We start from the raw sequence: 72089 nt of genomic DNA, 5'->3' as shown, positions 1-72089 counted from the left end.
TTTGCAGTCACCAACTAGACAATTGTGTGTTTGCAGCCATCAACTAGACACTGATGTGTTTGCTGTCTTCAACTAGATAATGGTGTATCTGATGTCGCCAGCTAGACAAAGGCGTGTTTGCAATCATCAACCAGACAATGGTGTGTTTGATGTCATCAACTAGACAATTGTGAGTGCTCATCTGCGGTGGCCAAGAGCAGCAAATCTTTTGATGTCATCAGAAAATGGCATGTGCTAATGTGGTTTCAATGCCATTGCTAATATACCTTAATAGAATGTTCGCATGTGTTAAACCTATTTTATGACCACATGAACAACCTACAACACTTGTACCCCTCTACAGCATCATAGTATGGAACAACCTATAAAACTTGTACCCCTCTACAGCATCATAGTATGGAACAACCTATAACACTTGTACCCCTCTACAGCATCATACTATGGAACAACCTATAACACATGTACCCCTCTACAGCATCATAGTATGGAACAACCTATTGTAGTGTATCAGGGTCATAAGCATGCCACCTGAATCATACTGTCAACAATTGCAATAATGTGGCAATATGTTTGTTTCTTGGTGCTGTTGTCTTTGCACCTGAAATCGTCACTATGGTGAATCATCGATGACTTGCATACACATATATATTGCTTGTAATGTAAAAATAAAACAGTCTTGAATTAGCCAGCCACCAGAAGTCTTGATACACTAAATTGGCCACGAGGATGCCAGATAATAAAGCCATGGCTAATTTGCCAGAATTTGACAACTCTACGAGTGTTGAGTCATATTTGGAGCGGTTGGAGATATATTTTGCTGTGAACAAGGTTACGGGAGACTCTCGTCAGCACATGCTGCTCATGGGCTTGAAAGGCTATCAATACGATACAATACGAGATCTGGCAGCCCCACAGAAGCCTAAGGATTTGACATACAGTGGCCTAGTTGACCTTGTATGCAAGCACTTTGGTACGTCAAAGCACTGGCTGGTGGAACGACTTTCATTCAGAGAGATGAGACAGAATTCGGGTGAGAATCTCAATGAATATGTCAGCCGCTTGAAAAGGACAGCTTGCCAATGTGAGTTTGCCAGTAGTCTGGACGTCAACCTAGTGGAACAATTTCTACGTGGCATGCGGGACACAATGCTGAGGTCAAAGCTGATCGCACTTGAGGAATCAAAGCTAACTGATATTACTGTGTTATTACAAGAAGCAAATGCCAAGGTCGCTATAGAGCAGATTACACTTCCAGATGTGAAATCTGAAATGAATGCAGTCAACAGGAATTGTTTCAGCAAGGGACAAGCAATCTGTGGTGATTGTGGTTTAGAGCAACGGATTAACCACAAGTGCCCAGCAAAAGGGCGCACATGTTTTAAATGTGGGGGCAACGGTCATTTAGCAAAAGCCCCTGCCTGCCCAAAGAATAACATCAGAGCTGTTGAGAAGGCACAGAAATTATTTGACTACGAGGACGACGATTCCCTGTTTTAAGTCAGTCAGCTTAGCCAGTAAATCTACTAGTCAGTTAGCCAGTCAGCACTGTTTGCTCAATTTTGAAATGTGACGTTATTCAGCCATTCACTGTGTGTGATGTCTCTCTGCTATCTACTGTGTGTAGTGCTTCTAGTTTAGTCCAGCCAGAATTTGAGTTAGTACTGTGTGAACTTCTCAACCGATCTTGCATTTGTTTCATGTGAATATTTTTGTTTTTGGAAGAAAAGGAAGGAATATGTTTATATGTTTATTGAATTGTCAAAGATTGTCATATCCTCTTTTGTAGCTTATGTACCTTATTACGTAAGCTTTCAATTTTGTAAAATTGGTAAGGGATGTAGTGTATCAGGGTCATAAGCATGCCACCTGAATCATACTGTCAACAATTGCAATAATGTGGCAATATGTTTGTTTCTTGGTGCTGTTGTCTTTGCACCTGAAATCGTCACTATGGTGAATCATTGATGACTTGCATACACATATATATTGCTTGTAATGTAAAAATAAAACAGTCTTGAATTAGCCAGCCACCAGAAGTCTTGATACACTAAACCTATAACACTTGTACCCCTCTACAGCATCATACTATGGAACAACCTATAACACTTGCACCCCTCTACAGCATGGTAGTATGGATTTTTTGGCCAACTAGTCAGCATCCCGGCATGATAAATTTTGTTGGTATGTGATTAGTACCTACGATAAAGTACCATCGTAATGATAGCATTTTTTAAGCGTTGCATCTGACGGAAAGTTGGACAACAAGGTTTTATAAGTTAACAGGAAATGAAGAGTGCTTTCACAGCCGAGAGTATTGCGGTTTGTCTATAAAACAACGTGATTAACACCGAAAATGCTACAAACCGCTGAATTAAATACTGTAGTCATCTAGCTAAACTCCTCTAGCTGTTAATCAGGTGTTACGATTGATCTCCGAATTATTCACTATGAACACCAAAATCTATGAGAGTCCTGTAAATCAATCGACAGCCTTACAAATACATATCTTAGTTCAAAACACTCGATACAATGTAAAATTTAGCAACTAAACTTGTGTATCAAATAGCTAAATATAAATAATTTTTTAAGCAGTATTGCCAACTATTGTTACTAGCTGGTGTTTACTTATAGATTGCATTAAAAAGCAGTAAAATAACACCAACGCTTGAAACATATAATTTATTTAAAATGTAAGACTCTTATAAATACTTATATTACAAGAATCATGTAAGATAGTTTGAGGACTTGAACATTTGAAAAATCAACAAAAAACCTGGAGAAGACAATCTTGTTTATTATGGCTGTAGCAATAGTAAAATGTACTACAGCCTTTTTGATGATTCATTCTAATTTATAATTGACTGTAAATCAGAATAAACAAATAATATATTAATAATATTTATGATAGATACCGGAAAATACACGAAACCAGATAGTACCTGAGAAAAACATGCTATATGGCAAAATGGAAAGCATAGCACGTGGTCTTATTTCATATTAGCACTTTGCATAAACATGAATAGCCTAACTTGCAAGCCTTAATGGATGGGAATGGTCTTTTTCCCCATTATTCCAATAAGCTAAAACAATGTGAACTAGAGATCATCAAGCCTTTGTTGCACAGAGTGAAGATTTTGTGTGGCAGCAACAATAGCTTGCTGCTGCAACTGAAGCAAGAACCGCAGAAAACTTATGGCAGCATCCAACTTCTGTTCCTCTTCGGTCAGCCCAGCAAACTCCACCTGAAGGGTATAAGTACATCTTTAACATTTAAATACCAACTTACTCAACTTTGAATTTTCAAGTGTTTGTAAACTTTAAATATTAAACGCATATAACCGTACATGTATATACGACAGGAGAATATGGTGCCAATAATATATTCTACTATACAACAATTGTCTCCACCTCCACCATGATCTAGAGTCTAGACTGTCCACTGTAATAACAGTAGTCTCCACCTACACCATGATCTAGGTTGTCTACTGTAGTAATAATAGTCTCCGCCTACACCATGATCTAGGTTGTCCACTGTAAAAACAGTAGTCTCTACCTACACCATGATCTAAGTTGTCTACTGTAGTAATAATAGTCTCCGCCTACACCATGATCTAGGCTGCCAACTGTAGCAACAATAGTCTTCACCTACACTATCATCTAGACTGCTGACTAATGATTATACACACTAATGAAACACATAGTTATTGAGTAGATGATGTACAGAATAGACAAAAATATTTGCCGATGAAACCAGCCTTAATATGGATGCGAGATCAATGTTATATTAATGATCTTTATAAACATTATTGGCTTATTAATTGTTTAATATGAATCCTCAACAAGTTGTGGTATTAATAGGGTGAGTGTATTTACTTGAACTCCAATATGAAGTCAAGATTAACTATCAATGACAACTTTATTTGGAATCAAGGTTATCTAAAATGACTACTTATGTCGAGTCAAGGTTAACTATCAATGACAACTTGTTTGGAGTCAAGGTTATCTAAAATGACTACTTACATCGAGTCAAGGTTAACTATCAATGACAACTTTATTTGGAATCAAGGTTATCTAAAATGACTACTTATGTCGAGTCAAGGTTAACTATCAATGACAACTTGTTTGGAGTCAAGGTTATCTAAAACGACTACTTATATCGAGTCAACATTATCTAACAATAAATAGAATCAGCCAGTTGCAAATGGCAGATAAATCTAGGTTCATGAAAAGAGCTAAACAAAAAGAGGATTTATAGTTTTCAATAAATCTAATCAACTAAATATTACCTTGAAATTTTTCATGAATTTATAACCATCTATAATTGACACTACCAACATTCACACATCTATCAAAGCTGAGAATAAATTTGCCCGCTATTTAAGTTGCTTGTGTTATCCGTTGAAGACAAATCTCGAGTAAAAATAACTTGCACTGAGACAAATAAAATCTGAACCAAACCACAATTTTAGCCAATCAAAGATGCAACAGTTTTTCCTGATGACTGACATGTTCAGTTAAACGTGACACCTGTACCTATTGGCTATGTGCTAGCAATGCAAATGACCTCTTACTCATTTACATGTCACATGATCTCATCAACAGCTTGTGTCCCCATTATTTTTACAGCATGGCAGAGGGTTTTGTCTTTCAACTATGACCAACTAAAGCAAACCATAGGTCTGCAACCACAGGCAATTACTTCATAGCTTACTTCTAGCTGATGAGCAACTTGATGATCTACTGACTCCAGCTCTTCCAACAATGCTTCCACTTGAGCCATTTGTGTTTGTATGACGATTACCTGCTCATTTTGTAAAGTCACTTCCTGTTCGTAGACTGTATACCTAAACATCCAATAGAACACAGTATATTAGGCTGAAGTAGATGGTGTAACACACGTTGACATCTCTGAAAAATCACAGAACTGAGAAAAACATCATCAAAAAAACAATGCTGGATTGGGTTGTGTTCTCTAATTACTATGTTTTTGAACGGTGAAAGCAACTCACCTATTCTCTCCTCCTTACCATAATGATTATGGTAGGAATAAAAAAGTCATTTTAGATAAAAGATAAAGCAGTGAAGAATGTAACAAACAATTACCTCCATGATTCCATTGTAAACTTAAGTTCTATCAAACATGCCCTGTTCTCAGAGAAAAGCAGCTATGATATTCATACTGATCACCATTGAATCATCACTACGAAATGGCTAGCAGAGTCATAGAGTTATCTCATCATGTTACTAATACTAGTCATAGAGTTATCTCATCATATTACTAATACTAGTTACTAAACTACCTCTGCGGTACTGCTAACGAAGTCATGGCATTACCTCTGTAGTAGAGCTAACACTAGCTGAAATCTCGACGTTGAAAGGATTAAAAACAGGTTTACGCATAAACAATTTACTTTTGATCGACTAAGTTTCTTTACCCAATGAGTTTGAGTAACTTAAGCTAGTTTAAATCTTTTTTATACTAAGAGCCGTGTCCATCCCTCTGAACCCAGAGCCGTGTCCATCCCTCTGAACCCAGAGCCATGTCCATCCCTCTGAACCCAGAGCCATGTCCATCCCTCTGAACCCAGAGCCGTGTCCATCCCTCTGAACCCAGAGCCGTGTCCATCCCTCTGAACCCAGAGCCGTGTCCATCCCTCTGAACCCAGAGCCATGTCCATCCCTCTGAACCCAGAGCCGTGTCCATCCCTCTGAACCCAGAGCCATGTCCATCCCTCTGAACCCAGAGCTGTGTCCATCCCTCTGAACCCAGAGCCATGTCCATCCCTCTGAACCCAGAGCCGTGTCCATCCCTCTGAACCCAGAGCCATGTCCATCCCTCTGAACCCAGAGCCATGTCCATCCCTCTGAACCCAGAGCCATGTCCATCCCTCTGAACCCAGAGCCGTGTCCATCCCTCTGAACCCAGAGCCATGTCCATCCCTCTGAACCCAGAGCCGTGTCCATCCCTCTGAACCCAGAGCCGTGTCCATCCCTCTGAACCCAGAGCCGTGTCCATCCCTCTGAACCCAGAGCCATGTCCATCCCTCTGAACCCAGAGCCATGTCCATCCCTCTGAACCCAGAGCCGTGTCCATCCCTCTGAACCCAGAGCCATGTCCATCCCTCTGAACCCAGAGCCGAGTCCATCCCTCTGAACCCAGAGCCATGTCCATCCCTCTGAACCCAGAGCCGTGTCCATCCCTCTGAACCCAGAGCCATGTCCATCCCTCTGAACCCAGAGCCGTGTCCATCCCTCTGAACCCAGAGCCATGTCCATCCCTCTGAACCCAGAGCCATGTCCATCCCTCTGAACCCAGAGCCATGTCCATCCCTCTGAACCCAGAGCCATGTCCATCCCTCTGAACCCAGAGCCATGTCCATCCCTCTGAACCCAGAGCCATGTCCATCCCTCTGAACCCAGAGCCATGTCCATCCCTCTGAACCCAGAGCCATGTCCATCCCTCTGAACCCAGAGCCGTGTCCATCCCTCTGAACCCAGCGATAAGTAAAAATATCGCGTCATGATCTCTCACACAATTTTGATATTCAGTTGTGCCAGCTGAAGCATATCATTTTAATCTTTTAATCATTTGGCAACATTTTAAACCCCTTTCAATCATTTGGGATTAAAGATTGGCAGGTGTAATAAGTATGATGTGCACAATTATTCCATAGTATGGTCAGTTGAACATGCTGTGTAATGGATAGCACATCCATCTGCAGAGCTGGAGGTTGCGAGCTCAATTCCAAAGGAAAAATAGATTTTTCAGTCCTATAGCTTTGTCGCTATAACCATACACGGACAGACAGACAAACAAACACTGACATTTACAAAATGTAGATTTGTCATAGAGCTATTTCTGCTGGATGGCAAGCAATAGTCATAGAGTGATCTCTATACAATGCATACATCGGAGTATGTAAGATCTGTAGTATAGATATGACTAGCAAGAACTAAAATATTCTGCCGCCATAGCATTAGTCATAGACTTTCGTATATGAAAACAATAAAGGTAATTCCATCAGTAGAAATTTAAATGCAACATTTAATAATATTCAAAGCAATAAAATTGGTTGACACTGTAGAAAGAATGATAGAACAAATTATTGGAAGTTCAACAGACCTTTGTCTTAGTGAATCGAATATCTCCCTGGGTACTAGACAGCCAGCGTTGTGCAGTGATGTCAAATTTTCCAAAGCTTGAGCCAAAATTGAAGAGTAGAACTCGATGGGAAGGAGATCAGCCTGCTCCCTGAGTTCTTTCATTCCCTCATCTATCTCCTTCAGAAACTACATTGGGAATAACAACAGAGTCATGAGAAACTAAGGCTCTAAATATAAACAAATTTGAAATGACAAAATATGGGACAAATTCAATGCGCTAAGTTGTTAGCAAAAATATCATGTTTAAAAGCAACGCACAGTGTATCCTTTCATATTGAGTGTTTCATATAGCTTTGTCTGAGAATGGTTTGGCTTTATGCAACACAATGTTCCTATGATAAGACAAAGTTTATTCTGAAAATCAACTTTGTCCCATGTACTAGCTGCACTGATACACTGTTAAATGCTCCTTTTTTATTCTTTGTAGACAATGCCTCTATCCTTAGCAAAGCTCTACTGCCTTAAGATGTTGCACTTGCAATGCCATCTAAAAGAAAATTTGCAAAAAAATTATTTCATCTTTGGGTTCACACACTACAGGCATTTACAAGCCATAAAAATACTGACCTCCAATTTAGACAGTATCTCATAATAGAGTTCATCGCTATCCACATACAACTGTGCTGCTTGCCCGTGAGCTTTCCCTGTGGTATTACTGATATCATCAGCATACCTGGCTAGCAAAAGACTGACATTTCTCACTGTAGCTATTACATTGAGAAATGTTGTGATGTCATCGCCCACCTCTACAAATTAAACATAAATTGTTGTGTGCCGTTAATGTGTATTAATTTTAATGCTAACAGAACTCCTTTGCAATATCTGTTTAACCAAATTCATACATCTGTTATGTATAATCTAAAAATTATCAGCGCCTCTTAGGCAGTGAACACACCTGCTAGCCTTGCCAGCGAGCACACCTGCTCGCCTTGCCAGTGAGCACACCTGCTAGCCTTGCCAGTGAGCACACCTGCTAGCCTTGCCAGTGAGTACACCTACTAGCCTTGCTAGTGAGCAGACCTGCTAGACTTGCCATTGTGCACACCTAAGAGCCTTGTCAGTGAGCACACATGCAAACATCGTCAGTGAGCACACCTGTTATCCTTTTTAGTAAACATACCTGCAAGCCTTCCTAAAAAATGCACCTGCCTGCTAGCTTAGCCCGTAAACATACCTGCTAACCAGCCAGGTCGATGGACATACACACTAGCCTTATCAGTGAACACAACTGCTAGGTCTGCCAGTGAAAATACCTGCAAGCCCGGCCTGTAAGCGATCAGCCAGCTTCACCAGATCAGCCACCATCTTGTCAGCATCCTCCATAACGCTAACAGCTGCCAGACTCTCTCTGTAAAATAGCTCTATGACAGACAGGTGATCTTGTATTTTCATCTCGAGTGCATCTGTGTCATTGTACATCTGCTCTGTTGCCCTCGCGTAAACTGCAAAGATCACCAATAGTCAGAAAGATAGAGTTGATGAGCCCAAAGCTTTGTCAGCAATTCACCAGTGCTAAATAAGTCAACAGGCTGCATAGCATTGAGTTCAACTAGAAACATTTTGACAAACTGACGTATCATGGTATAGGAGACCTATTCTTCGCATTTGAAGTTGCGCATTTCAGAGTAAATAATTATAGATACTCTATGCTAGAAAAGTCTGAATCTAAATATGCTAATCTCGGTATTTACATACAGCTCATGGATAACCTCCAGCCAATCTAAACACATTACTAAGCCTGACTTATATAACATAGAATTGAAATGTGAATATTCTATAACTTGAATAGACATGTGAACATTTTATGACATGGATAGACATGTGAATATTCTATGACATAGATAGACATGTGAATATTTTATGACATAGATAGACATGTGAGTATTCTATGACATGGATAGACATGTGGATATTCCATGACATAAATAGATATGTGAATATTCTATGACATGGATAGACATGTGGATATTCTATGCCATGGGTAAACATAAGAATACTCTATGACATAGACAGGAAATGTGGACACTTACATATTGAATGCACACTGTTATCACATGCTAGTTTACCTGTGTATTGGTCAGAAAGCTCAATGAGGCTGCCTTTATTAGAATTTGTCAGATTAGCCAAGATATCTGATTGATATCTCAGGTTGAAAGTTTCATTGATCAGCTCGCTCAGATCTCTCATTGGTTTGTCATTCAAGTATGCTGTTAATGATTGGTTGATATTTTTAATCGCAGTTTCCATGCTCTCAATACGCTGTATGAATGTTTGAAGTCTGTCATCCATCTACAGGAATGCAATGCGTAATAAGAGTCATGATAGCATTGCTTTGAGCTAGGAGTTGATGTGAGCACGTCTGTAAGCCTACTCATACTTGGCTTGAGGAAGTATGAATTATCACTTCATATCAGAACTAAAACTGGAATAAGCCAGCTTTTAAACCAAACATAACGCACGGCCCAACTGTTGTTTTTACAAATGGCGAGTTCTCTAATAAGTCCTAAGCACAGTTTTAAATAGCAAATAAAAACTGATCCAAACAGTATTATAGAGGCAGAGGGTTTACTGTTTAAAGTTTTTCACTGACAATTAGGTGTATGGAAAACAACTGCGTGAGCAGGTATGTCAAAGGTCATTTACTGTTAATCTTCAAAAATAAAGGTGCCCTTGGCACAACCTACTCATCCAACCCTCCCTAGATCATAGCCAGTATTATCCTACTGACCTGAAGTGTGTCTGACTCCAAGACAGCAAATATGGCAGTCGTATTTATTTGAATACTGTCGATGATGTCTAAAGACTCCGTCAAATTGACTTTCATAATATTCATCATGAAGAGCTTCCTGTCTAAATAATTGATGAAATTAAAATGCTAATCTAGTAGAAATGGTAGAAATTGTTTAGCGAATGGGATTTTCTGTGAGATATGCAAAGAAAATCAAAATAGTTGAAGCTAATTTGGTCTTGCCTCCAGTTACATTCCCAGAAAACTGCGTAAACCTAACAGGTCCAGCTTTTAACATTTTTATGCGAACAACTTACCGATGTTCAATTGGATTTGTCTCAATTTATTCCAGTCTTCCTCCATCTTTTTTGTCTCAAGCTGGGAAGTGTTGAAAACAGCTTCAATAGACATCAACTTCTTTTCTTGCAAATGAAGACTTTGATTGGCCAAATCAAATTCTAAATCTACAAAAATGTAAGATAACTCCAAGTTTGACACTTAACATGATACGCAGTTTAAAAACTGTTGTTTTGAGGAAACGTGATCGGCAATCGACAAACGTTCACAAACATATCTTTCAATTTGCGATTTTGTACACAAATGCCTGTCCAGAGTTTCCGCTTCATGCTTCGAAAAAATATACCAAAGTGCGAGCTGCTGTTGACTTCCTGGCAAGATCTTAACTATAACAGTATAATCTGACAAGTTTTTGTCAGTGCCACAGACATGCACCCGTTTAGATGTTAAAATAACTCAAGACCACCTTTTAGTTGGTTGGAATCATTATGCAAGCGCTCTCCAAGCCAACCGGCAAGTGAGTCATACTGGGTGAGTGTATGGTTAGCTAAAACAAGAGAGCTGTTCCAGTCATTCAAAATCCTTGTAATATAAGAAGTAGATGCGTTGATAACGAGCCTCTCTAGATCTGAGAGTCTGTCAGCGAAGTCGGGTGTCTCCTCAGCCAGGGAAAGAAGCTAAAAATATAATGAGAGAACAGCTTCTGATAATATTACGGACGTCATGCAGCCAGCCGAACAACTGGAATTGAAAGATCATACATAGTTGGCGACTGAAGGCTAAACACATCCAAGTTCAACATGAGCAGAGGCTATGAACATTACTTGCAAAGGCGAGCTTATGATTGAAATAAACTTGGAGAGACTAATTTCATCCTGGCAACAGAAATGATCTGCACATATCAGGATTGTTAAGGGTTTGAAGTTGGGCATCAAGGCAATGCACCAAGCAATCAGTTGATAGGAAACGACATATTTTATGCGTAAATAAAACTATGATATTTATTATAAATACAACTTTTGAATGCTGCTATGAATTTCACAGAGAGCTCTGATTCACTTGAAAAATATCACGGATTGTAGAATATCAAGAACCACATGAGATACTCTTAATACAAGTTATAGAGCAACGAGACATGCAAATCAAACTAATAGAATAAGTCGTAAGATGAGTTGCTCGCAGCCACATAATGTACTAAATTATAAGACGCTAATCTTGTAATCTTAAAACTGTTGCACTGAAAAAATGACATGAGTGGCGATTAAAGCGTTTCATAAAAGGTCACTTTTTATGAGTGTTGAACTCGTGAAGTTCAAAGCACTAGACCGACGCACTGCCACTTGCACCACTCAATCACATTCCAAAGTCATGTACTAATCTTGAGTATAATAAAGTCATAAAGCATAATAATAATCTTGTTAACAAATTCTTTCATGAGGGAAGTGTTATAAGAGCCGACACTCACTCAGGCTTTTTGAATGTGTAAAAATAGGTCTACTTTAAGTTACGCTATGATGAACTGGCAACCTAAGAACTTTCATTTCTTGTATAAATGTGCCACAATCTACCTCAGAAACTCAAGAATCTGTCTTCGCATGCGTTATGTACAATTGTCCTCAGTGAACCCGCCCAAGAATTTTTGTCATGAAAGAATTTGCGTTGAAAATGAAAAACAATCCTGATCATCGCCAGACTTGACGTAAATAGAGTTATATAAACGTCAGATAGAACTATCTAGATTGATAGAAGTGTTTAGATATATAATAATTACTAGGAACTAACTAAAAGATAGGAGTCAACGAGTTGAGCAGTAAACCATTCCTTCTAGTCTCATAGCTATATGACCATTTGGAAATGCAAAATTATGGTAAGTACAAGCCTTCACCAGAGAAAGTATGATATAGAGCTAATGTTCACGATTCATAGCATTCTCCTAGCCTAAGTAGAGAATAACAATCAACCAGCTAAATGTGACATACCACATGTGTATCGTTACTATGTCTACCCCTACTCCTAACTATGATAGTACAAGTACTAATATTCACCAATCAACTAATATTTACCAAGTCAAATATTTACCAATCCATTTGAGCACATAACTATTAGAATATTTGCATGATTTTTTTAATATCTACATCAACCCTCAACTATGTAGTGCATGCATATGCCACACCTTAGAAGCAAAAGTAGATAACTCCGAAGTTAAAGCTTGAAGTAGATGACTGAAGGTAATGTTAAACTCGCTGGGTTGTGCAGCTATAACAGCGGAGTGAATAGAATAAAGCTTCTCAACTGAAATCTCCAGTCGGTAAATTTTACTCCCTGCTAGAGTGTAGCAATTAGAGCAGGCTGAAACAGAATAAAATTGTATTAAATCCAACACATTGCATTAAAATGAATATTAATATATTAATATAATATTAATATGACGAGGAACAAATGCATAAAAAACTCCAAAGATATATCCGTATTTAGGGCTAAAATGGAATCACACTTATTTATTTATAATGTTATAATTTATAGTGTTCCCTAAGCTCATTGTTGGCTTAACCTATCACACACCTGAAGAAGTGTGTGATAAATTTATTGCCATAAGCCCTAAACAAGGTATACACATGTGTTAAAAGCGATGTAAAAGCAGCATGCCACTTATGCAACAGTGAAACATACCACATGTGTAATAGTAAAACATACCACATGTGTAATAGTGAAACATACCACATGTGTACTAGTGGACTTACCACATGTGTAAGAGTAAACCTACCACGTGTGTAATAGTGAACCTACCACATGTGCAAAAGTTAAACATACCACATAAGCAATAGTAAAACATTCCACTTATACAATAGTGAAACATACCACTTATAAAATGGTAAAACATACCACTTATACAATAGTAAAACATACCACTTATAAAATAGTGAAACATACCACTTATAAAATAGTAAAACATACCACTTATACAATAGTAAAACATACCACTTATAAAATAGTAAAACATACCACTTATAAAATAGTAAAACATACCACTTATAAAATAGTGAAACATACCACTTATAAAATAGTGAAACATACCACTTATAAAATAGTAAAACATACCACTTATAAAATAGTAAAACATACCACTTATAAAATAGTGAAACATACCACTTATAAAATAGTAAAACATAACACTTAGAAAATAGTAAAACATACCACTTATACAATAGTAAAACATACCACTTATACAATAGTAAAACATACCACTTATACAATAGTAAAACAATTATTCCAGATGCAATGCAAGTATCAGTCTTCCATATCCGATGCCTTCATAGACAGTTGTCATCAATTAATTATTATTTATGGAGTATCCATATCCAATGCCTTCATAGACAGTTGTTATCAATTAATTATTATTTATAGAGTATCCATATCCAATGCCTTCATAGACAGTTGTTACCAATTAATTATTATTTATGGAGTATCCATATCCAATGCCTTCATAGACAGTTGTTATCAATTAATTATTATTTATGGAGTATCCATATCCAATGCCTTCAAAGACAGTTGTTACCAATTAATTATTATTTATAGAGTATCCATATCCAATGCCTTCATAGACAGTTGTTACCAATTAATTATTATTTATAGAGTATCCATATCCAATGCCTTCATAGACAGTTGTTACCAATTAATTATTATTTATAGAGTATCCATATCCAATGCCTTCATAGACAGTTGTTACCAATTAATTATTATTTATGGAGTATCCATAGCCAATGCCTTCATAGACAGTTGTTACCAATTAATTATTATTTATAGAGTATCCATATCCAATGCCTTCATAGACAGTTGTTATCAATTAATTATTACTTATGGAGTATCCATATCCAATGCCTTCATAGACAGTTGTTACCAATTAATTATTATTTATAGAGTATCTTTGATCAGTTTAGTTCATGCTAAAGCTGTCGCTCTACTGTCCCAGTTACAATCACTGCCTGTCATCTTATGCAACTGGTGCCATGTTTTGATACATTTTACAAATCAGCAGAGCTTTTAACAGGATTATAGCCGTTTATATTTCAGTATTACGCAAACAAAGATTTAGATTTTATAGTTTGTAGTTAATCCACAAATATCAGAAAAGCAATATTTATTAAGGTTAATATTAAGCTATGCAGATTAATACGAGGTCTTGTCTGACCAGCAGTGCAAACACCCAGCCAATTACACTTAAAAACATAAAATGAAATGCTGTCTAGAAAGTGATCCTCACTTACCTTCACAACCATCGCCGCTCATCATTCCAAACCCTAATTGACAGACTTCACACTTCCATCCTTCTACATTCTGTTTACAATGGCACCGGCCATTGTGCTCGTCACACGTTCCATTCAGAGCGCCAATTGTATTGCAGGAACATTCTAAAAATGAACAAAACAGAGGGTTTTGATGCCATTCTCCAGCTGATTACTGGGTTACATGTACGATTCAACATACCGTTTAAAGCGTAATAATGGTAAACGTTAAAAAATGAAAAAAAGTTCATTAATAATTTACCAAAAAATCTTCTAACTTGATTTATAAGCTTGACAGTTTGTCCTGTCAACTTACCAATACACTGCCCTAAAGCTGTCAAGCCCCAGTAACCATCCTCGCATTCGGAACAGTCTGTACCTGTCACATGGCTGTCACATGACTCACATCTGTCACCCGCTGTGCCAACTCGGCAATTCTGACACTTGCCTGAAGCATACAATATAATTAGTTAAAAACCCAAATTTCACATACAACGTTGAATTGCATCATTTGACTAACTTTGAGCATGTATATTTACTACAGATAGCCTACAATAACTAAACTTGATAAAGATATAAGTACATCTCATCAGTATTCTCATCTCTCACAGCACTATTTCACTCGAAATTCTAAATTCAACTTACCTCTATTTAAATCATCTTCCGCTGCTGGTCACAAAAGAACAATTTATCAAGAAGCTGTTTTATGGAACACTCTGCCTACCTCTATTACATACAAAACATGTTAGGTTTTAAGAGGAGGTTAAGGGCACGGTTATTGGGATAATTTATTAACTATAATGTTTAATTAATTTTTGCCTGTAATCTGCCACCTAGGTCCGCGCTAAATATTAGCTTTTGCTATCGTGCACATGACCTCATCATCACCTTCTCTGGATGCTCGTTGTCTAGTTGTCATTTCTTTTGTATATATTCATATATTATTGATGAAATAAAGCAAACAAACAAACATGTCCAACAACTGCCAAATAGGAAATTTTTGGGTGATTCTGTGAAAAGTTGCGAGTAGACAATTATGATAAAAAGCTAGCCAGCTAGCAAAGACTCAGCAGTTTAAAACATCCTTTAAGGTGGTGCATTGTGATGGTGCTATAAAACTTTTTCAAAGATGCAACATGAAATCAAGTATGAAGATGAATTTCAGCTAAACTGCACAACCAACTCATAAAGTGAGGCAAATGACAAATGCAAAAAATTTTAGAAAATGTAGGAGCGCGCAAAATAATTAATTTTGAAGTCTCTTATCAGAGTACAATAAATAATAAAATTATTGTACACAACTGTTAAGTTAAGCATTAACTGCTCATTGTTGCTTGATGCTCTTCTTAGGAATGTAAACAAAGTTATGAGTCAAAGATTTGTTACCATAAATTCAACATCTCATGTCATGAGTCACGAGTCATGAGCAGTTGGCTTTCGTAGAGAGAGGTTGTGCTTTTTTCCACTCTCTCACAGCTTTATGTTAAATAGCTAAACTTTATCACAGCAACTACTTTACTTAGCATTCTGCTTCAATTGGATTGCTGATTATATTATTCTTGGATATTCTGTACTGCAAGTGGAGGAAGCGAGGGTGGTGATATCTCTATGAGCCACCCTCGAATCGGGTAAGTGCCTAGTACACTTTCCGATATGGGACCTAAAAAGGGAGCAGCTAAATCGACAGAGAATAGTGATCAGGAAGCCGGTCCAAAGCTTATCGACATTGACGAAAAATTAAACCTAATTCTTACTAAGCTTGGTAATATCGAATTTCGTCTCAATTTAATTGAGAGCAAACAGTCCGATTTTGAAAAGTCTCTCAATCACGTTCATCAAGAAAATGAGGGCATTCAACTCAAGCAGAGAGATTTATCCAAATCCATAGTAGAAATAGAATCTAAAATCGGTAAACTGGAAGGCTTAGAGTCTCGAATTGAAGCAGCAGAGTATGCTGAAAGAGCAAAGTGTGTCGAGTTAAATGGGATTCCATATGATAAATCGGAAAATCTGAACCTTGCTTATCAGAAATTGCTAAGTTCCTTAAAATCTGATAAATTACCTACCACCATCGACAAGATATACCGCATTAGACAAAGCAAGCGCATCATCATAAAGTTCACCCAAACCAATCAGCGCAATGAGTTCTTCCAGCAATATCGAAAAAACATTCAATCCCTCTCAGCACTTGGTTTCAAAGAAACAGGAAGGATCTATATCAATGAAGTATTGAGTCGTGCTCAAAGCACACTTTTCTGGAAAACCCGGCAATTTAAAGTGGAATACAACTATAAATATGTGTGGACATCTAATCAAAGAATATATCTGCGTAAAACTCCTGACTCGGATGCCATCCCTATAAACTCTGAAGACGATTTAGAAACGCTAAAACTTCTTTAAATACTCCAGTGAACTTTTACTACTGAGCTTCCTGGCAAAATGGCAGATTCTGAATTGGATTTAGATCTAGATTGTCATGGATACTGTATTAATGATTTTTTGTTCAGCCAGAGTTTCTTCGCTGACAAACTTTCAATACTTAACGTGAACTGCCAGAGCCTTAGAAATAAATTTTTTTCTTTTTGAACAATTTCTGGCATGTTGTAATGTTCCTTTTGATGTTATTTGTGTAACAGAAACATGGTTGAATGATGACGAGACAAAATTTTTTGAAATTTCAAATTACACTTTTTCAGGTGCGCAACGTGCTACACGCGGAGGTGGAGCTGGGATCTATGTGCGAGATGGCATTGGTGTGGAGGTGTTGCCGGCTGTGGACATTGCTGGGTCTGACACTCATTCTGTTGGACTGCATTTTGGTGTTTATGCTTCACCTATTATTCTAACTGTGATTTATCGGCAGCCCAGCGCAGGTGTTGCTGAATTTCTTGATGATCTTGAACGCCACATTTCTTCTTCTCACGCAAGTAATCACATCATTGCTGGTGATATCAACATTGATTATTTAGACAATTCAAGTGATGACTATGCCAACTTGTTAGCAACTTACTGTTTTTATAACACTATAACTATTGCAACCCACCATTTTAAGCCCTCAAACAAATGGACGTGCTTGGATCACATTTTGACAAACTTTGTTAGTCCGACAGTGACATCTGGAACTATAAGCGCAGACTTTAGTGACCACTTGCCCACATTTTCATTTTTTCACAAATTTAAAAATAATCAACCCATCTCCCGAAAAACTACTAATTCATATCCTGTAATTGATTATAAAAGTCTAAGAATCATGCTTGAAAATACTAATTGGGACAAAATCTTTTCAAATGATGTCGATTACTTCTATAACGCTTTTTTTGACAAATTATCTGATTGTTCCCAGAAATGTAAATACCAAAAATTAGTAAACACTAAATCTAATCAAACTTTCTTAAAGCCATGGATGACTGAAAACCTTTTGTTGAGCGTTAAAAAGAAATATCGTCTTCATAGAAAACTTCAATCTAACCCACTTAATTTAAAATTGAAGTGCCAATATAACAAACTTAGAAACGATGTTAGCAGGAATTTGAGGGACTCCAAATATAATTATTTTTCGCAAGCTTTCAATAGCTGCACCAGCTCAAAGCAGATTTGGCAGCTTGTAAACTATGAGCTTCTAGGAAAACAAAAGACAAATAGCCATAAACAGCCTACTAAACTGATTTGTTATCTTAATCCTGATGAACTAGCCATAACGGATGTTGAAAAAGCTAATGAGCTCAATTCCTTTTTTAGTAATATTGGTAAAAGACTGGCCTTGAAATTTGTAAACTTAGTACCTCAACCCCCTATCCAAAATCAAGCATTGTGGCTTGAAAATAATGCTGGTGAAGCTTTTGAATTCCAATACATCGATATAACTGGTTTATTAAAAATTGTAGATACAATAAATTCAAACAAAGCCTCTGGCCTAGATCAAATTACTGCTAAATTTATGAAATCGGTTTCACAGAGTATTGCTTACCCTTTATGTAAGATTTTTAACAAATCACTAGAGACTGGGAAGGTACCTGATGCACTTAAAAAAGCTAAAATATTACCTTTGCACAAAGGGGGTTCTTTAAATGAATGTGGTAATTTTCGTCCAATTTCAATTCTACCAGTCTTTAGTAAAATATTGGAAAAACTTGTTAATCAACAAATTGTTGATTATTTAGAAAATAAATCACTTTTACATAAAAACCAATTTGGATTCAGAAGAGCTAGAGGCACATCTGATGCCATCTCAACTTTTACTAACCAAATTCTAGAATCGTTTGACCGAAGTGAATGTGTTATAGGAATTTTTATAGATTTCAGGAAGGCCTTTGATACGATCGATCACGCAATATTATTTAAAAAACTAGAGCAATTTAATTTTAGTGAGTTAACCATCAGATGGATACAAAGCTATTTAACCTGCCGTACCCAAACAACAAAAATTAATGATACTTTTTCTAACGCTGACAATTTGACTTGTGGCGTACCTCAGGGCTCGGTGCTAGGCCCGACTTTATTCTTAATTTACATAAATGATCTTTGTGATTGTTTAACTCATCTAACTCCTATATTGTATGCTGATGATACCAATTTGTTTATGAGTTCAAAGAACCTAAACGACGATTTACCTAAAGTCCAATCTGATCTTGAAAAACTAGCTGATTGGTGTCAAACGAACAAATTAACCATTAACTTTGACAAAACCTGTTTTACTGTTTTTAAAAATTACCAGAGCAAAATTAAATTTGATCAGCCTATTCTTTTTAATAACACTTTTATTAAAGCAATTGATGAAGTCAAATTTCTTGGAGTGTCAATTGATAAAAATTTGAACTGGTCTTCCCACGCTCGTAAGCTTTTATTAGATTTACAGCCTATATCAGGCATCTTTTACCGCATAAGTGCTTTCATTCCAAAAAAATTGCTGATTATGCTTTATTACACACTTATTCACTCCAAATTATGCTATTCAATAGAAACTTATGGCAATGCATCCAAAATTCACCTTAGCAAAATAATACAGTTTCAAAAGAAAATTGTCAGAATCATTAACCGTAAGCCATTTGGATTTCCAACAAACGATTTATTTAAAACCTCTGATATTTTAACTATTGATAAATTGCATAAATATAAGTTGCTTATTCAAGCCCATAAATTATTTTACTCAAAATGTGATCCAGCACTACCATTTTATAATACTCGTCATCAATTACTTTCTCTTCCCGTACCTAATCATCTAACTTTAGCCGGTCAACGATCCTCAAACTTTGCAACACCTGCGCTGTGGAATCGACTACCTAATTCAATAAGATCAATAAAATGTCTCGGTAAATATAAGGTGGAATTGAGGCACCATCTCCAGTCTGGAGAGTGAGTGTTACGGTCTGGTTTTTGTGCTGCTGACTCGGGCTCGCGTACCACTGGCTTTGCCATTTCGCAATGGGCCCCATCATCATTTCTTACTTATTGTTATTTTTTTCACGCATTGGTTAATTATATTTTGTCTCGAGTATTAATTCAATTGTGTAATCTTTAAAGGTGAAATAAAACACACACACACACACACTATGCAGTATTATTGACTGATACATCGTCCCTTTTACTTCTTGATACTTGCTGACTCTTTCAAGTTTTTACCTTACTTCTAATTCAAATGCATTCATCACAATGTCAATGTTCAGAACAATTTTTTCGCATTGTACTGATCTATTAATGTCACGGTCACCAGCACACGTCCCAATGTACTGGTATTTGTCATTGTCAGCCAGCATTTTGATGTATGCACCATCTAGAAAGACTATAGGATGTGCTTTTACCATGGAAGAGGAGGCAACAAAAAGTGATGCAGACCCTCAGTGAAAGGGTTGACAGCTAACCTGTTAAAGGGTGGCATGCAGGGGGTCCATCGGTACGCTCGTTGCAATCACACGGAATACATGGAGACAAAGAACCTAAACTAGAATTAGCCCTTCTATTTCCTTGCTGACACATTTCACAGGACAGCCCTGAAACAGAACATCTACATAAATGGTGTCTGTGTGGAAATGCTGTCAAACAAATAAGAGAAACAGATGAAGCCCAAATATTGTCCACAATGAATAGGTTTGATTACCAGCTTCACAAACTAAATAGAAAAAATGCTTGATGATTAAATACAAAATAAAATAAGTGCCCTTTTAAATTTTAGAATATGTACCTTTTTAACAATTCAATCAACATGGCAGCAATAACTGTAAATATATTTTATTTATAGATCTGTAAATGGTTTAATGAACAACCTTCAGTATTTGAGTGAGGGGAACAAGTACAGTTCTCTACAGAAAGGTGTACCGGCATCCAATACTCTGACGAAGTGGCAGTAGTAATTGAAATGCTTGTATATTCCAAAGTTGGGAGAAAGTGGATGTATGGATGTTTGGTTAAAAAGTCTAAAACAGAATCATTAGTTATTATATTGTGTACAGTTGTAACAGGTATATTAGTTATATTGTGTACAGTTGTAACTGGTATATTAGTTATATTGTGTACAGTTGTAACAGGTATATTAGTTATATTGTGTACAGTTGTAATAGGTATATTAGTTATATTGTGTACAGTTGTAACAGGTATATTAGTTATATTGTGTACAGTTGTAACAGGTATATTAGTTATATTGTGTACAGTTGTAACAGGTATATTAGTTATATTGTGTACAGTTGTAACAGGTATATTAGTTATATTGTGTACAGTTGTAATAGGTATATTAGTTATATTGTGTACAGTTGTAATAGGTATATTAGTTATATTGTGTACAGTTGCAACAGGTATATTAGTTATATTGTGTACAGTTGTAACAGGTATATTAGTTATATTGTGTACAGTTGTAACTGCTCTGTATGAAGTATTTATTACAACTATGAGCAGGCAACTCCCAAGTGTTCGTAATTATAGAATAATTACGAACAACTCATTTCTATACTCACATAGAAAGGATGATTGAGTGAAAAAAGCACCCGACTCTGACTGCCAATGCTTTTCTGTGAGAGGAATTGACACTGAAAACCTGACACCAGCTGGCACTGTTTGATTGATAGCATACAGGAGAATAGGCTCACCGTCAGCTACATGTAGAGTGTAAACACATTCAGGATGAAGATAACATAGAGACTGCTCTACCATACTGAATTTGGCCAGATAAAATATTTAAAGATTACAATTTGGAAAACAGAAGCGAGATGAACAACACCCAATACAGACATCTCGTTGCTGTCAAAATGGTTGCAACTTAGGAAGAGTATGCACTGTCCAGAAAAAAGAGATAAGATGTGATGATCAATAGGTTCAAAGTTGAAAAAGACAAAATGAACAAAAGTAAGGCGGTACCAATAACCTTAAACAGCCTAGAATGATTTTTTGCATAGAAGAGCAGATGTTGTGATGTGAGCTCTTATACCCACCATTGGTGTTCTCAAGGAGGGTAGGTGTTTGAATAGTAGTTGCAGATGTTTGCCCTGGACCAGAGAAAGAAGTCGTGTAACTTTCCGTAGTAGATTGAAGATCCTCCATAACACTAGATGTCTTTCCAGCCTCATCAACCAGAAAATTTTCATAAGATGATGTTGATCTGCCCTGCAATGCAAAAGCAGCCAACCTCAAAGTAGCACATTATTGTAAGCCAAAAGTTTATGCTATCAAAAACTTACTACTAAAATATTATTCAATAATAAACTAACATTTGCTGTGGGGTTCTAGATGTTATTTAACTAGAAGTATACAACCAGTAGCGAGTAGTAGATATTGAACTAGTAGTTACGGCCTCACCATTAGAATTCACCATGTATGTTGATGGCGAGGTGGAAGTTGAGTCAGCATTAAATAGAGATATAACAGCTGGCAGGGAACTAACAGATCTCGTAAAACTACTACTTGATAGTAAATAAAAGATTGGTTTGGAAGTAGGAGGGCTGTTGAACTAATAGCCGATGTTATGTTAACAGTTAATATCACACTGATAGGTAAACAACAGCTGATGTTAAAACAGTATTTGATATTAAAATCCGAGTTAGCATTGAATTAGTGGTTGTCGCTGACATGGTTGATGATGTTGAGTAAATAGTGGATATTGAACCAGTCAACTGAGCAATTAGTAACTTTTTAACTAGTTATTGCAGTTGAAGAAGTAGCTGTTGAGATAGTAAGGTCATCATAACAACAATAAATAGTAAACTAGTAACAGTTTTGTGCAATAATAACTGTCGGCAGTGTACTTGTTGTTGGTCCTAGACTATACTAGTTGCTCAACTAGTCAGTAATGTTGGACTAGTTTTTGGCTTTGAGCTAATCAAAAGCTATAACCGCAAGTTGACATGGAAATAATAGTCGATATATAATAAGTAACTGTATCTGATATAGTGAGAGTTGTTGAGTTAAGAGTTAGTATTAAACTAACAGTCAGTTTGGAAATAGCAGCCAGAGTTGAACTGCTAGTTACTAGTAAATAAGTTGCTGATATTTTAGTGGCCGCTGCTATGCTAAACAACTGAGTTCCGAAGTGGAAAGGTGATATCAGCAGTTTAGACTGTACTATACGATGTCATGTTTATGATGATAGAACCAAGAAAGTTCTAGAGGGAAAGAGTGATGAAAGTAATATCGTACAGAATATGAATCCATACTACTTTTCAAATCCTTTGTAGGGATATCATCTTCTCTGGATGTATTTGCCTGCCCAGTCAGTGGTAGCACAACAGTGGCATTTCCTAAAAAATAACTCCAAAATAGAATTGGTTCACATGAATTGCCAGTAACCAAGCAGCAGGCAAATGAACCAATAAACAATAACTAAATACACCAACTCAAACAATGACACAATAACTTTTCACTTTTATAACCTTGAAGAAATAATAAAGGGTTAAGTAATCCAAAAGATATACAGCTGACGAAAAATTAAGGACTTGATGACTTAATGGCTAGATAAAAAATGAATAGAAAGACCAAAGACTAAATAGGTCAATAAAAAACAGGACGCGGAAAAATAAGATAACTCAATAATTGATTGAAAAGAGGATATAATCTGAAATTTAACAAACTAAAGTACTAGCTGATACTAGATTTAGATGGCATGAAGACTGGAAGAAGAATACAAAAAATTTGTAGAGAACAGTAAATAGAAAAAAGTGGAACCTAGTAAATAGAGAATAGTTGAGTCTAGTAAATAGAGAATAGTTGAGTCTAGTAGATAGAGAATAGTAAATAGAGAATAGTTGAGTCTAGTAAATAGAGAATAGTTGAGTCTAGTAAATAGAGAATAGTTTAGTCTAGTAAACAGAGAATAGTTGAGTCTAGTAAATAGAGAATAGTTGAGTCTAGTAAATAGAGAATAGTTGAGTCTAGTAAATAGAGAATAGTTGAGTCTAGTAAATAGAGAATAGTTTAGTCTAGTAAACAGAGAATAGTTGAGTCTAGTAAATAGAGAATAGTTTAGTCTAGTAAACAGAGAATAGTTGAGTCTAGTAAATAGAGAATAGTTGAGTCTAGTAAATAGAGAATAGTTGAGTCTAGTAAATAGAGAATAGTTGAGTCTAGTAAATAGAGAATAGTTTAGTCTAGTAAACAGAGAATAGTTGAGTCTAGTAAATAGAGAATAGTTGAGTCTAGTAAATAGAGAATAGTTGAGTCTAGTAAATAGAGAATAGTTTAGTCTAGTAAACAGAGAATAGTTGAGTCTAGTAAATAGAGAATAGTTTAGTCTAGTAAACAGAGAATAGTTGAGTCTAGTAAATAGAGAATAGTTTAGTCTAGTAAACAGAGAATAGTTGAGTCTAGTAAATAGAGAATAGTTTAGTCTAGTAAACAGAGAATAGTTGAGTCTAGTAAATAGAGAATAGTTGAGTCTAGTAAATAGAGAATAGTTGAGTCTAGTAAATAGAGAATAGTTGAGTCTAGTAAATAGAGAATAGTTTAGTCTAGTAAACAGAGAATAGTTGAGTCTAGTAAATAGAGAATAGTTGAGTCTAGTAAATAGAGAATAGTTGAGTCTAGTAAATAGAGAATAGTTGAGTCTAGTAGATCGAGAATAGTTGAGTCTAATTTATACAAACAATTCATTCTAACCATGCAAATTTGTGATTACCAATAAAACACGAAGTCATTTATTTAAATAGATCAAATGTCTATTTTCTGCAGAACCCAATCGCAATAACTTGTAATTGTTTAGCAAAATCACAAGTTATAACCATACCAATGAAGAGTATAGGAGAGGTTGCAGGAATTTCAGTAGTAAATGAGAACAGGGAGACCTTTAGTAAGTAGCCATAAGACGAGAGAGGAAACTCCAGCATGATAGCATATTCTTTTGATGGTAACTCGTCATAGAATAATCTAAAATATGTGTGGTGGGTTCCTGTCAGATGCTACGGCAAAGAAATGCATGAAACCTTCATAAACTATAAGTCTTATTATATTTCTATATTGGAACAAGAAACGAAAGCAATCAATAATTGTTTTAAATATTAGCATTGGAACCTGATACACGACATGTAAGGCTAAGAAGGCTTATATGCCAATCGTTAGTTTTACAACCCAAAAGCTAGTCTCACACGCAAAGGCTGTTTATGTCATCAAACAAAAACAAATATATTTAAACAAACAATCCAAAGACTTGATTCGCAAGGAATTCGGATATTCGCAAGCCTGATTACAGACCATGAACCCGTGAAACAAACCTAGTCTGCAAATAGCCTGCAGCAGGTAGACACTGAGTATTAGAGTGGCCAGAGCAGTAGCACGGTGTGCAGCCAACAGTATTATCTCCATTCAGACTATATGTACCAGCAACACACTGGTCACATTTAAGTCCTCCAACATTCTCTGAAAGAGAAGTCATTGCGTACACCAATATGTGTGGAGTAAAATCAAGTGATTAAATAAAAAGCAGTGTAAACAGTGGCAAACAATAGATGTGAGTAAAAAGGTGTGTCTGTGACAAAGTGATAAAGTGACAGCGTATTAGAATACTCAAATGCTCCATGGTAAATTTAATATGAGCACAAATAGCTCTATAGAATTGTTTCTGACCATCATAGACATAAAAAGCCCAACAGACCTCAAACTGAGAAAGAGATAAGTCGAAGTGTTAAATGGGTAATAAACCTTGCAGGCATTTAAAGAAGCAATTTTTTGACTAATATTACACATCTACTTTAGTGAATAAAATACTATCACTTCTATAGTATTTAATGGGATTAAAAGTAATGCTAAAGATGAAGTATCCCATAGTTATTGAAGCAATATAAATTGAATAGGGAAAAGTTTTGTTTATATGTATTCCGTTTTGTTTAGCCTTTCATTTGACCTTTACTGCCAGTTTCGTATCTAATGGTTAACCCTCAAAAGCCACCTGCGGAGAAAAAAACCCACAGACAAGCAAAACAGCTTTATCATAACGTAAAGTATTATTTATTAGTGAAAATGTGTCTATGATAAGGAGTGCTACCGCTGACTAAAAGTAGATGCATCTGATAAAAAATGAATAACCATTAAAGAATGTAAATCTTTACTATAATATAAGCTGTGTTCGTTCGCTGTGCGTCCGAAGCCATGCTAAGAACATTAAGAATGATTATGCTCATAGTTATTACATATGACGATCTCTTGTGGCACATGGAACTGCCAGTGTACTAGTGAAACTAAAAGCGCTCTCAGAGAGAGAAAGCAAAAAAATTACTATATGTACCCTTGCAGTGGCACTGTCCTGTCTGATGATGACAACTTGAGTCTAGAGATCCTTTTGTGTCACACTCACATGCTCTGCAAGGGGAAATGAGTAAAAACTGGAATTAACATTTTAAGTCTAATATTCACCTCATCTACAGAGTCAACTTCACAAACTCATCTCAAATAAATGGTATCAACCATAATTAAAACCCTTAGATGGTTAATAAATTACCTGCAACCTGATTGGCTGAATTGATAATAACTGTCAATGCATTGGTCGCACTTGGCTCCTCTAACACCCTCTTTGCACTCACATTCTCCTGTATTATGTCTGCATTGCACCGTTAGACTGCCAGTATCATTACACTCACAACTGGTGCATCCTTCCAGTGTCATGTTATAGCTGCCGTATGCGCACGTCTCACATCTATTATGTTAACAGAACAAGTCATCTGTTAATTAGAGTGTTAAGTTAAGAGGGGTTAGCCATTAATGACTGGTTCACACAATATATTGCCGTATGTCGGCCTTTTTTTTCGACATTCATCGTCGACTATTTGAACTTGGGCCAATAGCATCAACGAAGCAAAGTGGATACATTGGGAAAGTTTGCAGCTGTCAAACTTCCCCGATATTTCTCTGAGCATCGATGACAGCCTGTATAATGTGAACCATTTCGACGATAGTAATTCGCTGTCGCTGATAGCATGATTTATTTCCACTTATGATAGTTGCTGCAGGTCTAGTATTTGATTTGAGCACGCTAAACAAAGAGGTTCTTGGCGAAAAATTAAAACACTACGACGATGGAGTATTTGCTGATGTAAACGCAAATGGGTTTATAATAGTGTGAACACTGTTATCATCGACGATCAACAAAGTGTTGTGGCATCAACACTGAGATACGGTGGGCGATATAGTGTGAACCAGCCTGAGTCAATAGTCACTTAGGATCGAAATAAAACAAGCAGACTTATTCAGTGAGGATAAAATGTTATGTAAAGTCATGAAGTATACTGCACTGTACAATTCTGCTGGTAAACATGTTAGCGATAGTGTTAACATGTTAGTGATAGTGTTACCATGTTAGTGATAGTGTTACCATGTTAGCAATAGTGTTAACATGTTAGTGGTAGTATTAACATGTTAGTGATAGTGTTAACATATTATTGATAGTATTAATATGTTAGCAATAGTGTTAACATGTTAGTGATAGTGTTAACATGTTAGTGATAGTGTTAACATGTTAGTGATAACACTTTGAAGTCTGAGTCCACGATAATCTGGGAAAATATTTGTCCACCTGATTCTTCGCCTGAGTAAACTCAGCTTTGTAGCTTCGCTTGGTTTTTCGTACTTCCGGTTTACGTAGGATCACGAACTTTTGTGCGATATACGCTTGTAGTATAATTCTAAAGTTTCAAGTCTATTAGATTGAGATACCGTCAAAATATCAAAAGCACTTCTAACCGAATGAAAATAAACAAATGGCTGCTGACAAAACATTAGTTTGTAATTACTGGGTTTCCACGCTTCAAATGGATTTGAAGTTTCTTCCACTCCAAATCAAAGAAACGGTAAAATCCAAACGAATTTGACATCATTACGCTTTACAAAATTTTTGCAAAAGCATTTGCAGTGAGACTACTATTCGATGTCACAGAAACGCTCACTGCGGATGGGTTCGGTTCGATAATACCCATTTAGGCTCTCCCCAGTGGAGGTAAAAAAATTTCAGCGCATTTCATCACACTAGCACGGGGATATATTCTAACTACTATTGCCAATGTTAACTTACTCATACGACAATGATGAGATAACTACTTTTTATTTATTTTATTATCTTATTTATTAAATAGCTGAACCTACCAATTGTACGGATTCCACTGCACTGGTGCTGACTTCTTTCTAGGCGTACTCTTCTCGCATAAAAAATTTTTTATACTAAAAGTGATTGTCATTGATGTGACCTTTCAAGTAATAATTGTATAGAAAGTAGTAAATTATGTTGCCGTTTTGTAATATAGAGAGATATTACTATTATTAATAATAAAGAAAACTCTGATTAGGTATCCTGGCTGAGATAGCGCAGTGAGCATACGAAGCGTAAATTGAAAAGTGACTGACCCAAAATCGAGTCTACTTTAAGAAGTTCTGTTTTGAGGAGTACATCGCTAGTCTCAAAAGAATTTGATAAAGTGCAACTCTGAATCGTTGAAACGGCAAGGTGCGAGTTCGTCAGCATTGGTCAACTAAGAATCCATACGAAGCATGGAAACACAGTGAATGACACACTGATTGAAATTCTTAGTAATTACGGATTAACAATAGACAAAGCTGAAAGGTTTCTTTTTCTCAGCGACCCGAGCTTCATACTAAAACTATTTGCTTATATATTCATAAAGATATACACTCTATCAGACTCAGTTTACATCAACCATTAGGTTTTGTCAGTCAACTCTAAAACTTCACTTCTTTGAAAGAGTGGGAGAGAAAACTATTCACTATATGTGATTTCTGTTTTCCCATTGTGTTTACAAACTTAGAGCTTCAATAAGATATGTAGTGCACATAAAATTGTGATGTTCTAATGGCTTTCATGGTAAATAACAGTTGTTAATAATGTCTAGGATCAGGAAACTTTTTCTATATATACAAGGTTAGACTTCGGTGTGTTACACCTAGTTTATCATTGTTTTGCAAGAATGATTGAACTGAAGCTTTAGGGGGCTGAAGATCTATTAGCATGCTGGTTCATCAGATCTTTGTATGCATAGAAAATAATTAAGACAACAGCTTATATGACAGTCTTGCTTGCAGTTTAATGACTATCAAATGAGCTGAACTGGATAATAATGATAACTCCTACATTACCTTAGACTAGCAGCATCTCCATAAAGGTCAAATTGACCAGCGGAAGCAACCAACTGCTTACAGGGACACTGGCCAGTGCCGGAGCTGCAAACATTATGTTCGGAGCCAATCAGATTGCAGCTGCATTCTAGATAGAATAGAGCAAAGAAATAATTCAGTACAATGGACAATCTTACAATGTAAATAATCTGTTTCGAGAACGTTTGCGTTATACCAAATTTACGTTATGCAAACAGTAAAATATTTGCAAATTGCCTAATCCATTCCAAGATGGTCATAAACTCAACCTAGTGACTTTTCAAATTGAACAAACTAAACTTAAGTTATGTAATTTAATGACTGTACAGTAACTGTGGTATCATTGGTTTGTATTGACAACTTTTCCCTTTTTTCTTGTAAGTTTCACTTGGTTTAGGGTCCATGACTACAATAATTTTACATTAGGTTAAAGAGAGAGCACACCTTCAAGGTCGATTTAAATCAATTTTTTTCACTTTTTTTAGACAGCAATGTCAATGGTGGAAACAAAAACTCTACAAAGATAAACGAAAATATACATTTCCTATCGTTAAACCAAAGCTAGATTCAGTAATATCTCAAACAACTAGAACAAGTTATGACTATTAGTTGTATATATCACATTTATACGAGTGTTCATGACTGCATCTCCAAACTTTATTTCTACATAAAAGAGTCTCAAATTCTCCAGAAGAAAATATTTTAGGGTAGCCTTAAACATTTCTCTAGCGAAAAGCGAGTGAGCTTTCTCTCTCTAAAAAAACCTTTCCGATAATTACAAAGAATACATCTCACTGTAAATGATTCATTCAACCATTGGAAATGTTTCAACATGCTGCTCTCAATGCCTTTACTTCTCTCACGCTCAAAGCTCCTCCATGCTTAAAGTGGCTACATTAACAGAAAATGACAATTCACCTTTGCATCCAGTAGAAGTCATAGAATGATATCCGGCCAAACACATGTCACATCGCCGACCTTTGACCCTTGGCTGACAATGGCATTGTCCTCCATACAAACCACAGGTTGTATTTGGTATGGTACCCAGTTCATCACAGTCACATTCTGCAAAGTAAAACTAGAATTAGTCAGTTACTGGCGCTCATTCAGGCAAGATACATGTTAAGCAACATTACTGAGATAAGTTTTTAATCTAGCTTCATGTGTGGCCACTTGACAGGTCGTGATTTAACATCAGCAAATTTATTAACTAATTTATGACAACTACCCTATGTCGTAACAAGTCTGAAGCTAACTGGATATAAACTAAGAACCTACTTAGTATGTTTATTACTAGTAACTGATGTATTGCTGAGACTACACTTATGATGATATATCTCTAAGGTAGTCTATAATGTTTATTATTAGTAACTGATGTATTGCTGAGACTACACTTATGGTGATATATCTCTAAGGTAGTCTACAATGTTTATTATTAGGAACTGATGTATTGCTGAGCCTACACTTATGGTGATATATCTCTAAGGTAGTCTACAATGTTTATTATTAGGAACTGATGTATTGCTGAGCCTACACTTATGATGATATATCACTAAGGTAGTCTATAATGTTTATTATTAGTAACTGATGTATTGCTGAGACTACACTTATGGTGATATATCTCTAAGGTAGTCTACAATGTTTATTATTAGGAACTGATGTATTGCTGAGCCTACACTTATGATGATATATCACTAAGGTAGTCTATAATGTTTATTATTAGGAACTGATGTATTGCTGAGACTACACTTATGATGATATATCTCTAAGGTAGTCTATAATGTTTATTATTAGTAACTGATGTATTGCTGAGACTACACTTATGGTGATATATCACTAAGGTAGTCTATAATGTTTATTATTAGTAACTGATGTATTGCTGAGACTACACTTATGGTGATATATCTCTAAGGTAGTCTACAATGTTTATTATTAGGAACTGATGTATTGCTGAGCCTACACTTATGGTGATATATCTCTAAGGTAGTCTACAATGTTTATTATTAGGAACTGATGTATTGCTGAGACTACACTTATGGTGATATATCTCTAAGGTAGTCTACAATGTTTATTATTAGGAACTGATGTATTGCTGAGCCTACACTTATGGTGATATATCTCTAAGGTAGTCTACAATGTTTATTACTAGTAACTGATGTATTGCTGAGACTACACTTATGATGATATATCTCTAAGGTAGTCTATAATGTTTATTATTAGTAACTGATGTATTGCTGAGACTACACTTATGATGATATATCTCTAAGGTAGTCTACAATGTTTATTATTAGTAACTGATGTATTGCTGAGACTACACTTATGGTGATATATCTCTAAGGTAGTCTATAATGTTTATTATTAGTAACTGATGTATTGCTGAGACTACACTTATGATGATATATCTCTAAGGTAGTCTACAATGTTTATTATTAGTAACTGATGTATTGCTGAGACTACACTTATGGTGATATATCTCTAAGGTAGTCTATAATGTTTATTACTAGTAACTGATGTATTGCTGAGACTACACTTATGATGATATATCACTAAGGTAGTCTATAATGTTTATTATTAGTAACTGATGTATTGCTGAGACTACACTTATGGTGATATATCTCTAAGGTAGTCTACAATGTTTATTATTAGTAACTGATGTATTGCTGAGACTACACTTATGGTGATATATCTCTAAGGTAGTCTATAATGTTTATTATTAGTAACTGATGTATTGCTGAGACTACACTTATGACGATATATCTCTAAGGTAGTCTATAATGTTTATTATTAGTAACTGATGTATTGCTGAGACTACACTTATGGTGATATATCTCTAAGGTAGTCTATAATGTTTATTATTAGGAACTGATGTATTGCTGAGACTACACTTATGGTGATATATCTCTAAGGTAGTCTATAATGTTTATTATTAGGAACTGATGTATTGCTGAGACTACACTTATGACGATATATCTCTAAGGTACCTAGTCTAAGGTAGTCTAAAATGTTCTTTACTAACTTTTGATGTGTCGCTGAGCCTATTATTCTGAGCTGTCTCTAAGGTAGGCAACAATACAAACTTATTTTCATAATTTCCCTTTAGTAACATAGTTTTTACTTATAATTCAATTACGGTTTACACATGTAGTTTTTTCATACAGAAAACACAACCGTTGTGATGCTAAATGTAAATACTTGAAGCAGTTATCATTGATTTTGGGTGTTAAAATGAATTAAAACGAAATAGAACATATTCTTGTAATACTTGCTCTAGCATACTATCATCTGATATCTGATATTCGTTGTAATGAAGGAGACAGATTAACAACGATGTCAAAGTCTGCCAACTTGCTTGTCAAAACGTGGCTGTCTCACCTTTTGCACCTCGATATAATTCAGCCATGCTGGAGTGTATTAACATCTGACAAATAGAATCATCTCTTCCAGAATTCAACCAATCATAGCAACTTAATGGCTCTATCACTTCAGGTAGTGAGGCATAGTAGCTAAACTGCGACCAATCCGGAGCAAGCAGAAGTGTATCTATCATCACCTGACCAGCAATGACGGTAATATTGACGGCATATTGCCAGTCAATGAGAAGGAGCGTGTCTTCTGTTAGAGCCAAGAACCAACCAGAGGAAGCTATAAGCAAAAATTAACATAGCAAATGCACTATCAAATGGTAACAAATCTGGCCCTTTACGGTATCACAGTTGGAATAGTTGGCCATAAATGTCGATTTCCATGTGAAGACTGCCAAAGAAAAATTCTAAAGACTCGATTAAGCTATGTAGCCATAAAAAACAGTTGGATTACGAGTTGAGCTAAAAAACTTGAAAGCAGAACTCGACATACAATAAGAATATTAATTCAGACAGATTTGTAAAAAGCTGGTTTATTTACAGCAAATAAGATGTGAATGTAGATTCAACCTGGTTCTATTTATCTATCCTAGTTTACATTGGCAGAAAACTTATCAAAACACTGTCCATTATTTTTTGACACCAATTGTGTTTTAGCCTTTTCGCCACAACTCTGTGCCACCCAAACTATACAAAAAACGTATTAAATAGCTTTTCAGAAAAATTTTTATTCTGTGAAAACATTTCTTTAAAACATAAATCAGTCTCCGGGTAAAACTAAGTTTGGTTATTAAAAGTTATTAGTTATTTACGCTCATGCATGATGACATCAAATAATGTTTTTTGTTAATCAAATTAACTTCAGGGAAGCCCTAATATAGCTCATGATGATGGTTATTTCATAAGTGGAATGATTGTGATAGTTGCAAACACTGTATGCATTTGAGATATATGTACTAGCATGCAAGTTTTTACAGTAAAAATTGGTAACGCCTTGAAGAAAGTTAGAGGGAAAGTTGTGATTGTGTACCTTTGCAAGCAGAAGATTGCTTGCAAATCTATTGCTAAACAGACAGGACAGAACATCAGCTTGTTTGTGAAGATGCACAATCACTATCTGTCACTTTCTTCAAGGTTTTCAGCAGTTTTTTCTGTAAGAGCATTGCGAGATAACATCTCAAATGCATGCAGTATCTGCTCCCCTCAAAATATATTTAATTATAAAATAATCCCTGCATTATTATGTTATGTCTCCCCCTATGTTAAACCTTGAAAACAGTTGGTAAACTAGATTATTTGATATTTTCCAGTCTGAGTGTAAACAATTACTAGTTTCAATAATCAGAAATAATCCGGTTACAATAATTATTAGTTTTCAATAATCAGAAATGGTCAGGTTACAATAATTATTAGTGTTCAATAATCAGAAATGGTCAGGTTACAATAATTATTAGTGTTCAATAATCAGAAATTGTCAGGTTACAATAATTACTAGTTTTCCATAATCAGAACTAGTCAGGTTACAATAATTACTAGTTTTCAATAATCAGAACTAGTCAGGTTACAATAATTACTAGTTTTCAATAATCAGAACTAGTCAGGTTACAATAATTATTAGTTTTCAATAATCAGAAATCGTCAGGTTACAATAATTACTAGTTTTCAATAATCAAAACTAGTCAGGTTACAATAATTATTAGTTTGCCATAATGAGAACTAGTCAGGTTACAATAATTACTAGTTTTCCATAATCAGAAATCGTCAGGTTACAATAATTACTAGTTTTCCATAATCAGAACTAGTCAGGTTACAATAATTACTAGTTTTCCATAATCAGAAATAGTCAGGTTACAATAATTACTAGTTTTCCATAATGAGAACTAGTCAGGTTACAATAATTACTAGTTTTCCATAATCAGAACTAGTCAGGTTACAATAATTATTAGTTTTCAATAATCAGAAATAGTCAGGTTACAATAATTACTAACTTTCCATAATCAGAAATAGTCTGGTTACAATAATTATTAGTTTTCCATAATCAGAACTAGTCAGGTTACAATAATTACTAGTTTTCCATAATCAGAACTAGTCAGGTTACAATAATTACTAGTTTTCAATAATCAGAAATAGTCAGGTTACAATAATTATTAGTTTTCAATAATCAGAAATGGTCAGGTTACAATAATTACTAGTTTTCAATAATCAGAAATAGTCAGGTTACAATAATTACTAGTTTTCCATAATCAGAACTAGTCAGGTTATAATAATTACTAGTTTTCAATAATCAGAAATAGTCAGGTTACAATAATTACTAGTTTTCCATAATCAGAACTAGTCTGGTTACAATAATTACTAGTTTTCAATAATCAGAAATGGTCAGGTTACAATAATTACTAGTTTTCAATAATCAGAAATAGTCCGGTTACAATAATTACTAGTTTTCAATAATCAGAAATAGTCAGGTCGCAAGCCGCCAGAGATTGCTGTGATGGTTTTTAATTAGGTAAATATTTTCAAAGGATAGAAAATTTTCTGAAGCAACATTTGGTAGGTATAGTATACTGTATGCTTTTGGTCATACAGAGTGGTGGTAACCAAGCAGAAACCTAACTAATATCACAAAATTATTAGAGTGTTAATACTTTCATCAACGAGTCATATACCACTTCAAAAGAAATATAGCCATATATCCAAACAACAAACAAATAGGTTCACTATATCATCTTTATAATACTACTATAGACCCTGCCAGACAGATAAAAAACAAATAGAAAGGTTGATTATATCAACTTTATAATCTTAGTATGGACTCTACCACACAAACAAACAGCAAACAGATGGTGTGACTAAAGCATCTTTACAATCCTACTATATAGACTCTACCACACAGACAAACATTGCCTACCTGAAACTGAAAGTGATAAGTTCTCTTGGTGCCCAGATAGATTAGAGGTGACACTGAAAAGCAGGTTAGAGTCAGTGATAGACTTGTATCTAATGCCCAGACGATAGCTCCTACAATTATAGAGTAACTGGTAGTGAAGTGCTTGTGGCCAGTCACTCACCGGTAGCCATCCAAAAGCAGCAAAATGTACTCATATTTTATAATAACAGAAATGCTTATCCCTGGCAATTATACTATTAAACAAATCCTCTCTTCAAACATCCATCGTCATACAACCATCATCATGCAAAGATACCCTTCCTTTCATCATAAATGTTACGGTCTATCGTTAGTTTTTACAGCTAGTCAGTGGCTGCAAAAAGACAGTGTAAACTGACAAATGGCACAAATAAATCCGCAAACACATTATCTTATTACTTTTGCATCAGCTTCAAACTTTCTGAGAATTTGTTGGTAAGTCGCTAAGTAGACGGGTAATTGTTAATCTATTGGAATTATTAACCACATAATCAGGTACTGAGTTGTGAAGTCGACAGATGATATATGCATCGTTACGCATATGACGGTTTAACATCTACACCGAGCTGACAACCATGTCAAAGTTTGACTAATACACAAACGGCATGATATTCACATGAATGTAAGTAGCATTTTGCGGATAGGCCAAAGATTGACAGTTAAATAGGCACATTTTCTGATAGGCCATTGGTTTATAGTTAAATATGCGCATCTTCTTATAGGCCAACAGTTCACAATTCAGCATGCACATCTGCTGATTGGCCAACAGTTCACAATTCAGCATGCACATCTGCTGATTGGCCAACAGTTCACAACTCAGCATGCACATCTACTGATTGGCCAGTAGTTCAGAGTTAAACATGCTGATGCAATGACTAACTTGAGATACTTGAGGCACCTTGAGACAAGTAAATTGACATATGAGCTCACTCTCAGAATGCATTAAACTCGTATGTCAAGGTATGAATGTAAATATGTTTTAACTAGCAACTTCAATCAAAAGATTTTGTCATGTCTCTCAATAACAATCATGCTACAGTTAGCATTTGAAAGTAAGTTTTGGAATAGAGTTTTGAAAAGCACTTTTGGAATAGAATGGAACAGACCGGCTTCCACATCAAATGTTATACTCTCAAACCATATGATGGTAAATGAAATCATATTATACTCTCAAACTATGTGATGGTAAATGGAATCAAGGAAGATCTAGACTATGCTGTAAAGGTGTAGCTAAGTAGAGTTTAAAATGAAGTCAGATCAATAAAAACTCGTAGCAGATGACTGTTTGTATTCGAGCTGATTGGAGATCCGCTGTCATATGCAAACCACAATCATAGACAGTTTCAATCGAGAGAAATAGAGAGGAAAAGGAATACACAGCTGAGTGAGTTTGTCTCACCTGTATTGCTCAGATTCGTTCCCCGTCAATGCTATTGTGTAATAGCTGGTCTCGCCCACTTCACATGATACAACATTGCTACCAGTAAACTCTTCAATCGTTTTATCTGATTGGTCGATGTAAACAGGAGAACACTCTGTTGAACGTTCTTTAAACTCTAAATATAGATTATAAATGTTATACATGTATATGACATGGGAGAGGTCTCAGCGATGCTTATCGTAATCCGTCTAGCTTAATGGTTAAGTTGGCTGCTGCCAGATCTGGCAGTCCAGTCAAGTCCAGTACCATGCAGATGTTTCATCGCTAGATTTAATTGCTATAACTGGACACAGGGTTTAACAAAAAGACAAACACTGAGATTTATTTATAGATTTATGTTTATTGTTAACATTATTACTCAGATTATACCTACAAATTATACATGTATCTACCGAACCCATATGCGTTTAGAAGAGTTCAGCATTGTTACAGCATGAAACAGCAAACTCACCCCTGCTAGTTGATGTAAGTGTAACAAAATATGGCTGCAATGGCTATGGCTGCAAGCGTAGCCCACAACTAAACAATGTTTGCATGCTACTCAAAGCTTCAGTTATCGTGGAAACTTTCCACTTTAGAAAAAAGCTTTGCAGAGTCTCTAAATACCCATTGAACCTCCTAGCTACCACCGTCTCTGTAGTCAGAAGGGTCAGGAGTATCATTAGAAACGTGGGTTAGATTTACAAACGTTCCTATACTTCTTTAGAGACAAAAATATTTCTATAACTTATAACTCCGGTATGGATGAAAAGAATTAGTGCTTCAAGCGTACTGAATAAAGATAGCAGTGCCATGAAAATCAAACGTGCCAATAAAAAGCTGTCGTGACTGTGCTTTGAATTGAAGGAAGGATTACAATGAACCGGCTAAGCCTCAGTACCAAGTGTTGTTGAAGAGCAACCGATACCAGACAACAAATACTTCATATAACATTCAAATATCAAACAGAAAGGTGCCGCAATAAAAATAGTCGCAAGCTATTGACAGCATTGTGTAATTTCATAGCTCTCTCGCCGACTAGATACCTGTGATAGGGCTGGGTAGGTAGAAGCCCGCATTGACCGTATCACATACCCTACCACTAAAATTGGGTAAGCAATGGCACTGGCCACCCAGGAGGTTGCAGGTAGCACTCAGTGAGGCACCTGGCACACAGCCACAAGAGAGGCACTCCTGTGCAGGATATAGAAACAGTTGTCATACTCAATATGCTGAGTTATATTGTGACATTCTGATGTATCTATGGAGATCAAAGGTCTGCATACATCTATTGACTTAGTATGAGCTTTTTGGAGTCATTCTCTCCCGCGTCATTTCAAATATCTGGCTATAAACGACTTTTAGCATTTTCACACTGTGGATTAACACATTGACAATAGTACCATCACAAATACTCATAAAATAACGATATTTAGTCCACTGAATGTATCTGGTAACAGCTTTTTGATACCTCTATGAAAATAACACAAGGTCCTTTTGAATACCGAATACATCTACTAGAAAAATTCAGGTTAAAAATATTAGTTAAAAATATAACTTATTAAAGATAAGTTATAAGGATAAAACAGATAAAATATTTAGTTTTTAAAATTCTAACAAGGTAGCCTACATTGTTTAGATCAAATAAATGAAAGCAGATTTTATAGTCTAATGTAAGTATTTAGTCTACTAAATGTAAGTATTTAGTCTACTAAATGTAAGTATTTAGTCTACTAAATGCATCTGGTAATGGCTTCTTATGTTTTCTATAGAAATGACACAAGGTCATTATAAAAACGGAATGCTAAAAAAATTGGGCAAAACAATTAGACAAAACTCAATGTAAGTTAGTAAATATATAATTTACCTGTTCAAATGTAGCAGGAAACTGGTAGAATGTTGGACGACACATCGAGCAAGTGAGTGATGCAGTTGTAGCCTTACACCTGCACTGTCCACTCACTTCATCGCACGTAGAACCAGGAATAACTCCGTATTTGGAACAGCCACACGCTACAGCATGAAAGGTATAACTGCTGGCAATAATGTTCGTTGCACAGGGAATGATAGAATAATAACTTGTATGAATGTTTAAGTTTGTAAAGCCTTTTTATGTCAAATAAGCCAGCGAAAAATTTGGATTTCATGATTCTATATTATAAAATCAAAGGAATTTGCTAAAACATAAAGTGAGGAGTCATGAAAGAGATTATAAACCAGAACAAATACGCATAATACAGACTACTCATTGGAAGGGCTAGTTTTACAGATTCATAATTCTCAGTATAACAACGTATCTACTGCCAGTGATAGATAATTTTCGGTATAGCAACGTATCCACTGCCAGCGATAGATAATTCTTAGTATAACAACGTATCCACTGCCAGTGATAGATAATTCTCGGTATAGCAACGTATCTACTGCCAGCGATAGATAATTTTCAGTATGACAACGTATCCACTGCCAATGATAGATAATTTCAACAACTGCTCTCACAGTTCAGCTAATTCTTACAGACATTTGCAAACGCTTAAATTTCACACTTTAAAACATAAAAAATTGGTTATACATATTATAATAGAGTAGTACATTATATACTTAATAATACGAAGCATAATAAAGGTTTTCTATGAACTTCATATATGATAAAATGTACTGAATATATTACCTAGAGAAGGTAATAGATGATAAAATGTACTGAATATACTACCTAGAGAAGGTAATAGATGATAAGATGTACTGAATTTATTACCTAGAGAAGGTAATAGATGATAAAATGTATTGAATATATTACCTAGAGAAGGTAATAGATGATAAAATGTACTGAATTTATTACCTAGAGAAAGTAATAGATGATAAAATGTATTGAATATATTACCTAGAGAAGGTAATAGATGATAAAATGTACTGAATTTATTACCTAGAGAAGGTAATAGATGATAAAATGTACTGAATTTATTACCTAGAGAAGGTAATAGATGATAAAATGTACTGAATTTATGACCTAGAGAAGGTAATAGATGATAAAATGTACTGAATTTATTACCTAGAGAAGGTAATAGATGGCAGAGCTTGATACTTTTAAAACTTGAGCAATTATTTTTAAAGTTGCTTATTAAATTGAAACAAATAATGCAACAATATAATTATAATATATAATATAATTATAGCATAGCACAGCGATGAAATACAATAGTCATTCAAGATAGCTTACAGCATATTTACAAAAGAATTCATTTTCAAAAAGTCGATGAAAAATTGAAAATTCATCTTGAGCAAGACTACAGTTCAATGCATTGCCATAGTTCATCTCTTCAAGAGTAACTTACGCTGGCAGGAACCAAGGCTTTCTAATCCATAGTAATGAGGAGCACATTGCGAGCATTTGTCTCCCCTGACATTGTTCTTACACTGACACACTCCCCCGCTGTCACATCTGCTGTCTCCATTAAAAGTCCCTTGAATATCACACTTGCAGTCTATAGAATAACGAGCAAAGGTATGTAGCTCTCATACATCACCTGATGAGTACTCATTACTGATTGGACAAGACGATCTCTAATCAACATCGAGTAAAGGATCGAATGAGACTGATGAATGCGACAAACTAATGAATGCGGTATTCTGACGAATACCAAATTTTGATAAACCAACAGGCACTAACTTCCCCACACATATATCAGGAGAAGTAAGAGGCAAGCTTGAGTTGATGTGATATCCATCAATACATTGGTACAGGCACTAACTTACCCACACAGATATCAGGAGAAGTAAGAGGCAAGCTTGAGTTGATGTGATATCCGTCAATACATTGGTACAGGCACTAACTTACCCACACAGATATCAGGAGAAGTAAGAGGCAAGCTAGAGTTGATGTGATATCCATCAATACATTGGTACAGGCACTAACTTACCCACACAGATATCAGGAGAAGTAAGAGGCAAGCTCGAGTTGATGTGATATCCGTCAATACATTGGTACAGGCACTAACTTACCCACACAGATATCAGGAGAAGTAAGAGGCAAGCTTGAGTTGATGTGATATCCGTCAATACATTGGTACAGGCACTAACTTACCCACACATATATCAGGAGAAGTAAGAGGCAAGCTTGAGTTGATGTGATATCCATCAATACATTGGTACAGGCACTAACTTACCCACACAGATATCAGGAGAAGTAAGAGGCAAGCTTGAGTTGATGTGGTATCCATCAATACATTGGTACAGGCACTAACTTACCCAAACAGATATCAGGAGAAGTAAGAGGCAAGCTTGAGTTGATGTGATATCCATCAATACATTGGTACAGGCACTAACTTACCCAAACAGATATCAGGAGAAGTAAGAGGCAAGCTTGAGTTGATGTGATATCCGTCAATACATTGGTACAGGCACTAACTTACCCAAACAGATATCAGGAGAAGTAAGAGGCAAGCTTGAGTTGATGTGATATCCGTCAATACATTGGTACAGGCACTAACTTACCCACACAGATATCAGGAGAAGTAAGAGGCAAGCTTGAGTTGATGTGATATCCATCAATACATTGGTACAGGCACTAACTTACCCACACAGATATCAGGAGAAGTAAGAGGCAAGCTCGAGTTGATGTGATATCCGTCAATACATTGGTACAGGCACTAACTTACCCACACAGATATCAGGAGAAGTAAGAGGCAAGCTTGAGTTGATGTGATATCCATCAATACATTGGTACAGGCACTAACTTACCCACACATATATCAGGAGAAGTAAGAGGCAAGCTTGAGTTGATGTGATATCCATCAATACATTGGTACAGGCACTAACTTACCCACACATATATCAGGACAAGTAAGAGGCAAGCTCGAGTGGATGTGATATCCATCAATACATTGGTACAGGCACTAACTTACCCACACATATATCAGGAGAAGTAAGAGGCAAGCTAGAGTTGATGTGATATCCATCAATACATTGGTACAGGCACTAACTTACCCACACAGATATCAGGAGAAGTAAGAGGCAAGCTAGAGTTGATGTGATATCCATCAATACATTGGTACAGGCACTAACTTACCCAAACAGATATCAGGAGAAGTAAGAGGCAAGCTTGAGTTGATGTGATATCCGTCAATACATTGGTACAGACACTAACTTACCCACACAGATATCAGGAGAAGTAAGAGGCAAGCTTGAGTTGATGTGATATCCATCAATACATTGGTGGCAAAAATAGGATGTTGTAAAATCATAACAGCCGAGACAGACACCATGCCCAAGTGTGTCATTGTATTCGCAGCTATCCGCATGTCCATGGCATTCACACTCTAAAACAACACAACAAGACTTCTTCAAGTACAGATTGGCTTTTTAACAGGTAGCAGATACTGCAGACGATTTCTTCAAATTCTGTGAGAAGTTTTAAAAACTATAAGACCGAGTTCACATATTTTTAACATGCGAATCAGTGGTTTCTTGAATGGTCTAAAGATATTTTGAACACTTCATTGTTTCACAAGGAATGATTTGCTATACAACTTGGTTCAATGAGGACATAGTCCCTCAGCCTTCTTCTATAATAACCATCAGTAGCGCGATTGGTAGCTCTTTAAATAATTCTTTAGGACACTATATACATAACTCTAAAGATAACTCTATGGATAAATCTACAGGTTACTTGATAGGTAACTCTATAGGTACCTCTATAGATAATTCTATGAATAACTCTATAGGTAACATGAGAGGTCACTTTAGAGATAACTCTATGGGTAACTCTATAGGTAAATAAACCACAGTTATATGAAAATAATGAGCTCCCATCACATTTCACAACCCTTAGACAACTAAGATGTTTTAAAATATCAAGAATTACTCACTCTGACACTCATTGGCAGTTCCACCCTCTGGCAAGTAGTACCCTGGCAGCCATGATCGATTGTTATAAAGTGGCAGACAGTATTCACAATTGACTCCAGCTGTGTGATGCTGGCATACACATTGCGTTTGCCCACCCACAATGTGACACAAACTGGCATGTAGGTGGCAGAAGCACCTGGAACAAGTATTAGCGATAGAAAATGATTACCATTTGTAAACTAACCCAAAAATATCAGATCTTTTGCCGAAAGCCCAGCAAATCATTTCATAAGAACAACACATAACTATCTTAAAAATAGACAACCTTATCAAAATGATAGAAAGTTAAGGTGCCGCCAAACAATGTAAGAAAGGGCAGAAGACCGCAAAAAGTCAACACCTTATCACTTGTCCTGCGATTTTTTCCCAGCATGCAATTTTTTCCTGGAGAGTTGTCATCGGGTTTAACAGATGATCACAACTCAAAAATACAGCTTAGTATTGTAGTAAGCATAGCCACGTCTCATACCAGTTTATTCAAAGGGTGACAGGATGGAGGCAATGACATCGTATGCAGGAATAATCATATTATAAATTTTCCAACTAAACACAATAAAACCTAATAGGATGATTAAAAACAAAAGTTCACAGACACAAAAACATTGGTGTATATTGTAGGGATAAAAAGTTTATCTTGTTGGTGTATATTGTAGGGATAAAAAGCTTATCGACAGACAAAAGCCAGAATAAAGGAATAACCGGGCATGACAGATAGTAAGACAAGGCGAAGCGCTGCATAAAAAGCTGACGTTTATTAATGGTTGCGCATCTCAGAAGCAATAGTTTAACATTTATAACAACGACTCTTCTTCGTGCTTTAAGAAGATTGCGCATCGCAGAAGGCACATCACAAGGTCAACCAACAAAGCTTTTAATGTTGATTTTTTTGGCTATAATTAGGTTAGTCATCTTTTTGAAACAAGCGATAAAAGGGAGAATAAAGTTGGTCGAATATCATGAAATTCCTACTGACTCATCATATAGTAGTCAGCTGAACAGCGGAGCATGATTGCTACTTTGATTTTGTCGTCAGTATTCAATTTTTCAACAGCAGTGAGAAATAGATCAAACCCTTCCTTGAATCTAGCCAACTGATTTTAGAGATCAGAGCCATCTTGTGTGGGCTGTGAATCATGAAAGAAAGTCAAGATTCATCTTTGTGGTATAGAAATAACAGGTACTCACTCGGCAACAAGTTGGATCTCTGACATGGCATAGTAGTATTTGAAGAGGTTGAAACCTCCACTGACCTCTTCACCGTCCGTAGCAGGGTGAAGAAACCTGAATCTTATGTCTGTAAACTGTAGAAATGTCTGCCAATTGGTGTTATTGTATGACTGATACAAATTAGATATATTGTTGAATTCTGGGCCAAGATATCGTTCATACCTGTAATGTTTTCAACAAACTGATTGGTGATATGCAATTAGAGATGGCCAATGGATAAATCTGATAAGAACATATTAGTGTTCACAGATGCATTAGTTATAGGCAATTCTTCAGCTACTCCAACCAGCAAAGATTAAGTGCTTACAAAGATCTCAGTTCATCACTTTTAACCATACATCGGCAGGCATGCACTTATCTACCACCAATAGACCTTGCCTGACTCCATTATCTCCTACCCTTGTGTACGCAATCAAAAACTAATACAGTAAAGTTTGAAATGTGAAATTGAAATGTGAATGCCATGTCTGTATCCATCGAACATCTCCTAGCATTGAAAGTCAAAAGCACCTTAATTATGTCACCCCCTATACTAACTGTGTCACCCCCCTATTCTAACTGTGTCACCCCCCTATACTAACTGTGCCACCCCCCCCCCCTATTCTAACTGTGCCACCCCCTATACTAACTGTGTCACCCCCTATACTAATTGTGTTACCTCCATTACTAACTGTGTCACCTCCATTACTAACTATGTCACCCTTATACTGTCTGTCTCACTACTACATATACTAGTCATGTCATCACCCAGACTAACTGTTTCATCGCCTATACTAACTGTATTATTGCCCACATTTTGTTATAAAGAACATTTATTACATCGGATAAACTGAGATGGAGTTTTTCCACAAGCTCTGTCTATGGCATCATACATTGAATATCATATACATGTAGAGCTTGTAAAGGGTAACATAACTAAACATTTGACCCAATTTTTAGGAGATGGCAACTTATATAGTTTTATAAAGTAGCCCATATTGTCATGACTCACTATATACTAACATTAAAACTAAACCAAATAGTAGGAGATAGGTCAGCAGCATCAAATGTGAAAAAACATTTTTTGATGACAAATATCTAAAGAATCAATAGTTTATTGTAAATAAATTCCCAGCAATATTTTGTTTATTGCTAGGAGAGAATTAGGCGCCAAAGTCCATAATGATCATATCATGGTCCACGACTCTGATGGAATGCATCAAGCTCATGCAATACCCATTATCTCCATTGTAACTATAACATATTACCTTGCTAGCACATCAAAGATGACCTGACCACCTGTGTATGGTAAGATGTCGCTATACGCTTGTGAGCAGATGACTTCTTCCGGATTATCTGCTATATCTAAAGCAGCCTCGAGTTTGTAAGCTGAGAGACAGTCCTTAGCGTAATACTGCCAGACAGACCAGCTTCTACCTCTATCACTCGACCTTTCCAGTACCACCTGACGAGGCCTCGCTGTCAAACAGAATGAGTGATTGGATAGTCATAGAATCTCTCACTTTTTAAATTAGTTTACTACTATAATAGTGGGAGAATCAATCACAAAATTATTTCTAGCACATTCAGAATGGTAGCTAGTTGGAGTAGCACACAAGTTGATGGCATTCGCAAACCGCTCAACACAAATATTGAATTCATGTTCTTTTATTCCCTGCCCTCTGGAGAGTTTGTAAAAAAACATCTATCGTAGATTAAGGTACGGTACTAGCAATTATGGAGGCTTAAGAAGCACCCATAATTGCCCGGTAGAAGATAACTCCATACCTGGAGTTATCTTCTACCAGTGGTATTCCATGAAATGCGGCAGGAACAGTACTGTGTACTGATAAGATGATTCTAGGGTTGCAATGCCTTAAAACTGTACAGTAGCATTGCAGTGGGCAGTAATTTAGCAGTGCATTGCAACTTCTAATGTCCAGTAGATATTTATTGCTAATGCAACTGCGCTCCTGCTGCAAATTATCCACTGAGATTTACTGCACATTTACATCTATGGAACATGCTGGCACATTTTCATAGTGCAAATGTGCATCTTCAAAACTTGAAACTACATGCGTTGTGCAACTGCGCATTAGTATGAAGTTGATACTGTGAATAAAATGACACTGTAGACTTCCTAAATATCTGTGTATTAATAATAATATGATCCATGGAGGAATCTAAATATCTAATGAAATCTTAGAAATTTACTGAACACACTTGCTATATGGCAAGATATCAGCTAAGGTAGCCTACAAACCTTAGATATTGACAATGACCTCTGGGCATGTATATAACGAGGAGCCGCATATGCACAGTCAGAAGTCGCCATAACTTGGTTAGTTGGCAACATAATAGATAGCACCGCAACAAGTAACTACTAATATCTATACCTTCCTCTATCTAAATCTCAATGTTTGTCTGTTTGTCTGTCTAGTTATAACCATGAAGTTTTAGTAATTAAAAACCTGCTGCCCAATTTGAACTCAAAACTAATACGCTATCCAATATGCTATGCTGTACCTCTGGCTATACCATGGAATAAATTGTGCAAATACTTATTACACCTATCAATATTTCACTGCTTTATGCTTGACACTACAGCTAGGGTTATGTGTGAAGCCATCAGGGATCGCTAAACATATTATGGAAATGTTTACTTTTCCATATCCATTTCCATAAACATAAATATTTCCATAATTTTATGGAAATGGATATGGAAATTTTATTTTAGAAATATGGAAATGTTATGGAAATGGAAATAATATGGAAATGAATTATGGAAATGTTATGGAAATGGAAAAAATATGGAAATGAATTATGGAAATGTTATGGAAATGGAAATAATATGGAAATAAATTATGGAAATGTTATGGAAATGGAAAAAACTATGGAAATGAATTATGGAAATGTTATGAAAATGGAAATAATATGGAAATAAATTATGGAAATGTTATGGAAATGGAAAAAAATATGGAAATGAATTATGGAAATATTATGGAAATGGAAATAATATGGAAATAAATTATGGAAAGGGTATGGAAATGGAAATAATATGGAAATTATGGAAATGAATTATGGAAATTTTATGGAAATGGAAATAATATAGAATTGAATTATGGAAATTGTAACATACACGTAATCCAAGATATAAACAGAGGGGAGTTATATTGTATAGACTAGGCTACATGAATAGACAATGGTAATACACAAACAGCTAACATCAGTGGTATTACAGAAACTATTAAAGGGGTCTGGAAGAAACTAACGCAAATTGTCTCTTGCTCGGCTACATGTATAGACAATGGTAACACACAAACCCAGCTAACATCCGTGGTATTACAGAAACTAATAAAGTGGTCTGGGAGAAATTAACTCAAACTGTCTCTAGACTTGGCTACATGTACGGACAATGGTAACACACAAACCCAGCTAACATCAGTGGTATTACAGAAACTATTAAGGAAGTCTGAAAGAAACTCTCAAAACATCTCAAATCGTCTCTGGCTTAGTTATAGGCAATGGTAGCATACAGTTTTGATGTTGCCTGGACCCTAAATAAAGTATATTAGCAAGCAAATATCATATTCATATTATGTATAAATTAATCACATATTCGGGAAGAGTTGACGATTGCACACACACACACGCTCATTTGACACGCAAGCGCGCACACATACATACACACCAGGAATCGCTAAACATATTATGGAAATGTTTACTTTTCCATTTCCATAAACATAAATATTTCCATAATTTTTATGGAAATGGATATGGAAATTTTATTTTAGAAATATGGAAATGTTATGGAAATGGAAAAAATATGGAAATGAATTATGGAAATGTTATGGAAATGGAAAAAATATGGAAATGAATTATGGAAATGTTATGGAAATGGAAAAAATATGGAAATGAATTATGGAAATGTTATGGAAATGGAAATAATATGGAAAGGAATTATGGAAATATTATGGAAATGGAAATAATATGGAAATAAATTATGGAAATGTTATGGAAATGGAAATAATATGGAAATAAATTATGGAAATGTTATGGAAATGGAAATAATATGGAAATAAATTATGGAAATGTTATGGAAATGGAAATCATATGAAAATGAATTATGGAAATGTTATGGAAATGGAAATAATATGGAAATAGATTATGGAAATGTTATGGAAATGGAAATAATATGAAAATGAATTATGGAAATGTTATGGAAATGGAAAATGTGACAAACACGTAATCCCTGGAAGCCATACCAGAAGAAATGCGTGCCCATACTTGAAGAAAAATGATTCAACTCACTTGGCCAACAGGATTATTGCAATCAGTACAGATCTGTAGTAGACACTTCAGCCCTACTAAACTATGAATTACACAGAAATAAACAAACTCACACATTTAAAGGTTACAGCGGTATACTTGAGGAAAAATAAATTTTACCGCGCAAAAACTTTTTTATTACCTGTGCAATGCCGGGCATTCAGCTAGTTGTTCTACAATTGTAAGGTCTGAAAAATGGGAATCTCTAAGTCAATTGCATACCCTTTATACATAGGAAATACAGTATAAAGGCACTCTAAGATGAGACTTAAGTGGGCCTAAGGTAGGAGTTGGGGGACATTTGGGTGAAGCAGATGACATTTGGTGAGCCATGAGTGACTCTTAAGTGGCTTTGTAGGCTACTCATCATGTACTGCAGTAGTCTAGTAGAGATGACACATGTCAACTCTGGTCAAACATTCATAACAAATCCATGCTAAAATAATCCTACAGTATGAAGCCATGTTGCCCAAAGGTTACTAGGTTTCCGCTAAAAGTTTACTGAGTGATAGTATAGCGACGCAATCCTGTATGGGGCTGCAATGCCATCATGGAAGCAGCCATATCGATCTCACTCTGTTGTGATTTATTGTCGCTGTTTGAACGGAAAACATCCATGTGCGTAGGTCTTGTCTTCCCGTTGTTTTAAATGCAGACGTATGCTTTGACATAAGGCGGCGCAAAACCATCGCACCTTATGAAAACATGATCGGTGTGTCGACCCAGCGTAGCACTTAAGCACTGGTGCACCCAGGTGTCACTACGATATCGCTGTATAGAAACCTAATAATTGTAGTTTATACCTAACACCTAATGAGAACCTAACACAATTATGGAATGTATTATAATAAATAATACCAAAATAATATTTGGTGCTATAAAAATACTATGGTGGAAGTTGTCTGCTGTACGTATTCACCGAAGAACTGAGTGAGATGAAAAAGGAATGATTTAGCCCACCAGGAATGTACTAAATAACACCACTATTGACTACAGCTGGAGGAGCAGTACGTACTCATCAGACAGAGACTAAGAAAGAAATAGAGATAACAGAGTAAAATTTCTCCTTTTAGACCAGCGCTTCTCATTGCTGACCCCCCCCCCCACCATTGACAAGAGTCTCCTACGACTGACAAGAGTCTCCTACGACTGACAAGAGTCTCCTACGACTGACAAAAGCCCCTTACGACTGACAAGAGCCCCTACGACTGACAAGAGCCCCTACGACTGACAAGTGTCTCTACGACTGACAAGAGCCTCCTACGGCTGACAAGAGTCCCTACGACTGACAAGAACCCCCTATGACTGACAAAAGCCCCCTACCACTAACAAGAGCAGCTACGACTGACAAGAGCCCCCTACGACTGACAAAAGCCCCCTACGACTGACAAAAGCCCCTTACAACTGACAAGAGCCCCCTACGACTGACTAGAGCCTCACTCTATAATCTTTGACTTTTTCATGCCTCTCCTCTGCTATTATCTTATCAAAGTGTGTCTTTTATGCGTGAATGAAATACGACACTCATTACAATATTAATTTTCCATGTATAAAAAAAGAAGAGAATCTGGATTCACACAGGAAAGTTGTTACAATGGCAAATTATTTTTCTTTATACTAACTAACAATTTTCACAACCCAGCGAACAACAGCTCACACCCATTAAGGGCACGAGCAAGTCTAATTGGAAATGCCTGTTTTAGACACAACTGCTGAGCATTCATGCATTTAATTAAAATAATTTTTTATGTAGATGAAAATCTGGCATACCTGAGTTGAAATGAAAAATAATGTTGTCTGTGAGCTGATAAAGTTTATTGAACGACACTTGATAGATTATATGAAGAGGCTCCGGGTAGGTCAGCCATGATACACTCTGCCACCATGAAAGAGGATCAGCATCTGCAGCCATCTCTGGAGAGTGTGCCAATGTGGGGTCACTCGTGTTGCACAGTCTCATACAGTCAACATCAGCATGGCCCTTTAAACAATTGAATATCATCAAGCCACGCCACCAATTTTTAAAGAAATTTATCATTCTTTTACACTGTTGGTAGTTGCAAATGAATTAAGAAAATAGTATCCATAGATTCGTGTGAAGAGTGATACAAAATACTAGCAACTGTACAATGTCACCAGAAATTACGAACCAACATCACATTTTAAGAAACCTCTGCTGGTAGTGATGATTATACTGCTTTAATTTTGCTATAAACCACTACAAACCATATACCATTATATGCAGAATTTTCTAACGATTAAAATATGGCAAGTTTTCAATAAGAAGCAATTGGCAATTAATTTTGTTCAATAAATATGTGTATGCAATTGACTTTGACAAAACTCAAAAGATAGCCTAGATAATTGCTCATTGTATTTCCAACTAATTCATTTTGTGATACTACTGGAACTACTTGTTATAATTGGGGGCCCAGGAACAGGCCATTGGAGGTGTGTAAAGTACTGGATATAATACGGATATAACATGATGAGACTAATTCCATCACCTCTGCTATAAAGTGAGACTGAAAGGTTTTCACTATATTCTGCTAGAATAAGGAGAAATTTCTACATCTAATGATGTTCAATATGTGGTAATTAAATGGATGAACATTTCTCCAGCAAAGGGGCCAAGATGAACAAAGGTGTTAATTATTGGGTGGTCTCATTTCTGGCAGCATTGTACTTATGAAACCTGCTGCTCTAAAATGCTTGCGGAATTGATTATAGGCACTATGTTTTAGTCACAGTAAAATCTTGTTGATCATTTCAAACTGTGTAGCCAATAGATTAATTTCTTTAAAAATTTGAAGCATAAACGTTTATCCGAAAAATTGTGATTCTGAGTAATATTTAGTGTAGCAACTGTTCTCATGAACCTCTCGCTAACTCATTCATACCGAGAGAGTTTTAGTACACGCAGTATTCTGTCGTCTAACTTATATGCCTAGACGCATGACTAAACTAGAAAGTATCAATTTAATAATAATCAATATCAAAAAACTAGAGAAATAAAACTAAAGTGACTAGGGTAAGTTATTTTCTTCACCCTGCACCCACTTCTACTCACAGAGCAAGAAGTATCATAAAACTATCTTTAATTATATATAGTTATATATACATGTTATACCTGTAGTTATATATATACGTGTAGTTACATATATACATGTAGTTATATATATACATGTAGTTATATATATACATGTATGATAACTATACATATAATATTGCCACAGTAATAACAGCTTGTAAGATTAAAATAGTGAGAATACAGTTTGATTTCCAGAGTGAGACCAAAAGAGTAGAAACAATAAAAATAGTAATGCATAAATGATCGGGAAATTAAAATTTCCTAGAATTACATTTGCTAATAAAATTGCCAATTTCCCAGCCAACAAATTTTTATCATCCATTCATTTAATAATGTAAAAACAAATTTGCATAATATACATATTCAGTACTAATGAGAGAAATTTATTTATGAGGATTAATGTAAAATACAAGAGCGCAAAAAGATTACAGTAAAAGGTTGGCTACTTTCCAAGTGATAATATCAATCATGAAAATGATTAGGGAGTTTGCAACCTGTTCTCTGCATGCTCAAACAAAATGATCATGAAAACATATATTGAGAAGGGTTTTCATTAATTTAAGGATCTATAGTAAAATATCCCACAATGAGTTAATATAATAAATATCCCACAATGAAAGTAAAATTAAATTTTAATTATATGCTTTGTGATCTTGTATTTTATCCAAATTGTGCATGCAATTATCTGGATTGAAAAAAGCACTTGTTTAAAACCAGTACGTATTCAAAAAAACAGTTCAAGTGCTCAAAGAACAAGTGAATTTCCTTCATCTGGAGGTGAGTGCAGGCTTAAACAGTTTTAAAGATCCAAAGTCCAACAACAAGAACACTAGATTTCCTGCTGAAACATATTTCTGACACATCGCGTCTACTAAATGCTAGAGCTAATCTAGTTCATGAGCTGTCCTACTAAATATCAACCCTTTCAAGCGTCTTACCAGGATACAGTATTCTGAGGGAGGATCACCACAAGTTCCATTCAATGGTATAACTTGAAAATCCTTCACTACATTTCTACTTCGAAATAGATGCTGTGCTTCTGGAAGACAGGCTCTGTAGATAACCCCATCATTTCCTAGATCTTCACAGACAGAGGACAAGCTCGCAGATGTTGGCAGTGTCAGGGTAGTGGCAAGAAGTAGCAGTGCTTCACCAATCATATCGTTTCAAGCCTCTGTGATTTTACTGACTCAGCAGCAAATAGTTGGTTAAGAATGTTTCCTATAAAACAATTGCCCAACCACATCAGTTTGGTTTGTCCACCATAATTAGATTTTCTCTAAAATAATGTCATTGGAAATGCCATAAAGGTTTAACCCAAGATCCAATCAAACAAGAATACCTTAAAACCTCTATGTGGATGCCACCTCTAATAGAATGCCACTATAGAAGAAGGGTTGAAAAATACAGCGCCATCCTTTAATTGAATGCCAACTCTATTTGACCACCACTTTGAAATTAGAAAATGATCAGTAGAAAAGTGTCCACAAATGGTAATGACACGATTACATCAATAATAATTACTATAGTGGCTGTCATGGTTTTAGTGATGGTGTACTTGAGAAGATCAATCGTCACAATCATCAGAGCTACACTCCCAATCAACGTACATTAAAGGTCGAAATCACAATCACTGCATTCAGATTCATCCATCATGTGTTTTACAATCTGACCTGCAGACTTTAGAGCATTTTGATAAACGCTAAGAGTACTCTTCAGGAACACTGTACAATGTCATAGCAGCCATCGTTATGACATTGTACAAGCTTCGTAGAAAACACGCTTCGACCATTGTACAATGGTCGAAGCGTGTTTTCTAACTCTGAAGATTTACAGTTTTTTCTTTTAAATTTTGAAAGCAACACTATCTAAATAATTAATAGTTGTATCCAGCTAATAGTATTCCCTGATGCTGATGCTTCAACGTATATAAAAAACAGTTTAGCAAAATTGCTGAGGCCGATGGTATTAACGTCGCTCCGCTCGAAAGAGAGCGCAAAATAAAGGTGACATGAGCATCGCATCATCCACAGAAGGGTTAAACTTATCTGCTCAAAATTTTGACGAGCAAGTGGAAAAATGCAGCACTACCCTTTATTTTAACTTCGCCTTTTATAAAACGTCACCATAAAGGAAGGGTTGAAAAAGACAGCACCATGACATTAGAATAGAGGTTTATAGTATATAGAAAGGTATATAATCACAGTAGTAAAGAAGTGTCTATTGCATCAGACAAATGCATTTAAATAAATACAAATTGTATTTATTTGTCAACAGTTTGTAACTCAATATGGTCTATTCATGCTTAGCTGAGCTGTCAAGGCATGAATTGAGGTCATAGTCTTTGGAAGTGTTTGGTATTCGTATTAGTTTAGCATTCCCGCACTAGCAGATAGCTTCACTAACTGCTAGTCCACTCGACACTGATTCTATTTAGGGTTACCCAGAAAAAAGCTAAATTATTATCGTATAGGCGATGACTGAGTCATTTTGTGCAAGCTGACTACTAAAAGATTCCTGGTCCGTCTATGACTTAAATTGACCTTATAACGCTAGAAAAGTTGATAATCTGATGAAACTTTCAGAGTCATAATGGTGACTCAAGACAAATGTGTTACTGCCAAACCAGATTTTTAAAAAATAGGCTGGCATAATGATTAGCAGCAAATATAAGAAACAATGTTGTCAGGCAAAAAATATTTATAAGGAAAGTTGAATTGCGCAACCCATTTTTGTCAGCATGTCACTAGTACTTGGTCTACAGTCATCATTACCTGGTTGTTAATGTGGCATCTACTTAATTATGCTGTATGATTTCAAAAATTAAAAATGCAGCACAAAGGTTTCAATTCATGGCAAATACCATTATTATAAAAACAGATCAAATGGTCATACTATATGCAAGACTCTCAACTATGGAAAGGAAATCAAATGCAAGGCGCATTAGACTTAGAAAGAAAAGCTTCAAATATCAGCAGACAATTTGTCAATAGTATTCACTCTCGCAGAGCATTTATACAAAGAAATGAATGTAAAATGATAGCCCAATCAAATGCTAATTGTCTCCTGCACTACTCTGACTTGTAGTACTGACTAGACAAGTCGGAGTCTGACGGCAGCAAAGAATAAGCTAATATTTATCATTCACAACAGTGCTGATATCAAGTATCTTATTTAGATCTAGTATTGCTCTGGCTTGTCAAAGGGCTTTGAAGATATTGCCAGCTCGCATACAACAGTTAATACACAAAGTACTAGCCAATTCTTATGAATTCCTTTGTTTTTCGTCATTTCTATAATTGTGTAGACATATAGCCTGCTGATTAAAGCTGATATAAATATTCTGTCATTTCTTAAATGTATAGTATCTGAACTTGAGCTTTGTACATAGTTTATATTGACTTCTGCCATTTCTTAAACGTATAGTATCTGAACTTGAGCTTTGTACATAGTTTATATTTACTTCTGCCATTTCTTAAACGTATAGTATCTGAACTTGAGCTTTGTACATAGTTTATATTGACTTCTGCCATTTCTTAAACGTATAGTATCTGAACTTGAGCTTTGTACATAGTTTATATTTACTTCTGCCATTTCTTAAACGTATAGTATCTGAACTTGAGCTTTGTACATAGTTTATATTGACTTCTGCCATTTCTTAAACGTATAGTATCTGAACTTGAGCTTTGTACATAGTTTATATTGACTTCTGCCATTTCTTAAACGTATAGTATCTGAACTTGAGCTTTCTACATAGTTTATATTGACTTCTGCCATTTCTTAAACGTATAGTATCTGAACTTGAGCTTTGTACATAGTTTATATTGACTTCTGTCATTTCTTAAACGTATAGTATCTGAACTTGAGCTTTCTACATAGTTTATATTGACTTCTGCCATTTCTTAAACGTATAGTATCTGAACTTGAGCTTTGTACATAATTTATATTGACTTCTGTCATTTCTTAAACGTATAGTATCTGAACTTGAGCTTTGTACATAGTTTATATTGACTTCTGCCATTTCTTAAACGTATAGTATCTGAACTTGAGCTTTGTACATAGTTTATATTTACTTCTGCCATTTCTTAAACGTATAGTATCTGAACTTGAGCTTTGTACGTAGTTTATATTGACTTCTGCCATTTCTTAAATGTATAGTATCTGAACTTGAGCTTTCTACATAGTTTATATTGACTTCTGTCATTTCTTAAACGTATAGTATCTGAACTTGAGCTTTCTACATAGTTTATATTTACTTCTGCCATTTCTTAAACGTATAGTATCTGAACTTGAGCTTTGTAAATAGTTTATATTGACTTCTGCCATTTCTTAAACATATAGTATCTGAACTTGAGCTTTGTACATAGTTTATATTGACTTCTGTCATTTCTTAAACGTATAGTATCTGAACTTGAGCTTTGTACATAGTTTATATTGACTTCTGCCATTTCTTAAACGTATAGTATCTGAACTTGAGCTTTCTACATAGTTTATATTGACTTCTGTCATTTCTTAAACGTATAGTATCTGAACTTGAGCTTTCTACATAGTTTATATTTACTTCTGCCATTTCTTAAACGTATAGTATCTGAACTTGAGCTTTGTACATAGTTTATATCGACTTCTGTCATTTCTTAAACGTATAGTATCTGAACTTGAGCTTTGTACATAGTTTATATTGACTTCTGCCATTTCTTAAACGTATAGTATCTGAACTTGAGCTTTGTACATAGTTTATATCGACTTCTGCCATTTCTTAAACGTATAGTATCTGAACTTGAGCTTTCTACATAGTTTATATTGACTTCTGCCATTTCTTAAACGTATAGTATCTGAACTTGAGCTTTGTACATAATTTATATTGACTTCTGTCATTTCTTAAACGTATAGTATCTGAACTTGAGCTTTGTACATAGTTTATATTTACTTCTGCCATTTCTTAAACGTATAGTATCTGAACTTGAGCTTTGTACGTAGTTTATATTGACTTCTGCCATTTCTTAAACGTATAGTATCTGAACTTGAGCTTTCTACATAGTTTATATTGACTTCTGTCATTTCTTAAACGTATAGTATCTGAACTTGAGCTTTCTACATAGTTTATATTTACTTCTGCCATTTCTTAAACGTATAGTATCTGAACTTGAGCTTTGTACATAGTTTATATTGACTTCTGCCATTTCTTAAACGTATAGTATCTGAACTTGAGCTTTGTACATAGTTTATATTGACTTCTGTCATTTCTTAAACGTATAGTATCTGAACTTGAGCTTTGTACATAGTTTATATTTACTTCTGCCATTTCTTAAATGTATAGTATCTGAACTTGAGCTTTCTACATAGTTTATATTGACTTCTGCCATTTCTTAAACGTATAGTATCTGAACTTGAGCTTTGTACGTAGTTTATATTGACTTCTGCCATTTTTTAAACGTATAGTATCTGAACTTGAGCTTTGTACATAGTTTATATTTACTTCTGTCATAGTCTAGATGTATAACTTGTTGATTTGAGTTCCGCATATTGTGCATATACTAATTCATGAAGGATTGACATTACTATCTGTTTATGCTTCGTAGGCCTTACCGATGTTTAAAAATATGTGATTTTCAAAACTGCCTTGAACTATTACCAGACAATATAACTAATATAGTTGCAAGTTATTGAAGTTCATTTAAATTAAGCAATGATTCTTTGATCATACTCACGGTTTGCAACATACATAATAGTAAAAATATCTGTGAAGCTATCAATATAATACTAAACAAAACATACATATGCAAATAATAATAGCATCTACTGATTCGATGAGTCAGTTTGCAGCAGTGATAGTAGTAGCTTCTTCAACAATCGTTAGAAAATATATCACTATATTTGCAAAACAGAAGTATTGTTTAACTGAATTTTGGTATGTCATCAAACTTGATGTACAATATCCCAGTAGCTCTCCATCCACAGGTTTTCAAGTAAAGCTGATTTATCAACTTGCCAAAATGGCAGAAAAGATGCTGATACCAGAAAACTAGACATAGCTATAGTTTTTTGAATATAGCTATAGCTGATGTTAGGAATATAGAAGTAAAAATTCAAACCTCAAATTAAAAGACGAATAGCCGGATTGAGACATAACACTCAGAATAATCTTGATCTATCATAATAAACAGTGGCTCAGCAGCTCTTTTCATTGAGTTCTTCGCTTAGGTATACATTCTCAGCTAAAGCCAACTCCATTGAGCTTAATGCAACACACTTTCTGCAAACATTCACCTTTTGACAAAGTTTTGGCTCAATCAGCAAAAATACTGTCCACCATAAAGTGCAATGTTGCCCACCAAATTTAGGCATAGACGAGCTAAGTAACTTCGTCAAATTTTAACTCCTGCATGTATCAATACTTTTTATAGTCCATCTTGATTTCAAAATGATAAAGTAAGTCTCAATAGTCCTCACTAAAGCTGTATATCAAAAAGAAGTACCCAATCAAACATAGAGAGATTCTCAATGTTTGCATACTCCTACTTCGCTATGAGGCCTCAATCTGTCAATTAATCATAGTTTGCAAATTTCATGAAGGGTTGCCGATTCCTTGGTGGGCAAACATAGTACTATTAGGTCTTGTCTCTAACTTTCTTCCACCATTTTGCCACTGCCTAATCTTTTACCTCCTTGACGCTTTTAATCCCATTTTTAATGAATTTCTCTTCAGGTTACTCATTACATCTATATCCTATGAAGCATGTGGTTTTTCCAATGGCCTACAACTATTTGTTGAGAATATTACTATTGGCAATAGTTGAAAAGAACTTTTAGTTACAATAAAATGATACACTAAGGGAAAGTTGCTCGTTTTACGGTTTTGATTAACTCAAGAACATTCGTCAACATTCACAAAGAGCATATGGCTTTTTTAAGTCACCAATGTAAAACTACAGAGTTACAATGTGTGTTCAAAATGGCTTGAACATCTTAGAGAGAATTGGCTAATATGCCCATAGCCATATAGAAAAATATCCAGTTAGCTCTATTAATCAAATGGCATAAACAAGTCATGTCAGATAACCCCACCCCAAGCCTTCATTATTCATATTTGCCCGATTGAAAGAAATAACCAATAACGTCATAAGACCACAGAAAAGATTTCTCAAAAATATGCTAATGACAGCGCTTTTATGTTTAACACATGATCACAACATAAAAAAACCGTTTAGATCTGTAGTAAGCATAGCAAAGTATCATACCAATTTAGTCGAAAAGTGACAGGATAGAGAACAACTTGTATTCAAGAATAATTACATGATGCATTTCTCATCTAAACACTGAGTTACCGCTAAAAAACAAAATTTGTGTAGAAAAAGATGAAACATACATGTATATCCAGCGTAAAGCTTAGAGATGAAATTCTCACCAATGATAATTTGCAGTGCTCTGAAGTGCTAAATAAAAATTTCCCCAGTCAGTTCTGTAATGATAAGAGAATAAGCAAACTACCACTTCTGACCACTGACAACAGTTCTTTAGAGATAAACTCGAATGGCATTGTCAAACTCACACACAACATCCAAAATATCAAATCTGGCGAACTTGACCAAATAAGAAAGTGTGAACTCCTAACAGACCCTACACTGACAGCTGAATGTTTAGTATATAGGTATATTTCAAGCATCAATAGACAGCGGAGTGTTATTGTGTCAATGAAAGTCAAATATAAATCGACACTTTGACTCACACCATGCCACATTTACAGCGAAATATCCAATGGGGAAACAGTAGAAAGAAGGCCTGCCAGGAACTTCTGTTTAGATTACAAGCTAGCCAGCAGCAGCTCCGTGTATGGGCCCAATGAGGTGCCTTTAATTCCGCTAACTTTGCTGGTTTTTTAACAATTGTGAGGAGCAGGAAGCCTTTTGCGGATGGCGAATATGCCAAATCATTCATGCTAGAAGCGGCTAATGAACTTTCTGATGACTTTAAAGATAAAGACATGACAATAAAGCGGATTAAAAACAAGCATGTGTCAGAGGGAATTGTACATGATCGTGCCATTATCATGGAAAATCAGGTGGAGAAACAACAAATGAACTACATAAATGCAGCAAAATATTCTTCTCTCGCTTTCGACATATCAACAGATATCAGTCATTCATCTCAGTTTAGCATCATCGCGCGGTACATTGCAGGTGATAAACTATGCCAGAAAAGTCTCGCTGTCCTGTCTCTAAAAGGAACAACAAGAGGAGAAGATTTGTTCAAGTCTTTCATGAAGTTTGCAGAAAAAAAATCTACCAATGAAAAAACTCATTTCTGTAAGTACCGATGGTGCTCCCTGCATAGCGAGAAAAAACAGAGGATTATTAACACTTCTTCGGGAGCAAGAGAACAGACCATCCTTAGCATCCACTGCATCCTGCACAAGGAGGCACTTTGCGCACAGACGTGTGACAATCAGCCGGATGAAGTAATGCCACTTATCATTAGGATGGTTAAATTTATTGTTGCCAAGCTTTAAATGATCGCCAGTTTAAACCACTGTTGGATCAAGTTTAGGTTGATTGTCTCAATCTGATTACGCACAGTAATGTTCCTTGGCTACCAAGAAGGGAGGCTTTGCATCTTGCCTAAGTGAAATCTAGACTTTTCTGAAAGTAAAAGATGTCAAGCATCCCGAGCTAGCGGAGACCGAGTGGCTCCTTAAAGGTTTACTTGCAACAAAATTCACATTACAGTTTTTTGGTATCAAAAGGATCACCATGTCTTACTCTGTAGGGTTGTAGGTGCAAAAAATGTGAAAATGTTATTAAAAAGCTCAAAAACGAACAGTTAATCGAAGCCATCATGAAAACGCTGTACTTTGGAATCTCTTTATTTCTATGACGTACTCAAACATTGCGGTTATTGTTTTGACAGGTGATGTTATCACATGAAATTAAAGGCCAATAAAAGGCTAAATATTAAAAGTCTCATAGAACTAGCTTATGACAAACCCTTCGGGTTCTACCGGAAAACCAGTATCAAATATAGATGCTCGCTACTTAACAGTTTCGTTTCAGCCATGATCTAATCATCTGGTCGTAATCTGATGGTGTGACCCATATTTCCTGTCAAATGATGCGAACAATTTCTGCAGCATTTTTCGACTATCACAGGTGATCAACAGGCTCCTCATGTTTACCAGAAGATGATATGCACTCCTTCGAGCTAAGGTTAAAAAATTGAACAAAATTTTACGCTAGGTTTTGAGGTATCAGTGCTCAAAGTAGCAGCATTACAATGATGATGAAATAGGTGCGTAAGGACAATAGACATGGTTTTATTGAATGCGTGAAGTATATTTGCAAAAATATTTTGACAAAAGAGGCTGCATAAAAGTGTAAACAGAAGCCATTGTGTTCAACTATGTCCCATTTGAGCCATTTTGGAAAGGGATTCCAATCTACAGCATTTTCGTGATGGCTGCGATTACCTGTTCGTTTTTTAGCTTTTAAGAGCTTGTAATCACATTTCCACATATTTTGCACTTACAACACAACAGAGCAAGACATGGTGAATCTTTTGATACTAAATAACTGTAATGTGAATTTTGTTGCAAGCCAACCTTTAGGTTTTATAATCTCGTAGACATGACAGGACCCCTGAACCAACTTGATGCGAAAATGAAAAACATTGAAAATACGGTCTTATCTCTTCCACAAGCCATTTTTGCATTTGAAAATGGGCTAGAAATGTTTATTGCGATATTGAGACTGACCATTTACAGTCTTTTAAAAAACTAAAAGAATCAAAAGACGCGCACACGGCAAATGCCTCCGCTCCTCGTACATGTATTGACTTTCAGCAGCTCGCCAACTTCACATCTAACCTCCTGCAGTCATTCAGAGCGCTTTAGAGACTTCCATGAGCAAACTAATCTTTTCAAGTTCATTGTTCATCTACAGGAGAGTGCAGTGAAAAAATAAACTTGAGACTTATACCAGTTGTGTCTGTCAAATATTTTGAAATAGAAGTTGCAGACCTCAATGCCTCAGACATGTGGGTGAAGTTTAAGTGACAGAATAAAAACTTGGAAAGTTTTGCATGAGGGCAAGCAGAGCTGACAAGTAAGCATAAATGGACAGACAAGAAAAAACTTCCACAAACAGACCAGCTGATTGTCAAAACATGGAATGCGCTACTTGTCGCATACAAAACACAGCAGCATGTGAGTCTTGCCGTTTTGACCATGTTTAGCTTTACATATGCATGTGAGCAGTCATTTTCACACATGAAAAACATTAAGACGATCCTGCGATCACGTTTAACAGAGGAAAACCGAAATGCCTGCATGAAGCTGAGCCTCACCACGTATCAACCGGACTACAAAGCTATCAGCAAAAGCATGCCGCATCAAAAGTCGCATTAATAGTAAGAAGTACTTTTCATAATACAGACGGTTCCCAACCTACGAACGAGTTACGTTCCGGACGGTTGTTCGTAAGGTGAATTTGCTCGTAAGTTGCTTCTGTGCTATATTTTGTATATAATTTATGTTTAAGGGCTATATAAGTATATTGAAGGTTTATATAAGTATGTTTAAGGCTTGTATAATTAACCTGTATTGGTTTGTACTGAGAAAAAATATTTAATAAAAGGGAAATAATACTTTGGTTGACGCCGGGCCATGACACTGCATTTCTTATTTATTGTATGTCTTGTCCTTTCTATTACATTGTTGTTTTAATCGTTATGCTATCACTTATCATTGTTGTCTTATTTTTTTGTATGTGTTGTCCGTTTATTATATCGTTGTCTCACTCGTTATGCTATTGTTATATCTGATATACCGTCATAACACTATCACTTATCGTCACTTAGATGGTTGTCATTCCAACGCGCTAACGGTCCTATTCATTCACCTTGTTAGCCGGTGTTCTTACCGTTTGCCGTTAGCCGGAACGGTTGATATTATTGTATATAAATGAGTGCGCCCATTTAGTTGAGCAGAGCAGATAGCCGTATGCTCCTCGGCTGGTGAATTTCCTTCGCTAATTAAAAGCACTTTAATTAATTACAGGCACTCTCTTATCTTTATTTATTAGTAGAGATCTTGCCAAGTAAAGGCCGGCAAATCTCTTTACAATACGTATGTAAAGTTCAAACAAATTTCAAACAAATAATTCGAAAGTTAATCGAGTTACGAACAACGTACATGCGTTCGTATGTACCGTTGTTCGTAACTCGAATGTTCGTAAGTAGGGAACCGTCTGTATCTGTATTATAATACTGTTGTTCAAAATAAATCCAGTTTTCTTATACTCTAAAAATGCTCAAACATACGAAAATTGATATCGTATTTAGCCTTAGATTAGCCTTAGTATTTAGATTAGCCTATCGTCCTGCTTCAACACCTCAGTAACCTTCGCGGCATCGCTGAGTGCTCCCGAACCTTTCCCCGATAGTTACTGAGGTGTTGAAGCAGAACGCTAAGCTAGGCAAGCAGTGACCGTGTAGAAAACAGCAAGCAAACAGTCTCAAATTAATAGGGACTTAGAGACAAGTTTTGAGAAACCATAAGGTGAGTTGTACAAGACTTGGAACTAGGAATATTTTGACATGATGGGTGGTCCTGTCGATTGGTTTAATTTTTGTGTGTGCTGCTCGTCGGATTGTTGAGATATTTTGATGGATGCTTTTGTTTTTGCTCATAACTACGTGGACCTTTATTGTTTTTGTGTGTGTGTGCGTGCGTGCGTGTAGCCTACAGCTCGGCAATAACCCACTAAAGGTCGCCTGTAGTCAAAATGGTACAGAACAGTGCTATATGATTTATATGCAGACTTAAAATGAGGGAAAGTGTAAGTGATGCATGAAATAAACTAGGCCTACAAAGGCTTCAGAAGGTATGGAAAACCCCCAATTTGAACTTGCTGATCCATATCCTGCAAGCAGAAGACACTCAGTGCTCTCTCGTCAGCCTATGACAAAATAGTCGATAATCAAAAAATGATGACAATGCTTACAAGATCAGCAGCTCGGGGTGAGCCAACGTCAAAATTTTGTGAACTCCAGAGGATTCCACCAAAGCTTTCTACCAAGGACCATATGCGAAATGAAGGGCTGCCCAGTTCACAGCTAAACAAGATCAGCAGTATTGCTGGACCCCGGGCCAAATATATCGGAGCACACGGTTAAACATATGAGACACTCTCACTACTTCAGAGGTGAAAAGAGTGTTCTACCTCATCAGAGGTAAATTAGGTAATTACCTTAACTGTTGTTGTATGGAAATACTGGGAAAACAGCATACCAATAGGGAATGCAGCCATATCACAAGATAAGCATATAATACGTACAAGAAGCAAGACGCCCAAAGACATTAAAAAGATTCAATAATTAGAAAATGTCAAAAGCAAATTAGAAACTTCAAATTTGGAAGAAATCAATCATAAAAATTGCGTCAACACCAGATGGAGAATACGCCAAAAGGAAACAAAACAATTTATCTATCAACCACCATCATTAAAAAGCCACCAGAGAAACATTAGAGACAAGTCAAACGAGTCACATACAGATCTGTCACTTCTGTCAAACATGACCTAGATACCAGGAGTAATTTACGAGCTCCACCCTACATGTCAACATCACGTGCACCAGCTAAAGACTTACGCAAACAATATATCTTCACACGCCTGACATGAAACATTGAACCTTAACACTCAAACTACACCCACAGGCTAGCCATCCCACATGTCAGACATCTATAAAAGAGAACAACTCCAATGACTCAGCGGCTCTAGCTTGAGCTCTGGCTCTCTCTCTTCCCGAGGGCCTCCTTGGACGCTTTTCCATCTGCCTGTTGAGGAGTCTCCCTCTCTCCCCCCCTCTCTGGAGCCTCATTCTCCTCCACCAACTGAGCCTCTTCTACGCCACTATCTCAACTGCCGACACTCTTCTGTCTATAGCCTCTCATGGTTCTCGTTTGACTGTCAAAACTCACAACTTGTAATAAAAAAGTGGACGCTAAGTATGACACTGAGTTTCCACTATTGTCGTCGCAGAACAAACCCCTTAAAATGGAAATGGTAGCCCTGAAAAAGGCCAAGGTGGTTGGTGGGACTACTGGCACTTCAATTTGGAAATCGATTTTGACTGGTGAGTCCAGCAGCCCGAGAGGGTCACTGTTGTCCCCGATAGGGTCTACCGGTGGGCGAACTATCTTGGACTCTACTTCATGCGGTGGAGTAGGGCAAGCACTATGGGCTGGCCTCCAGTACGGCCGTCGGTCTTGCCGTGGCCTTGTGTAGCGTTGCCCTCGGTGATGGTGTTGGCGACGGGGTGAACACACCCTTGATCTCTGAGGTTCAGTCTGGATAGACTGTTCTCCGGTGCTCAGCAGAGATGTGCGCTTGCAGGAGAGGCTGGGTTGTGAACACTTCTTCACAGGAGGAGCAACGGTGTCTGTGTACACGAGCATGCCTCTGTAGGTCACGCTCCTTGTTACAACAAAAATCACAAAAAAGTAAACGAGTGCTTCATGCTTGTAAAAGCGAATGAACTGCCAGCCAGTGTGTAGCAGTCTTTATAGACAGTCAGCATGCGTAAGAGAGTTCATGACATCTTTTCTAAGCCTATAATCTGGCAGCTTCAAATTGCTGACTCAGTGGATCTATATTACGTTCGTCGCAATTCAGTCAAATTGGAATAGTCATTTATAAGGCGCACGCTTAACACTTGTCCAATGTAGTGAATATGTATGTGTTATACTAGCAATTTTTTATGTTAACCATTTATTACCATATTGTTCTAAGATTTGCATGTTACTATACAAATACTCAAAAATTTATTAATACTCGTATTGCATGATTAGTTAGTGACAAATGTTATCATTTTTGTATTCGAAATATGTTATTGTGGCAACGGTTGACCTAATTACTGTGCAGCCAATCAATTGTAGACTTTTTCTTTGATTTTCTATATAATCTGTCAGTTTTATCATTGCTGGTGTGTTACTGCTTGATACTGTGAGATATAACACCAATAAAGATACTGCGTTCTTTACAATAGCTCTGCTTGATTTCCCAAGGCAAATAGTGTAGAAAACTTTTGTCACTGTTTCTGACTTTAGCATTGTGATATTAGCCAGCGTATCATAGCTGCATTCACTATAAGTCCTATTGACCAAGCATCAAGAATTATTGCGATTGGCTTAGTAGAGTGTAAAAGTTGGGAAAAGGCACCATCGAGTCTGTTTATCGATTCGCCCTTGAGTCTGTTTATCGGCTCACCCACGAGTCTGTTTATCGGTTCACCGTCGAGTCTGTTTATCGGCTCACCATCGAGTCTGTTTATTGGTTCACCCTCAAGTCTGTTTATCAGCTCACCATCGAGTCTGTTTATTGGCTCACTCTCAAATCTGTTTATCGGCTCACCCACCAGTCTGTTTATCGGCTCACCATCGAGTCTGTTTATCGGCTCACCCACGAGTCTGTTTATCAACTCATCGAGTTGGCGTGAACTCGCTCTTGAGTTCGGAGTCGTCTATCCTTGTCTAGTACAATTTACATCAAGCTGTGCAAAACTGATCAACAAGCGTAGACAACCATTCGAGTACGGATGTAACTTTCATTAGCGATTCTAATTGTTTTGTCATTAATGTTATTGTTTTAGAACTTTGTTAGTTGTGTATTTCAATTGTTTGGCTTATAGAATAAAGAAGTAACTATTACTGGTAATTATCAGCATTGCTTACAATAGCTTAACACCTTCCCTTGTACTTGAACCAGTAATAATCAAATTAGTTCCCACAAGCTAAGTAAAAGTGCACAAACTAAACATAGTCAAAATAAAATAATATGACAAGCAAATTCAACACTGATGATGTGTGTGGATTTGGATTAGTTATGCATAACATAATTTCTCCACAGCCACACACAACACCAGACCTGCCAACCCTGGAGTGGGGAAAGGAGTGAGAGTCTATTTTGGGGGCAATGAAAACGCGAGGATTTGATGAGTGGGGTAAATTTGCATAGCAATAAAAACACCACAGCGAAAGATAATATAGCTTCATATAGAAACAATGATATACAGCCCCTCCCTTCTCCATCAATGATATACAGCCCTGTGGGGGCTGTATATCATTGATGGAAACCACATGTCGTGGAGGTTATTAATAGATGAGAATGCCACAAATATGTTTATACATAGTTGTTTATTACTACTTGAAGATTGGGACAAAAAAACAGGTTTGCTAAGTTGAAAAAACAAATGCGTGACACGAGCGTGAGATGTGTGAGGCATGGGGCAATTGCGTGAGTCTCACGCCCAATGCGTGAGAGTTGGCAGGTATGCATAACACTGTTAAATAAAGTGAAAAGTTCTAACTCATTGCAATTTTCTTCGGTGTTGTAGTAAGTCAAGACTCATAAATTTGTTCTCTCTTTCCAATTTATACCAAAAACTAGTTTTGTGTTTAAAAAAATTGTGCCCTCAGAAAGCACGAAACAATGTCAACCGAAAAGTGAAAACATCCACAACACTTACGTTTGATAAAGGCGCCATTTGTAAATAATGTTACCGTGGTACAGTAGCAGATGTCGTAAGTGTAAACTAAGTTTTATAAAATTTGTTAGAAAGTGCGTTTATGTAGGTATAACTAGCGCAGTGCGCGTTTGAGACATAGACGACACTTATGCTAGCGAAGGAAGCTATGACCTTCAAGATAAATTTTCCGTTACAGAGATATTCGTAGCGAATCGTGTGCGATTTATCGAGCAATAAGTCTTATCAAATATACTAGAGTAGGGGATTTAATAAACAAATAATTAACACTTTTTATTAAGTAACATTGTGCGCTAGTTCTAACCTTAATGCCCTAACCAGCGTATGTTATCACTGAAAGCGTTACTATATATGCGCTATACTGGCCGTGCTAAGTGCTTGTAGCTATTATTTCATTACTTTCTGCCCATATGTTTAATAAATCATTTTAGAAATTGTTTACATGAATAATTTAATAAATATGTTAATATTTTAATATTCGTGCACATTTATTTTGAAGAATGGCGAAAGTGTGTAGCATATGTGAATCGATTAGAGTACATATTTATCTGTATTGCTGTCACCAAGTATTATATTTTTTCACAAGCATGTAGTTTCATCGTAGTTTGTATCTTTGTTAAAATAGATGGACAAGAAAAATTGCATATTAATGATAGTTTTAGCCCATTTAAAGGGTATATTACTTCTAACTATCAAACTAATGCACAAATCATCAATGCTTTTGTATGATCTAGTCAAACCAGTTCCATATTCATTGACGGCTGAGAGCCTGAGACCCTAGATATGTGCAGAGAAGTACTTAAAATTTTTGGGCTAAGCATGTACATTAAAATAGTGTAAGTTTAAGAGATTGTGTTGCTATAAGACTTTGAATTGGTTGGAGGCAAGTGCATGTGAAGTTACTGAGTTGTGAAAACAGTAACTTCTCACAATTCTTTCATCTTAAGAATAAGTTGATCACCAGCAAGTGGCATAATAATTATGTAGTGAACATCACTAAATGGAGAAGGTAGCAGGATCATATGAAGTGTATAAGAAGATTCTAGGGCCTAACTCATATTATTTTGTGTCTGGTGTGGTGTTCAAGTGTCACACGAAATTAAGTAGCTGGAAACAGGACCGTGCTTTTAGGTAGTTACTCAAGCTTCACAAATAATTGGCAATTTCAGAAAACGTGCGGTAGTTGAGATAAGGAAACAGTAAATTTTTTTCGTTCCATAATTCCTTTCTTTACTAGCTGAGTGAAAGCTTTGTGCTACATTATCAGTTGATATTGTATTTATATACATGTTTTGTGTATATATTGACAATATATTGTAACTGTTTGCTTTTTGGAGACTAAATAGGTTTTACACAAACTTAGTGAAAATGAATAAAAAAAGAACAAGTCCTTATTGGTCGTGAACTTGTAGGAATAGAGTAGTTTTCTTTATCTCAGCTTTTTTGAGCAAAATCACTAAGCTAAATTTGAACTGAGCAGATCAGTGAGTGTTTGTAACATTACTGTCATTGTTGTGAGTAGAGACAGTTGCTGTTTTTATCTGTATAACTCTTATAACCAATGGCTATTTGAGCAAACTAGCTACTAGCAAACTAGTACGTTAAGGTGTTGATTACTGCTGATTTAGTCTTAAGATTAATGACTTTTGTTTAGTAACCTGGATAATATTAATAACCTGCACAAAATATTTTCATGTGAACTTCTTATTTTGGTGAAGGTGAAGCTTGAAAATAATCATGATTGGCTAAGAAACAGGTTTTTGCAATGTGATTGGACAGTTTGCTAGTACATATAAACTGCTGCTGGTTTGTAATACACTGGAATTTGAAATAAAATTGTTGAAAAAAAGCTCTTCATTAATTTTTACAATACTCATTGTAATACAACTAGATGAATGCCTGCCGAATAGAAACGTTTTTTGATAAAAAATCCAATGAATTCGAGTAACCTATGTTAGTCTGAATTTTTATTATAATAAGATCCACGTTCGTTCCTCTGAAGCCAGCGTTAGGACAAAAGATTGCGTCATGATCTCTCACACAATCATGATCTTCAATTAAAAATTAGTAGATGCATAAGTGTGTGAACAGTTATTTCATAGTAATACCAGTTGGATGCATGGCGTAATGGATAGCATGCCTGTCTGCAGAATTCGAGGTTTCAGAGTTCTATTCCCTTGCTAAGCAAATTTGTCATTCTTATAACTTTATCGCTCTAACTGAACACACTAACGACGGACCAACAAATACCAAGCACAGATCCGGATATATACAGTGCGCCCTCGCCTTACGATTTTAATCCGTTCCAGGGTTGGCATCGTATTTCAAAAATGTCATATAAAGGGATATAGAAACCCATAGTAATTATATAACGCAAACATCTCATGGTAAAAATCATCAAAATTTTATATACATACTGTACATATTAAAAATTAGTTACAAAATAGTATGTTAACCTTATTAACATAGTTACCTACAGTAACTTTAGTGTATTTAGTGGTTATTATCTGCAATGAAATATAATGTTACAATGTAATATGTGCCGTACATAGCGTAGGGAGTTCTTACTTTTGAGGCAGATGTATAACATAAATGTTAAATTTAACTTGATGAATTTAGCTCACTAAACACACACATAAAGCTAAGTTTTAGTATGTATTGCTAATGGTTGACTTGCAACAAAATTTACATTACAGTTATTTGATATCAAAAGGTTCACCATGTCTTACTCTGTTGTGTTGTAAGTGCAAAATATGTGAAAATGTGATTACAAGCTCTTAAAAGCCCAAAAAATGAACAGTTAATGGCAGCTATCACAATAAGGCCGTAAGTTGAAATCCTAAAACGGCTCAAATGTGACGTAGTTGAGCACGGTGTGCTTCTGTTAACACTTTCACGAAACCTTATTCGAAATATTGTCACAAATAGACTTCACGCATTCAATAAAACTGTTGCATTTGCAAAAACTCAAACAATTGCAGCGCATTCGTGCTATTCTCTATCGAGTTCTCTTTTCTTAATTTACGCACGCACAATACCCACACAACACCCGCACACCAACCACACTGTATTATAAGGTCACTGGTATTGCCCTCATTGGTTGAGCTCTTCTTCTTGCAGAATTGTTAGGCAGCTGTGTGATGTAGTTTGTACGGTAATATTTCAAGGGCATAGCATTTGATCACTTCAATTTGTTGTTAGGTTTGGATTTGGTTAATATGAAATCTTTACGTTACAGGACCAAAGATATGTTGCGAAGGCCACCTCAGAGGATTGAATTTCGTTCACAGGTGAGATCTTTATCATTATATAGTATTTTACAGTGATGCTTTTTACCTTCATCCTTAAAGCACATAAATTATATAATTTTTTATTATATAGTTCAATACATCAGCGTCTTGGCTTTCGAATGAGCATATATTCAACACAAAAAGAATAATAGAACTATGAAAAACAGGGTGTCAAAAGTATGTCCTGCAAGAAAAAAACACTTGGTTGCGTTTCCCACGATGTGATGTCATAATTATTATTTAGCCTTAAGTAGTCAATTTCTTTTTCTGCCATTAAAGCTGCCCTTTTCTGTGACAGTCGGTGCTGTTAAACTCAAAGAGCGCTAATAATAATTTAGGATTCTAGATAATCAACAATGCCCGGGGGATCGTGCTAACGCCCGACCAATACAAACACATGTTCTGGGCTAATTAATTATGCTTCAATAAATATACTGTCCTTGATAAAGGTAATGAAATCACATCGATTAAATTGTGACCTGCAGTTGCGTGGCCCTAGGACTATATGTCAATCGCACTTTTGCGAGATCACGCAATGCTTGGAAATTAATTAGTCTCAGTCGTGCCCCTCAACATCACAATAAAAAGAGAGGGCTAATGCATAATATCATCGGGAAAACATAGTATGGTGCTTGGATTCCGAGTTATTTAGCATAGAATTAATCTGTAGATGGAGAGCTAATGATACTGACTCCTGTGTCATCTTCATTGGTTCTCTGGAGTTTTCCTACCTTCGCCTGCTACTAGTGTCATTATCGTAGTTGATAACTATTAGCGGTAAGCGTTAAAGTAAGTGGTAAGAGCACACAACACCAAATATGAAAATTGTGACCTCACAAATTTCGAGCTTATACCATTGAACATTTCCGCGGTAGATTTCTGGGGAAATTTTATAAAAACTAACCAATGTTTGTCTCACCATGTCAAACAATGGCTCATTCGAAAGCCAAGACTCTGATGTATTGAAATATATGATAAAAAACTATGTAGTTTATGTGCTTTAACTCTTACTGCGAAATTTTTTGCTCATTCTGATGGCATGGATTCTAGCCTGTCTTGAGAAACTGTTGTTTTTGCGGAGTGGTTCCCCCGTCGAGCGGGCGAGCGACACAACAGCTTGTCACAAGACATACTGCACCTGATGCATCAGCTGCACTTATAGGGAGTTATTCTCTTCCGTCTATGCAGCTTGGTTGCGATGTTATGTCAGTCGCTCCATTGGTAATCATAACGAATTCATGCAGCAAAAACTCATGTAGAAAACAACAAGAATACAACGTTTAACCAGCGACCAGTCTCTGCAGTAAACTTTAGTAGAACTTGAGAACTTGGGCAACAACAGCAACTAAACATAACGTAACTTGTGTGCTCAGTCAGTTTTATTTCTATTTTTGTATCAGCCAGTTTTATTTGTTCTTATAGATTTTGTTTTCAAGTTATTTTATTCTTAAATTCTACTAACGTTTACAACAGAGACCGGTCTTTGGTTAAACTTTGTAATTTTATTTTTTTCTACATAAACTTTGCGCAAAATGTGTCATGATTACCAATGGAGGGACCGCCATAACATCGCGACAAGATTTTATGTAGCTCAACTAGTGAATGTGTGGAGAGGCTTTCATAAAAATCAACAGTTTTCGGGTTCATTTTGTATGAATTTTATTGAGAAATCAAGTGAGCCCCCTAATAGATATTGGCATCCATAATGGTTGAGATCATAGTTTATTAATATTGTTAACTGCATGTTCATTGGTACGTTTTCATTGTTATCTAAACTCCAGTGTCGTCAGAAATTATGATACCACCCACATTTGAAGAGATATTTGCAGGTCGTGATGACTTACTGCTTTAATTTTACTAGAAACCTCCGTAAACCATGTACCTACCATTATATGCAAAATTTTATAACGATTCGCACGGGGTGAGTTTCCAATATGAAACTTGAACAACTCGAACAGCAATTTGAACAACTTGTAATAATTGATGTCCCAGG

General features: G+C 36.0%; 5 protein-coding genes across 5 annotated transcripts; 3 read left to right on the top strand and 2 right to left on the bottom strand.

Moving 5' to 3' along the window:
• The first annotated feature begins 726 nt into the window (after window positions 1-726).
• LOC137400786 (uncharacterized) lies at window positions 727-1497 on the top strand. The gene has a single exon (XM_068087122.1). It carries the CDS (start codon window positions 727-729, stop codon window positions 1495-1497), a length of 771 nt encoding a protein of 256 aa, XP_067943223.1.
• Window positions 1498-2745: 1248 nt separating this feature from the next.
• LOC137400324 (uncharacterized) lies at window positions 2746-9389 on the bottom strand. The gene is made up of 6 exons (XM_068086655.1): window positions 9231-9389; window positions 8418-8606; window positions 7732-7910; window positions 7124-7290; window positions 4712-4844; window positions 2746-3242 (listed from the first exon to the last, which is right to left on the bottom strand). Exons 1-6 carry the CDS (start codon window positions 9349-9351, stop codon window positions 3096-3098), a joined length of 936 nt encoding a protein of 311 aa, XP_067942756.1. The 5' UTR covers window positions 9352-9389; the 3' UTR covers window positions 2746-3095.
• A 6736-nt stretch (window positions 9390-16125) lies between these two features.
• LOC137400785 (uncharacterized) lies at window positions 16126-16872 on the top strand. The gene has a single exon (XM_068087121.1). The coding sequence runs from the start codon at window positions 16126-16128 to the stop codon at window positions 16870-16872; it is 747 nt and encodes a 248-aa protein (XP_067943222.1).
• A 3453-nt stretch (window positions 16873-20325) lies between these two features.
• Window positions 20326-52432, bottom strand: LOC137400784 (laminin subunit beta-4-like). The gene is made up of 18 exons (XM_068087120.1): window positions 52211-52432; window positions 49952-50162; window positions 45121-45331; window positions 43832-44035; window positions 42607-42782; window positions 41890-42057; window positions 40075-40224; window positions 38613-38758; window positions 37792-37939; window positions 36725-36881; window positions 35308-35417; window positions 32413-32682; window positions 29959-30105; window positions 29023-29149; window positions 27452-27560; window positions 21891-22062; window positions 21417-21554; window positions 20326-20459 (listed from the first exon to the last, which is right to left on the bottom strand). The coding sequence occupies exons 1-18, from the start codon at window positions 52430-52432 to the stop codon at window positions 20326-20328; spliced, it is 3000 nt and encodes a 999-aa protein (XP_067943221.1).
• A 6773-nt stretch (window positions 52433-59205) lies between these two features.
• LOC137400782 (uncharacterized) lies at window positions 59206-59778 on the top strand. The gene has a single exon (XM_068087119.1). It carries the CDS (start codon window positions 59206-59208, stop codon window positions 59776-59778), a length of 573 nt encoding a protein of 190 aa, XP_067943220.1.
• The last annotated feature ends 12311 nt before the right edge of the window (window positions 59779-72089 follow it).

This window comes from Watersipora subatra, chromosome 7, assembly GCF_963576615.1.
Source record: "Watersipora subatra chromosome 7, tzWatSuba1.1, whole genome shotgun sequence".
NCBI classification, from domain to species: domain Eukaryota; kingdom Metazoa; phylum Bryozoa; class Gymnolaemata; order Cheilostomatida; family Watersiporidae; genus Watersipora; species Watersipora subatra.
The sequence above is the reverse complement of the archived record's forward strand: the minus strand, read 5'-3'. Positions and strand labels throughout refer to the sequence as shown.

What these genes read in the sequence shown, in the direction of transcription:
- LOC137400785 (XM_068087121.1), top strand. Translation starts at nt 16,126, where the DNA reads ATGGGACCTAAAAAGGGAGCAGCTAAATCGACAGAGAATAGTGATCAG.
- LOC137400786 (XM_068087122.1), top strand. Translation starts at nt 727, where the DNA reads ATGCCAGATAATAAAGCCATGGCTAATTTGCCAGAATTTGACAACTCT.
- LOC137400324 (XM_068086655.1), bottom strand. Translation starts at nt 9,351, where the DNA reads ATGAGAGATCTGAGCGAGCTGATCAATGAAACTTTCAACCTGAGATAT. An exon ending in AGATACTGTCTAAATTGGAG is followed by an intron (nt 7,291 to 7,731) that starts GTCAGTATTTTT and finishes TTCCCAATGTAG; the next exon opens with TTTCTGAAGGAGATAGATGA. An exon ending in TTCGATTCACTAAGACAAAG is followed by an intron (nt 4,845 to 7,123) that starts GTCTGTTGAACT and finishes TTGGATGTTTAG; the next exon opens with GTATACAGTCTACGAACAGG.
- LOC137400784 (XM_068087120.1), bottom strand. Translation starts at nt 52,432, where the DNA reads ATGATTGGTGAAGCACTGCTACTTCTTGCCACTACCCTGACACTGCCA. An exon ending in TTCCTGCTACATTTGAACAG is followed by an intron (nt 37,940 to 38,612) that starts GTAAATTATATA and finishes TATCCTGCACAG; the next exon opens with GAGTGCCTCTCTTGTGGCTG. An exon ending in CTTATCACTTTCAGTTTCAG is followed by an intron (nt 32,683 to 35,307) that starts GTAGGCAATGTT and finishes TTTTGCTTATAG; the next exon opens with CTTCCTCTGGTTGGTTCTTG.
- LOC137400782 (XM_068087119.1), top strand. Translation starts at nt 59,206, where the DNA reads ATGCTAGAAGCGGCTAATGAACTTTCTGATGACTTTAAAGATAAAGAC.